At 40.3% G+C, this 72,089-nt stretch overlaps 1 protein-coding gene across 1 annotated transcript; it reads left to right on the plus strand.

Moving 5' to 3' along the window:
• The first annotated feature begins 34,676 nt into the window (after positions 1-34,676).
• Positions 34,677-39,397, plus strand: TMEM200C (transmembrane protein 200C). Its single transcript, XM_082752127.1, has 2 exons — positions 34,677-34,943; positions 37,053-39,397. Exon 2 carries the CDS (start codon positions 37,096-37,098, stop codon positions 38,743-38,745), a length of 1,650 nt encoding a protein of 549 aa, XP_082608253.1. The 5' UTR covers positions 34,677-34,943; positions 37,053-37,095; the 3' UTR covers positions 38,746-39,397.
• Positions 39,398-72,089: the final 32,692 nt, after the last annotated feature.

The raw sequence follows: 72,089 nt of genomic DNA on the forward strand, positions 1-72,089 counted from the left end.
TAAAATGTGGACAAGGTGAGAAAAATGCCGTTTCGAAAATCCAGACCACTTTCTTGAAAGTCATGGCCATAACTGTAAAACATATACAGTGCCTTCTGAATGCATTCATAGAAGCTATGCTTAATCCAGTGTCAGTGTGAAGGAAGAATTTCAAAAGCAAAGAGGTAATTAGAGAGTCAGGAGGGAAACACAATATATCAGTCAGGTATGTGGTAAGTAAGGTACATGGACTATCCTTCAACAACGTAGCCTGGGGTGATGCTTGAGAAAATGTTTGTTGGCATCTCATTTTGACTGTATTTTATTTATATTCCACTTTGTATAAAATAAATATCCTTAAAATGCTTAAATACACAAAGCTGCCAGCAATTGTTTGTGCGGAAACAGGCATGGACTGGAACTATCCAAAACAAAATTTATTATTCACAATCCCCTACAGCAGAACTTACAAAAATAAGTTAGCTAAAATATAGCTTACAACGTATATTACTCAAGAAACCCAAACTAATGCATATTTCTTTTTATTATCCAGTCCATCTTAATAATTCAATCCAAAGTATTCCAAGGTTTTATAAAATTTATGTTTTAATTTGGAGCACTTTTAACCACAGAAGTCAGATTTTGCACACTGATTTGAATTACCCAACCAGTTTCCAAAAAGTAATTGATGCATGCCTGGTTTAGTTTTTGTAAGACAGTATATTTACTAAAAGGTATTTTGCTATTTATTTATTTTTTTAGGGGGAATGTATATTGCTGCATGAATAACTAAACACAGAAATTTATGGATAATTGTCCTTTACTGTAAATGATCATGATCCATTTATTTTAATATAATTTCATGGCGTGTTAATGACAAAATATTCTCACTGTTGACTTAGATTTATAACAAAAGTAATATTTATTAATATTTATTAAAGGTATTTAATTCACCATACTGACCATGCACTTGGATAAATATACTTAGCAGAAATTAAATCTGCACAAGAATTATGTTAGTATGATTATCACTTATTAGAAATGAAAAATGTTGTGCTAACAAATATTCAAACTGATTCAGGATCACAGCAGGTGAAAAAAAAACTTAATCCATGGAGTTTTTGAATTGTCACAGGCTGGAAAATGAAAAATATAGTTGCTGAAAATGATTTAAACAGCTTCACAGTTTGCTTTTATAGAAAGCCTCACTAGTACTACACGCTTAAGCTCTGTAGTACATGGCATAATCATAAAAAAAAAAAAAAAAAACATGACATTAAAAAAAAAGACATAATCATAAAAAAAAAAATGAAGATACATAATGCAACATTCAGAAGCATGCTACTGTATAAAGAAGAAAATCATACACACACACACACCAAAAAAATAAATAAATAAATAAAATAAAAGCAGCTTAGAAATATTTATTACAAGTGCTTTTAAAAGACCATAATAGAATTTATGAAGAAGTAAAAATAAAAAATCTCTCAGAATGTGGATCTCACGTGTAGACTACTGTGGGAAAGATGCTTGAAATTGCCCAGTACTATTGAGAAAGAAAAAGCAATCCTAAACAAAACTTCTTATTAAATGTGAAAATTCAGAAGAGGAAAATAATAATAATAATGAAAAAAAATTATATGGCATATGTTACTAGATTTGTGTTGGGAAAATAGACATACACGTGTACTTATTACTCAAACCACCTTTATTTAGAAACTGAATTCCAGATTAAAACCTTTGGAAGGAGATGTGTTACTATAAGGTAAATAAAAGCTGGGAATAGATATGACCCAGAATATGTCTAATGGAATGGTGAAAGAAGACATAGTAAAACTGATCCAACACACAAAAAAAATATTGTTAGTTTCATGTATATGAGCATCTGGCTTACAAGACTTTAATATGTGTTTGTGTATGTGTTTGTACAAACATATATTAGTAATCATCTGAAACTCAGGAATTTTCCAGATTTTATCCTTCAAGTTGGGCCATCTAGAGTAACTATATAAAGATTTTATTCTTTTAAGAGATTCTGATGACCATGAGCCCAAAACAATGTGGCCAAAAATGTAAACGTTTGAATTCTTTGATGAACACTTTTCAGATTTGATGCATCGTTGTAAAAAGTTACAGTAGTATAAGATCTACTAGAAAGTGAATTCATGTGTTTATGAGAAAATCCTCAGCTGGATGAGTAGTAAAAGCAATATTCATAAATATGTTCTAAATGTTTTTATCAGCAAAACAGAGCAATGCTCAGATGTTTTTCCATCTGGACTGTGAGGAGTTTTCACTTACATGCTGTAAAAGGTAGGAGAATTCAGTGCTTTAAAAATAATTGAAGTGAGATTTTTGTGTGCTTAGAAAAGTGTGAAAGCTTTTATTTTATTTCATATCTCATAAATAAATCACATGTTCTCACAGTTTCTTAATTCCCCTCTTCCAGTTCAGCTGTCTTTTCTGTTACACGCAAGAACTGTCCAACCTGGAAATTTGGATGAAAAGTCTGACACCTCCAAATATGAAACCATGTGGATGCTTTTCCCTGAAGATTGACACTCAGTCAGGATTATTTGTACAGAATAGGCATATTCAAACTACACCCAACAAAGTGATAGCCACGGACAGGTATATTTTCATTTAAGTTTTCTATTGCTTTATTGGAAAACAATGGAGGTAGCTCTCTGAGGATATCATAAGCTTGTTTTTCTTAGACATAAAGATGCCATTTTAAACTACTGACTTATTTCTCATTGTCCCCCAAACCACCCTATATCCATGTAACTGGTACAAAACAGAGACAAAGGCTGGCTTTTGTTTCTTTGAGGCTACAGTTATCTTACCCTGTTACACAGTTTGCACCTTGCGCTACCTCTGAGGTGTCCCCCAAGAAACTGGTACAGGTACAAGCTATTGACATAAGTGTAACAACACAGGTATATATATATATATATATAAAACGACGCAGAGATAGCAGATCACTATTTACCTCCACATCTAGTCCAAGTGCCCCTTCCCTAGGGGAGACTCTTGTGAAGTCTCTTGGTATTGTATCCCACCAAAAACTCCCTTCCAGCAACACATCCCTCTTACAGATCTCAACAGCTCAGACATCCCCTACATACAAACACTTCCATCCCAAAAGATTTCCCACACCGACACGGTAGATTTTACTTAAGCATAGACAATTTTTTTGAATATCAGCACTTGTGTGCATTTTTTTTCCCCTCAAAATGTTTCCTGCTTCACTCCTGAGTTTTTTTTAAGGACTCGTCTGATTTTATCACACAAAGGGATTTCTGTCATTTTTCAGGCAGGGCCACCCCATACCACCATAAGCCTCCACTGCAAAGAACAGCAAACAAATACCTATCACAACAATCCAGCTAGGATTTCCTTTCACTTTAGATATGCCATGTGGTTATCAATGCCTGCTACTGTCCACAAACATACCAGAAATGGTTAAAATAAGAAGCTATAAACTGTCATTTAGGAACATTTCACCAGCATTTCAAAGAAGATTATGGACTGAGATTTGTCAAAAGGCATCACTGAGCAGCTGGGCTGAGTTTTCCACACAGGGTTTTAAGGCACCATCTCCAAGGTACTCAGCAGCTAGGTCTCTCCTCCTTCTAAAACAAATGCTTATTTTTGGCCCATGCTTCTCCAGGCACCTGCTGGTGATGAATGTGTTTATAGACACTTGAATTTTCCTTTATGCTGTCTTTCCCTAATGAACATGACCAGAATGTGGTACAGAGGAAAATCTCAGTGGATTTCATCTAGAGAAATTTGGAGGGATGCTAGATGGCCCCACTGAGGCAGAACAACCTGCATGTCATCTCTGCGTGGTTATCTTGTACCTATTCCCTCTCTTTGATACACATATACAAAAATATATGAAGTCTGATTAATGTGCGCCAACCATTTGCTTACATTGTATGCAAATATTTACTCTTGTTTTCCAGTCATCTAATGGTAAATGAAAATAGATAATAAATAAATAAATATATGTATATATATATATAAAGATTAAATATATTGATATATTGAAGATGTTTTGAAAGATTGAAGAGAGAGGAGACTACCCCATGAGCCAAACAGGAGCCAAACATGGTTTAAGACTTATGACTCTGTATATTATGCCTCTGTATCTTCAAATAAGGAGCTGCCTGGGCTCTCCTGGTTAATGACAGAGGCCAAACCCAGGAACCTCAGGGGTTTGTTTGCCCAGGATGATTGCTTTTTAGTGGAGCTGTTAACAGCTTCCCACAGGGACTGATGTCTATTAATCCTCATGATGTTTTCTGTGCTAAGATGCAGATGATCTCACTGCAGTCCTAATGACCTTTGACTTTCTCCAAAAATCACTCAGTGGTTACTTGACAGAAACTGAGACATGATGCACACATGAAACCCACCATTTCAGTGGGGGTTTACCACAAGTACCAGAGTACAGGTACTAGCTCATCATGTCAGTAGCTGGTAATTTGCTATTGCAAAAGTGCATGTAGGTGGGTGCTTTCATGCTATTTTGTGGGGCAAACAGAATGCTGCTGGTATTTGTCAGAGCTTCAAACAGACAGGTGATCTATATTGTGATAATGTGGCTGACGGTGTTGGGCATTAGCTGCCCTCATGATTTGTAAGGCCATTGATATGGACTCTCTTACAGTTATAGCAATCCTGGGGTCTCTAAGTGTGTGAGTGTGTATCCTATTTGTGACTTTGGGAATGGACAATCTGTCTTTGGTGCTGTTCACACATTCTGAACACCCACACAATGCTCCAGACATTGTGGATGCTCATCAGGGTAAATCAGCTGGACTATGCCTCACAGACCTTCCCAGCAAATGTATTTATTGGTGGATTTGACTTGACAACCATCCGCATGAGATTGCCATGGCCAGCTTCCAGGAACTGATGAATGCTCATTCTTGAGCTATTGTAGAGGACTGGAAATGGGAGCCTGGCTAAAATAATTGCCTGTCAAAATGAGTCACTTACAGAAGCACAGTATCAGCCGCATGTTAGGAGGGAATAGGATTCATTATCAGGGCCCTGCTATCCACAGGGAGTACCTGATTTGAGAGCAGTCAACACATCTTCTTTGAGGTATAAGGAGGGGTCAGTGAGCATGTAGGTAAAGGTGGTCTAGCTGATCCACCTGGATTTCCAAGAAGTTTCCCACAAACTCTTTCATCAAAGGTATAAGGAAATAAAATGTGTATAGAAAATTAAACTGGTCACAAAATTGGAAACAGATTATGGAAGTAATGGTCACTTCTCAATGTATTCACTGATGAAAATCTGCATAGATTTGTGCTGTAACTTGTTTTTGTTTAACATACTCAAATACCACATAGAGAAGAGAATGAGCAGTAAAACAACAAAATGTGCAGATGATACACAGATATCAAAGACACTAAGGGCAAGAACTAACCGTGATGAAATTTTTTTTGACCTTAAGGGGCTGAATGACTCAACAACACATTGGTAGATGAAATTCAGTGTGGATGAATGTAAAGTGATGCACATGGGGAAAAACAATCTTAGTTTCACACAGAGTTATGAGCTCTGAACTGACCATTACCACTTGGGAGCATGACCTACTTGCTATGATGTATAGGTCCATAAAAAACATCAGCTCAGAGCTCTGTAGCAGGCAAAAGAGCAAAACAAATGTTAGGAATTATCAGCAAGGGGAAAAGAGAACAAAACAGAAAATATCATGCTGCAGTATGCACATGCCTTGAAAAGTGTGCTCAGTTCTGGTATCCTCAACTACAAAAGGACAAGTAGGTTTCATTGAAGGTCAACAAGGTTAATCAAAAGGCTTTAACTTCATTCTGGAAAAGAAACATCTTAGGGGCATGTAGTAGGTCTATATAATCCCTAGTAGCATAAAGAAGGTGGGTAAGGACCATTTGCTTACTGCTTCTTCCAGTACAAGATCTAAGGACAAATAAGCAGAGCAACTTAGAGTTGGGTTCAAAACCAACAAAAGGAGATGGTTTTTCATTCAGTGGGTGGCAGACATGTGGAACTCCTTGCTGTCATGCATGAAAAAAAAAAAGTACATGGGTTTAAGGAGAAACTAGACAAGGACTCCATAGATAGGCAAACGCTAGGCAAATCCTACACATGACCAAGACAAAACATTCTTACTCTCTGCCCTTAGCTCTCACCTTGAATCAATCACCTGTGACTACCTTTCCATTTGTAAATGAGTAGCCCGTTTTTGATCATCTTGCACTAGGGGAGAGGAGAATATGGTCGTAATGATGCCTTTCCAACACTTGCACCCAAGTATGTATCTGAAACCATTGAGAGCACTGCGATGATCAGATGCTCAGCACCACAAAATGAGCAGTCATGCTTCTACCTTTATTTTTTTTCAGGAAAAAAAAAAAATCAAAAAAAAATCAAGCTCGTCTTTTCCACATACACAAGTGTATTTTTGAATATTGGTTCATTAGTTAAAGAAAGCACCACTAAAAAGTCAATCCTTGCTCATACCTGTGTTGTGAGATAACACAGTTATTGCTTATTCCAAGCAAGAGAGAAAACTGAAGTGCTTCAAGAATGTGACTGCAGTGGCACTTTTCATGCAGTCAGTATTATTTTTCTAGACTGCTTGTTCTGCTCTTTCTAAGTGCATTGCTACTGCATGGATCACCATTGGCATATGAGTGAGGCATGAACCTCCTTTTGTGAACGTCATGTTCCCTTGATTGTTTTGGACACTTTACCTCATCTTTCTGCATTCTAGATTTAATTGGCATTGGACTAGAGTTAGAAAGAGAGAGGCTCAGTATATGGCAGATGGCAGCCCTGGATACCTCTCTGCTGAATTGGAATTGTAAGTTGTAGCCCCACCAAAACTTTTCTTAGTATATATAGGATATTTCTCTTTTCATTTTTAATGCATTAAATCTTGGCACTAAACCAAGAGAAAGTTTGGGCATCTGGAGTATCATCTATATATAATATCACTCCAAGAGTGAAACAATGGAACTTTTGAGGAGCAGGACAGCAGGGGGCTGATTAATTTTTAACATAAAGAGTAATGATCCAGCACCTTTCCCTGCTCCAGCAAGCAGTATGAATATATGTGGAAAATCTTGGTTAAGAAGCTTCTAAAGGTAATGTTAATTCACTTTTATCTCTCTCTTTTATTTTGCCATTGTTATTTTATTTATTTGTTTGTTTGTTTGTTTTATAACATTTCTTCCTGTCTAACCATCTTGCATAAGCAGCAAAGTTGGATCTAGATATGCACTCAGAGCATGAACTTTTTAAAGGACTCCAGGCATGGACACAAGACAAATAAGAAAGTCATTCTGCTTTACTTCACTGAATTCAGGTGCCCCAAAGATTTCCAGAATCTCGCTATATATTTAAAACCAGACCACATCCTCAAACAGAACAGCTCACTTGACTTCAATGTGTAAACTCAGATATATGTAAAACATTAAGTGATCTTAGTCCAGAAACTGTCCCATGGAGATTCTGGTCTCCAATAGCTGACAGGCTAAATAGTAGAAAACCCCTAGCGAACAAACATGTCATATACAGCACCCCAGTACTGCACATCTACCCTGTGATAACCATTCCCCACACAACAAACAGTGGAGCAGATCCAGACCCACTTGGTGGCCACAAAACCTCAATGTCTTGTGTAAAACCTCAATGGCTTTGTGTAAGGGGCTGGCCTAGTGCTGTGCAGTATATGTACGGCAGCCCATGTATCAGTCACCAGCTGATGTGTTTAGAAAGATTCTTTAGACTTGGCAAGCTTTGCCTGGAGATTGTGGACCTTTTATTTTCAGATTTAGCCTGGCAGATTTACCACCAGGAATGGTAATCAGTTTTTTTTACCTCCCAAATTTCCAGTTCAGCAGAAACCTGTATCTAAAGGAGTAGCTGCTGCTTTACCAGTGCCTCACTGCTTACATCAGAAGTACCATTTTTTTCTCACCCCATTTCAACTGCTCTTTGGGTACAGTTAATGCTTTAGAAAAGGTGCCAAAAGGGATTCCTTTCTCTGCTTGAACAAAAATCACTGCTTTTAGCTTCTTTTTTATTTCTGTTTTGTCTGCATTTCAGAAGAAGGCCGGCACTTTAAACAGCAATTTGGAATCAGTGTTTCCTGCTGTATTTCTCTTTTAGGCAATGCTGATGTACGTTCATTTTGAAAGGACAATCCTCCCTTGTCTCTCAGGCTGAACATTAAACACTGCCAGAGCGGCAGAGCAGAGGGCCACCGGGAGGTGAGCCGAGGCTGCCAGCCAGGCAATCTGGAGGAAGCGGGATGAAATTCTCCTCTCAGTTACACTGCCTGCCTACTGACAGCTAGAAAATACTTCCTTCCTAGAAGTTGCTTGCGGTATTTGGTCATATATCAGGTATGCCCTTCTCAAAAGTAACAGCTAAACAACATAATGTTAAAGAGGCTTTTAAAATGATAATGGTGCATCTCAGTCACTAAAAATATTGCCCTTTTCTATGCTTAACCTCCCTGCTGTGCTTTACAAATACTTGACCACAGTCCCGTACCTTATGCATATGTTATATATTCCCTCTTTTTCTCCCTCTGTCTATACATATTAGTATAACATATAAATGCAAAGAAACAGACATATCTACTTATGAACACAAACACTGCAAAGTGGAGCACACACTGTATTTTGTTACCACATGTTTTGTAGAGGTTTGAAATTCTGTAGATAAGAAGGCCAATGTCAATAGTCTTCTACTGCATACACACAGCAAAGCCAAAGATATGACAATCCAATAAAGGGGTCCCAGCTCAGTTTGCCCCTCCCACCCTGATATAAATCTGGGATCCTTGCCTCCTGAGTGGCCAGGCTGCAGGCCTTGGAGTACAGTCCTTGATTTTCCACTGTATTAGCACTGTTTTGTGCTTTAGCTTCTCCCACTCCCAAGAGCAGCATTTCTCACTGTTTGTGCCCTCCCTGCATCCATGGACATTATTCATACTCCAATAACTCTGTTCCCTCTCCACCCCCACAGAGATCTCTCACCTCTGTCCTTGTTGGTATCAGTGGGGTAAAGACCTTCTCATACCCATGGCCAGCTGTTTCTTTGTCTAGAGGAGGGAGGCTTCCTCATGGATGCACATGCCCTGTCTGCTGCACGTGGAATGGATTCAGGCAAGGTCTTTGAGTGGGAGTTGGTGAATCCGAGGATGCTGCAGATGCTGTTTGAAGCATCAGCTGGTAACTGTTTTCTCTCTGCAGGCATCAACCTCTGCTGACAGCCTTGTTCCCCCTGATGACTAAGGATACAGTGCTGCAAACACTTGGTGCCAGCTGCTCTGGGGAGATAGGAGGCAGCGTGTGAGCAGTGTGGAGCATTTTCTTGTAGATGTAAAGCCCAGAGAGCCTATATAAGAGTATAACACTGGCTATTATTGCCTTTCTTGTGACTGTAGCCTGGCCTTTGAGATATCCTTTGAGGTAGGTATTAAGAAAGAAGAGGTTTCACAGCATCTAATTTCAGGCATCTGATTCATTCCCTAGCCCTTCCTCCCCTCCTTTCTCTATAGAGAGCTCAGCCATAAGCACAGCACCTGAAATAGGAGCACAAACAATGTGCAGCCGCATCCGGGACAACCTGCAGCATGAGCAGGTTCACAGTCTGAATTTTCCATATGCTCACCCTCACAAGCCTCTGCTGCAAATGCATTCTATGTTTGTTTGAACATGGGGAGCCTAAACAATGCTTAAATGACCTGCCTTTGCGCCTATTGCACCATTGAGGGGTTTGGTTAGGGACACTGTCCCCAACATGGGATGCCATTACACTGCTAAGCCTGCATCTGTACCCCGGTGCCCCCCAGGAAAAGCAAAGCCCTCACAGAGGCAGCCCGTGACAAAGCACAGGGGGAGGTGCAGAGGCTGAGGGACTTCTAAACACAATGAACCTTGGAGCATGCACCTGAGGGGAATGAAGTGAACTGCATGGGTCAAAATCAGCCACATTGCTGAAGACTTTGAATTTCTGAATTGTATGCTTTCTTGTTTGTTTGTCTGTTTTCTTTTTGTTTTGCTTTGTTTTGTTTTTCTGCTCTGTCTTGGTTTAACATATTTATAATGTGAACTGCAGGTAACTTAAGATAGGGACCATGCTGCGCTGTCTTCTCTCAGAAACGTAAGGATTTTTTTATTTTTTTTTATTAAGTAGTTGTCAGTAGTCAGTCTGGGTGTTCAAACAGACCCAACAGAGATCTGTCATTTTTTTCACTGAAGATAAATATGGAAACAACCAAGATTTAAGAAGAGCAAATGCAATAAATAGATAAATAAATAGACTACCTCTGCTTGCACCTTCTGATCAGAAAAATGCAGGTTTTACCAACAGATCTATTTGCAGTTGTCATTTAACATATATTGTGTGTCAAAAGGGCAGAACACTGAGCCCAAAGTACAAATTTCAATGCAAACTACAAATAGACACTGCACACAGACAAAATCCAAAAGAAAAGAGCTCACATGGTCTTCAGGTGACAAGTTTGAGTCATGAAACTGTGAGCTTCTCCTCAGACCTGAGAATGAATTCACCAGAGCAGGGAGTTGACACCGCCCTCACTCCATTTTCCGACTTTCAGCTTCAACACAATATAATGATCTTAAGAAGCAAACATATTTATAATTATTACTTGCTGAAAGGCAAGAGCAGTTAGATTTAAATGATTATACAAACAGTTCCTAAATAAATTCTGCAGGCATACATATACATATATATATACACACATATATGCACACAAACATATTCATGTCCTAATGGCATCAGGTAGTAATTAAGAAACATAACCTTCATATGTAAATCAATTAAAGGTTTCTCAGGAGTATATTTTTCTCTCCAGTACTTATGTATTTTATTTTATGTTACTGAATCATCGGTGATGATTATAATACAGAGCTCAGATTCTCTTCGCACCATGTTCGGCAACCAGTGGGCTGACATAGTCCTTTTCCATCCTTCGTTTCTGTAGCTAAAACATAGATGTTCCCCTACACTTTAGATGGTTCTTAATGGCATAATAAATTTGGCACATAAGCTCTTTGAATCAATTTCTTTAATGTTTCTTGGATCCATACCTGTTCAGGGTGGCCACGTTGCTCAGAACTGATACCAAAAGTATGCCTTTCTCTCCTTCTCAGACACCTCAAATGTTAATATTCACTTGACTTTCTTCTCATATTTTGGTCTTGAAAGATCTGTATTTCACAGTCCTGTTTTGCTTCCAGCTTCTACTAAATGATGCTGTTATGAAACCCATTGCATTTTTATTTAATTTAGACTGACTATAAAATGTTCAAAGTAAGGGTAAAACACAGAACATCCTCCCAAAAAATAAATGCTGGCAAAGGATAGGAACGAGAAGAAAGAGCCATACAGCTTCTCATTCTTCCCAGGGGATGAAGCAGAGAAAATGGTCATTCTGTTTCTCTTCATTTGCTGCAGTATTTTACATACGTCTGTGACAGAGTCCTATAAAAAACTAAGTCTGCAGTGTCTCAGCTCCAAGCAATGTTTTAACTCATTAAAAATCTTTCCCTCATTGTGACAACGAAAGTACATTGGTATTTCTAATTGAAATGTTTTCATGCTCAACAAAACCAGACTGACACAAAACCATGATGAGTTAATCCTACATACAATATACCTTTAGCTCCTCAGCCAACTTTGTTGAAGAAATCCATGACTTAATGTTTTACCATATACACAGGAGCTTATTAAACATTATTATTCTCAGGCAAAACTAAAGACTGTTAAAGAAAGAAGCACTAAGATATCTGGAGGCATCATATTATCTTACTCTGCCTTCCTAGCCTCACTTGATTCATCCACTTTCCTAGGACTTCCAAAATGACTTGTCTCTTTGATACTATTGTATGTTGTTTTAAGTAAGATATCTCCAAATATTTAAATAATAGTGTTTTTTACTACCTATATCAAATGACTCTGGCTATAAAATCTTCCTCTAAGTGCCTAAAATTTTGACATCAGATAGTACTCATTTCTTTTCTAGATACAGCTCTTGATGAAACAGTGCCTTGTCCAATAAACTCCAGGATGCAGTATCTCTACTTAGATATCTAATTCTACATAAGAGAAACCATTTAGCTACTGTATTGGATCCCACTCCTTACACTTAGTCAAGAAACTGAAGTAAGAAATTTTGAGGGTTTCCCAATGCATTGACAGACAAGTTTTGAAACTATGTTGTACTTCTCCTTCTATAGATAACAAAACTACAGAAAATTTTGGAAAAAAAAAAACAAAAAACAAAAAAAAAAAAACAATAGTTTCTTGAAGAGGGTCTAAGGTGAGTAACCAGAATCTCTCAAAATGCAGATATTGGTGAATATTAGTGTTTGTGGTGGAATCAGAATATCTAAAGAACAGCTCATATATAGTAATTCCCATGGTCTGTTATTCTCCAATAAATGCTCTGCTAAATTGAGCCTACCCATGACATAAAAGGTTGTAGTTTCAGCAGCAGATTTTTTTGCCAGCGCTAGGCACAGTGACTCTGTGCTCTTAACACATAGTATTCACTGACAGTCTACTTACATGAATAAAGATCCTTCGTTATGAAAGCTGAAAGTTCCCTGAGGTAGAATTAGCTTTATATTGTTTTGTAACTGTAGAGAGAGAGAGAAAGAGAGGGAGGCAGGCAAATCCATGGATAAATAACTCGGGGAACTGACCTTAATTTCTAGTTGTTTTCTAATCTACCAGAAGATTTGTCCCCTGGGTTTATTTGCACATAACCTCAAGAAATGTATACTGTTTCCCACTGCTATAGATCTTTCCATCTGAGGAGCTCAGAAGAGCTTTTCAAACACAAATACACTGCACATCACACAACCCCTGTGGTTCTGAGAAGTGCCAGTATCCCTTACCTGTAGGCATCAAGCAAACAGTGTGACTTTCTTGAGCTTAGATAGACCTATACCTTGGTCACAAGCTATTTTTTCCTTTATTCTCTCTCTATATAAACATAAAGGTGAATCCTGACAAGTATCTGTAGCAGTAATGGTTCAAAATACTGTGTTTTTATTAAAAACATATTTTAATAAAGAAAAAATAACCCTTTTCAGAAGAAAAATAAAAATAATAATAATAGTTAAAAAAAAAAGATGGAAAAGTCAAAGGGAGAGACTGCAATACACAATCACCAGAAATGCTAAGTAAGCCAATGTCATACATTTTTCATCATACTCTCAAGCATACAATGTCTAATTCTGTGTCAGGTTGACATATCTTTGCAGAATCAAACCCTCAACCATGAAACAAAGCTGAAAAGTCCATGATTATTAAGCTGATATTTAAAATCTTTATTGCACATTGCATTTGTAATGGAAAGTTTAAACTGACCATATTTTCTGAACATCTCTGAGATTTTCCTTGTTTTCACAATAAGCAAATTTCTGAGATCAGTGAAAACCATAACAGCTTGGGAATGGGGGAAGATAAAAAACAAAAGGCAAAAATCCTGTTGCTGTGACACATTTTTAAGAGTCTGTCTCTCATTCACATGATACAGGATGTGCAGAATCCAAAGAGGGAGAACTTCTTTAGCTGGACAGATGAGAAATATTGTCCAAATAATCCTGGTAAAGCTATTTGTGTTGCAGACTCACAAAGGAAAAAAAAAAAAAAAAAAAAAAAAAAAAAAAAAAAGTTTTCAATTCTGTTTTATTCTTCTCTCAAAAGAGAGAATATTAATGCTGTGATTATCTATTTTGATTCACATAGTGCTTCACATTGAGGTAGCTAGACCCCAAAGAAGAATAACAAAATAAAGAGTAGATGAAGAAACACACTTGCTGAAGAGGCAAAAGGACAATAACTTTCATTTATTTATTCAGAGCTATAAAAACTTCCAGAAACACCTCTCAGCTCTGAATCCCATCTCATGGATTAAAATACCCAGTAATATGCAATATAGGAAGGACAACTCATCACAGTTCAATCTATAAATATTCAACAGTTATGTCGAAATAAAAAAAAAAAAAAGCTTAAAGTCGTTCATCTCTCAGCCCAGTCCTCCCTAAGAGCTTGGAGAAAAGCAGAGTTTTGAAGTTCAAACTAATCAAAAGTCTCTATAAAATGGTGGTAACAGCACAAAAGTCAAGGATACCATGTAAAGAGCGGCATTCAAAAGGCCTTTTCAGCATGGCAAATATGTATATGTTCAGTAGTGAGTGAGAGAATGATCACAAAGAGTAATCAAAGGGTCATTCACCTAAATGACCAACATGATGCTCCTGAATGCATGTTTGGCCACAGAGAGGAATGTGATTTTAAGCCATGCCTCTCTTCTCTTGGCAAACTCGGTGCAAGGGAGAAGGTGATTCTTAATTGGGATCAGCCAGATAAGTTTTCATCCTTTGTGTTTCTACATGGTCTTGTAGACATAAGAGAAGGTGTGTGGAAATATAACTGCTAAGAATTTCATACCTTAGAAGTAAATAAAAAGCACAGCTTGCTTCTGATCTCAAGTCAGCATCGCTGAGAAGAGAATATTTATGATTTTGTTGCTTCTTCCTGCAATCCATTCCAATTGTAATTCTGAGTAGCCAAAATGTGAGCAATTCTATTTTATCAACATAAAGGTAACAACTATCAGTTCTGATTACAACTGACAATGACTTTTCTCTACAAATTCTTGGTGCTAGTGGACAAATAGAAGAAATATGCATTGGAAAACAGTACTAGGTCATCTGGTCATGCTCATCTTATTGAGCAGTCTTTTTTTGAGATTGGCATTCTTGGGTGACTTGGGGGAGCTATAATTTTAATAATGTGAAATGTATATGGAAAAAAACAAACAAACAACAACAACAACAACAACAACAAAAACATTCCACGATATATTTCCCAGTTTGGCTTGGATTCCAGGGTGTGACAAGTGTATTTATATCCTAATATAATTATGGATGTTTCCATTCATTACTGTTATCTACATCTCAAATTTCAGGAAAACCTGCCAAGCAACTGGAAAATGTAACCAGTTCCCTATTGCTCTTTAGTACAAGTTTTGGTGGTTTCTCGACAGTGTTGTCACTTTCAGGTGGAAGTGAACCCAGATCATGCACTTTTGTTGCTGTGAGCAGTGGCTGGCTGTCCCACTGAGCAAAAGGAAGGTTTAGAAATCAAGCACAGCATTCATCAACATGGCATATAATTTTGCTTCAGCTCATACAGTTCTTACTCTGAGTGTACACAGTTAGTTCCTCGCCACCTTCCCTCCTCCTGCTTACTAATGGCTTCTCGTTCCACCAAGTTACAAGCAAATAGTTCATTTTTCTGTTTTGCTAAATGTCATGAATCACAGGAATCTTCTCCATAGAAGGTAATACAAACAGGCAAGGCAATAGCGTGACAGTACTTTCTGTCTGCTTTAACACGATCAGTTACAATTCCCTGACTTGATAATAAATAAATATATATATGTATATCAAGAACTTAAATCAAAGTGAATATTTCAATGAATATTGTAAAATCAGTGGAGAGGCACTTGTTTAAAAGTTAACAGAAGGTAGAAGAAAGCAATGCATGAGGAGGTAAAGAAGGCAAAGTCTGAGCCATGGGAGTATTATCCTCGTGGAAGGAAGGCATTGGTATTTATATTCCTTCAAGGTTTCTCCTTGAAAGGAGAAATGTTGAATATGTTCTATTAACATTAGAATTTACTGCATTCGTGGCTTTGTGAAGAAGCCCCTGAAGGCGTGTACTAAAGCCATGTTTACAAGGCCTGTGCCATTGCCAAAGAATTATTATTTGAAATTTCTTCATCTCCTTGAAGCACTGTCCAAGCCTTAGTGTTTGAAAGATCATAGCAGCTTTTTACTAACACAAATGTACTCATTCAGTTTCTGCCATAATAATACCCCAATACAGTCTATACTACCTCTAGCTGGCATAATGCCAATTTGTCCAAGTCTCTCTAAGATTGTATTCTTTCCATTTTAATTTCATTTGTACTCAGTATCTGTAGAAATGATTTCATCAATCCACTTTCATCTCTCATGTTATTTAAGAAAATAAAGTAGGTCAATGGTCAGATAAATTTGAGTAAAAAATGAGAAATTTCATCTTTTTCTTCCCCCTTTCCTTTTCAGTCTCATTTTGGAACTGAGCGTTACTGAACTTTGGAAGGAAGCCAAAATTCAATATTGTGCTGATGGGAACATGAATAATGTATAAAGAGACACTTCAAACAGTGTATAAATTCTGAGGCACAAAATGTCTAACAAGGCTAAACCAATGGCTCTGTAAAAGCTACAGCAGAACCAATTGGTCAAGTGCTCTTAAGGCTGTCCCATTTCATTCAACTACAGGTGACAGTAACAGACAGGTCAGGATTTCTTTGCTAAAAAGTTATATTACTCTGGTAAATCAGAAGATCAAAGACTGTGAATTTAGACAAAAATAAATATCTATTTATTCAGACGTACAAGGATATTATACAATAAACTATACATTCTTTTCCTCAAAAAAATAATCTATGTTATGTTGGGGACTTAAGTATAACCCCAATACCAAGGGGGACATAAATTGATGGGTAAAATTCCAGAGATGCACAAAGCTCTTAGAATGAGAAAGTTTGAGTTTGTTAACTTTCTCTGCCTTTTTTCCCTGACTGAAGATAATTTCTCTACTTCCAACACCATTACTTATCACATCACTCATCTTTTTGGTTTTCAAAAGGTTCCTGACCAATAAAAATCTTTAAGGGTTATCAAAAGGAAACTACAAAAGTAGCACCCCCTTCCCAGCATGAAGTGTGAAGGGAGAAAGCAACATTTAGAACAATTAATTGAATCACATAAATATATACGTGTTAGAGACATTGACTGAGAATAAAGATAGTTGTTTTCTCCAAAGCTTCTCCCCCCACATAATTTTAATATATTGAGTACTAGAAGTTTACTCAACACTGGACAGAGAACAGAGGCCCTTCCTTCTCTTCAGTTCCTTATTCATTCCACTGACAAGCATGAATAAAATGCTGCACATCCATAGATGCATATTTTATGTGAAGCCTTTAGATATTTTGTGCTTTAAGTCTTTTCACCAATGCATATGTGAATATGGGCAGGTGGGCATCTAGAGCTTCAGTTATACCTCTTTGCTTTTTTTTTTTTTTTTTAAGTAGAGAATAGAAATGCTCCAAAAAAAAACCAACCTTACTAATATATTTCATGAAAATTTAGACTGTTTAGTTTATGCAACACATTGGTAACATTCACACTTTGTCTTTTGGACTAATTATATCAGGAATTAGAGCTTTTCATCAGATATCCTGAATCTGATTCCACTGTTCCCTGTAAATTAGAGCTCCAGTGTGGGATGGACACTCAGAAAGGGTCATAGGGACTCTGAACCTGCACCTGAGCCTGCCTTCTCCAGAGCTCAAACTCACTTCCACAGGTGTAAATGAGAATATGTAGAACTGGAGAGAGAGCAATAAATGAATATAAAAAAAGGGGGAAATGGAGGTGGGGGGAAATAAAAAAACTCTAATATTGTACCCACTGTGAAGCATTGGTGTACATCACACAATATATTTAGAAACATAAATGCACTGATCAGCACAGATGGGCTGGTTTAAGGACTAGTTAAGTTTCTTGCTACAGAAACTGATAGCAATTTTCTAGATAGATGAAGGCAAAATTTAGGAAAAATTGTGCCTTAATAATGTCTGCAACACATTATTTCCTGGGGCTACCCTTGCTATGGCACAACATATTGCAACAAATCTGACTGAAGGCTATGCCTAAAGGCAGAGTGTAGACCTGTGAAAATAAAGGCAAGTGATATTGTACATATTGTGGTCCCTCACAAGATATCACTCAGGGGAAACAGGCAGAAGTAAAATTTAGTAATGTAAACATGTGAGGGGCAGAACATGTTCCGAGGATGAAGAAAGGCAAAAAATTAGGAATCCATGTAGTAATAACTGTGAGCAAGATTGAACATCCTCAAACAATTGTATCATCAAATTCACAGAGCTGTCATCAAGGGTCAGGAGCTGTTTCCTTTATAAACATTGTCACTCTCGATTTCACTATTCAGCTGTTTTCAGCCATTGTAGGCTGAAACTTGGCATTCACATAACCAGCTCAAATGCAAATCTGTCTCTAAAAATGACTTAAATGGGTTAGGCCAAATTTAGTACTGAAGCAGTAAAAATAATAATTTAGGTATGGTTTCTTCTGGGCTGACAATAGTGATATCACTGCTAACCAAAAGAATATTTGAAAGTTTTAAAATATAGCAACCAAAAAGTGCAAAAGACACACAAAACCTTCCACACTACAATGTGCAATAATTAAAATAAAGGAAAACAAACACGAGTTTTTTCCCTTCCCAAATGCAGCAAAAATAATTCCACCAATTACATCACAATTGACATCAAACTGCACCATTTTCCTTACGTAAATCAGTGCCCCAAGCCCACAGGATTCTGGAACGCTGTACAGTACCTCTGGAGGTCACCTCATCCAGTCCCACTCAAAACAGGGCCAACCTCACATGCAGCTCTCCTCAAGTGCATTACTTAGAAACTAAGGTATTATTTAAGGTGACAAAACTGAGCCTGAAGCAAGAGAACAACTAAAGACCAGGCTTTGAGCAGATTTGCTTTGTCAGTTAACTGGTCTAGTCCAACAAAACAGGCTCTGAACTCTTGGCGCTTTGGCATCTGTTTTTTTAAAGCAGCTTCGGTCCACTTTTGGCTTCCAAAACATCCAAGCTTGTGCCTACACCTTCTCTCATTTACACCAAGGTAAACTTCTATTCAATACACTGGAGATATGAGTGCAACAAAAGTATATGAGAACTGCATCAAATGCAGCTGAATCCCACTTAAGTCTAAACCCCAACATTCCCCTATGTACTTTTGAAAAGCGCTTCTGCAGGATGACAAAAGAAAGGCATTGTCAAGATTTCTCACAAGATTCCCATCCTTTTTTCCTCCTTATTTTCAATTCTGTTCTGACTGAAAGTAACAAGCTCCTGAAATTATTTACCAAACAGGGAATACCATTTGATTCAGATCTTCAAATACAGGTTTATACTGGAACAATTTTTTATAGTAAATCGAACATAGCACATTTAAAGTGTTGTTCTTTTAAGTGCAACTGCCCACTTTCATGGCTCTTTCTCACCATATTTTCAAGCACTTTTTAATGCTATAGAGAGTGAGAATAGGGTTTATCTCATTGTCACAGTAAGTATTGAAAGCAGAGTTCACAATTTACCTTACATAGTCCCTGAATTCTCAGTGCTCTTCAACTAAAAGAAAAAAAAAAAAAAAAACCATAATTGTCAAAAACTAAGCAAAAAGAAGTTAACATGTATGTGAGTACACTACATACACCTTTGAATATGGAGTTTGTTTCTCCAGAATTAGTCTTTGACAAATGACCACCACGATTAATTGCTCATTTTCAGCCAAGCACAGAATTTGAGTCATAATTTGTTATAAAGGAATAGTGCCGTAGAATACTTATTCAGCTGCTAAAAGAATATGTGTGTCATCACTCAAGGCATCAGCCAAACAGAATAATATAAATTGAAAGGCAAATAGGTTTTCAGACTGGCATATTGTCCATTCACCTATCACCCACACATATCAATATATCATACCTGATATATAGCTGATATAGTGACAGCAGGGTCGTTGCTGCCCACATGTTTATTAGTTTCCAGAAGTAAGATTCTCTTATTAAAATACCTGTGTCAATACGAGTTAGGATTTTAAAAGTCTTGCCTTGGCAGTTAAACTTTTATTCAATCTCTGACCTTGAAAGATTATGCCATGCATTGCTTTTCAAAGACTGAATTATATTTAGCTCTGTTGTGGGTTACCTAATTTTGACTCACCCATGCTTTTAAGAAATGGGTGCAGCAATTGTTGGCAATAATATCTTGTATTCATTTCTGTGTTGTGTTTTGAGTGTGCCTATTCAAGCACACAGCAAGGCAAAAGCTGAAAGGATAATTTCAGAGCAGGGGCAGTAATTACCTTCCAGACACCTTCTGAAGACAAATGATGTTTGCACAGTTCTCTTGATACAAATAAACCACTAAAAATATATAAGGAAAACCAAGCTCATAATTGTAGACAGTCCAAATTCAATAACAAAATCTCACATTATTACAATATCTACAGCAGTATACTACATTTGCTTAAAGAGTCTATATCACTTAGGTTTTCTTTTCATCATAAAAGAAGAGCCTCTATTTTAAAAGCAACAGACCCTTCTCTAACCCCACGCCATTACATTGGAAAGCAATTTGAAAGAAGGAAACTAGCACTTTGACCTTATTTTCCAGCCAACATTAATTCTAAGGTTTTGCTGTGGGCTTGCATTCATCTCAGAGTCATATTCTCAGTGTTTATTCAGACTGTGTCCCTTGGCTTTGGTTGCTCATTTTCTGCTTCTCTGTGGCATGTTGTGTTTCTTCCGCTTGTCCCACACAAATATGCGTAAAAATACTGAATACCCAGACAAATCCCATTGACTTAAGTGGTTATGGATACTTATGTTGAAGTTGGAGGTTGAAACTCTTTTGGCTAATATATTCAAAAGAAGCTTGAGGATTCATATGTTTATCAGCAATGTAGAGAGCAGTTACTTTTCCTAGGGTGAAGGCTAGCTAAACTGGTAAGTGCTTCTCATACACAGAATATGTTATCAAAATATGTGCATTTCCACAGTGGTAGCTCTGACCACTTTCCAAACCGATGACTTTAGTCCATTCCTAATTCTCACTTTTTTTTCTGTCTAATTGACAATTGGCCTGCCAATCATTTTGTAAAACCATGTGCTACAGAAGCAAAAATATATAATGACAAAATGTACAATGGTATTGTATTTAAATTAAAGGTTTAGGGAAAAGCACTGGAAAAATTATGGACACTTTTTCAAGACAGTGGTTTAAGAAAGCATTTTGTAATTCTTATGAGGGATTAAACAAATTTTTTTCTTACCCATTGGTTTGTTAGATAAATAACAGCTATGTCTTAGTGTTGCAGAACACCTCAACATCATATTTCTACTGGTTTTCTAGCCCTGTTTCTCACTCTTTGTAGTTGGTGTGGCTGAGAAATTGCTGTAAATTAAGTTGCAAGCCCAGCCAGGTTTCTGCTGCATGTTTGCAGTTCTTTTTGTGTCAGATACATATGAAGTGTTGGACATTCGTCTCTGAGTAGGAACTAACAGCAACAGCTCTAGACAAGTGTGAGAATGGAATTAGAAATTGCCAGCTCCAGGATATCCTCATATCTATATATGACATTCTTCATGGCTGATGCTCTGAAATGAGTGGATTGGCTGTGGAAGAACAAGCTAGAAATTGGTCACTTCCCATGTCATGAATTGCCTGTGACTTTCCTGACAACACTTTAACAGAGCATCACTGCTTATGTTAACATGAATTTTACCTCACACTGCAATGGCTGAAGGTTTAGGGTGATAGGTTTAGGTTATAACAGCATCTTAGGATCACACAATACCGAGGGTCTCATAACACCATGGAATAGACTTGTCCTGCCAATGTCTGTGAACATTAAGGGGAGAATAGGCTTTCTGAAATTGTGGTGCTTTTACCCTTCTGGGCAGCTGAACTCTGTGCCCTCACTCCCCCTCCTCAAAGGAAGAGAGGAGGAAAGTATGATGAGAAAGGACTCAGGGGCTGAGATGAGGACAGGGAGATCACTCAACAATTATAATCATGGGCAAAACAGACTCCATATAGGTTGGTTAATATAATTTATTGGCTATTACTAACGATCTAAAACAGTGAGAAACTAAAAGCAAACAACAAACGCCTTTGCCCCATCCACTCTCATCTACCTACTTCCCCCAAGCAGCACAGGGGGAATGGGGGCTGCAGTCAGTCTCTAATGCCCTAGGTCTCCGCCACTCCTTCATGGTCAGTCTCTTCCCCTGTTCCATGTGGGGTCCCTCCCACAGGATGCCATCCTTCCCCAGCTGAGCCTGCAGGTGCTGCCCAGCAGCTCCTCAAGAACTGTTCCCACACGGCTCCGTACCATAGGGTCCATCCCCCAGGAGCAAAGTGCTCCAACACGGGTCCCCCATGGGTGGGTGGCAGCTCCCCCCAGACTCCCTGCTCCTGCGTGGGCTTCTCTCCACGGGCTGCAGCTCCGGCCTGGGGCCTGCTCCTGCAGGGGCTCTCCATGGGCCGCAGCCTCCTCCAGGCCACATCCACCTGCTCCACCGGGGGCTCCTCCACGGGCTGCAGCATGGAGATCTGCTCCATGTGGGACCCATGGGCTGCAGGGGGACAGCCTGCTCCACCAGGGGCCTCTCCATAGGCTGCAGGGGAACTTCTGCTCTGGGGCCTGGAGCACTTTCTGCTGCACTGACCTGGGGGTCTGCAGGGCTGCTTCTCACTCCTCTCTTCCAGCTGCTGTTCCCCAGCACATTTTTTTTTACTTCTTTTCTCTCTTTCTTTTTTTTTTTTTTTTTTTTTTTTTTTTTCAGTCTGCTGTCCCAGAGGCCCCCCCAACATTAACCTTTGCTCAGCTCTGGACAGCAGTGGGTCCCGTTTGGAGCCAGCTGGAGCTGGCTCAAATCTGACATGGGGCAGCTGCTGGGCTCTGCTCACAGAGGCCACCTCTGCACATCCGCCGGCTACCAAGCCCTTGCCAAAATAAAACCAATGTAGCAAATCCCCAGGGTTGGTTATATGGAAGCCATAAATTTCAGATAGATCTTCTTGGAATTGGATCCCAAAGTTTCTAATCTGTTGGGTGATTACAGTCCAAAGAGGGGTTCATTTCATTTATATTCATTAATATGACAAGAGTGCACTGAAAATAACCTCTGTTCAGTTTGTTTCACATTTAAACTTTGTTCATCCCAAGTGTGAGTTTAGAGTGGTGTGTTAATTTACATGCAGCATTTTAAGCTGTCCTCTAGGTAAAATAAACTACAAAAGCAGATGTTGTGAGGAGTAAAACTAATAGCATACAGATTTTAAGATTCACTTATCTGAAACGCAAAGGCCACCTTCTGTTGCATCAATTTCATCATTCATTGAGATAAGCATTAGTGATGATTTATACAGGTACAACTAGGAACAAAATCTGTCCCCCGATTTTTCACATCAATTAGTGAAAAGTCAATAGATGAAATTTCTTACCTATTCCACTCGTTTCCAGATCACTTTTCTGAAAATGTCAAGCTTCCCATTTATTTTATCACTAACTATAAAATATCTACACAAAGCTCTGGAGGATAGAAATCCATCACAGTATCTTGTCACCACAAAGTTTTATACTCTGTGATGTGTTTTCCTTGCTCAGATAATATTTTTGCATCCCTTTTGTCTCAAAGAACACACAAGAAAGACATTTGTCTTTACTCCCACTGATTTGCTTGTAACATATCTAAATTTAATGAAGTAGTGCAATTCCATTTCCAGAAGCCATCAGTAAAATCTATCCAAATCAGCCTTGCTTTATTTCAATTAAATGGGGCCTCTACCTAGACTTCAAATTAGGGTGTTTGTCCCTTTCATGACCCTTCTCTTTCCTCAAACAATTCCTTTGCATCTTTGGCTCAGTTGCTCACAGGCCTTTCTGAGAGATGGCTTAAGTTTTGGTCCTTATCAGCTGCATCAGCATTTTGAGGATGGGGGAGAGATGGTTATTCTCAAAAGCAATAAATTCTCCAGAATCAAAACTATCCGTTTCAAAACTAAATGGTTCAAAACCAACCAACCAACCAAACAAAAAAAAACACAAATCTATTTTAATAAAGAATGTCCTTTTGACAATTTGAAGAAAAAAATGATCTTCCATTGCAAAAAATAAATATTTATTTATTAGTGCTCTAACAACAACAACAACAACAAAATAATTTTATTTGAGACATTTATTAATTCACATTTTCAGATTGTTGATTTTTCTGCCTTTTAAATATTTGGGGTGAGGAGAAGACAAGACAGCATAGTTTTACTGTGAGTTTTTTTTTTTTCCATTTTCTTCAGGCTATTACAAGAGAAACAGCACTGAACTCAATGGATCACTGCTCTATCTGATTCTACATGGCACATCTGATATTCTTAGTACGACTTCTCCCCACCATTAGAACTGAGAAACATTTTTAAAAAATGAAATTGGAAGAAACACATCCTCTCTGCTACACTGTATCTGAGATGGAACCAGAAGGGACCATAAAAAGGGGATAGGGTTTTATCTCTGCATGCAGAATGAGGAAGAGCATGGTTTCCTTAGTATACAGAGGTAAAATACTTGTACTTGCTACAGGCCAGCATGGCCCTGTGTACCATGGGGAACCACTTTTGTGAAAGAGCAGCCATGAGAGCCTCAGGAGCCAACCTGGCTTTGGGAGATGTATAGTGGTGGGAAGGCAGAGATCCTGTCTCCATAAGGTCCCAAGTGATGCACATTCTTTTAACCAAAGCAACAGATTCTTTCTTTTTCAAGATACAAGGTGATGTTGTCTACCTTCATACTGAAAAAGGGCATATACAAAGTCATGAAAAACAACTAATGGTAAAACAGCTAAGATTTAAGTCCACATTCAACAGTCTTTTGGGTTTATATCCAATTTATTAATGACAAGTTTAGTTGTCTAGAGTTCATGGTCATGGTATTATGCTGCCCTTCAGGTGAGGGAAGTGTGGCCTCTCTCCTGTTTTGATAACTCCTATATTATGCTCTTCAGCTGATCATATCTGATATATCAGTTTTTTGTTTTTTGTTTTTTGTTTTTTTTTCACTTCCTCTGTTAACCATAATACTGTAAATATTTCAGAATCTCTCTAAATATTTGAGTCTTCAATATGTGGTTATGCCAATTAGGAAAGAATAACTCTGTCTGCAACTTTATTACTAAAATGAACTTTATGCACCTTGTTTTTTGTAATTTTGGAAACAGAAAACTGTTTCCAGCGATTCAGCAGCATGTGCCTAATGATGGAATGAGGACTCTGAGTGGATGAATTATACATGAGATAAGGTAAGGAGTGCCAGAACTGGAGTAAGTGTCTGTAGGCCACACGAACTGTTATGTATTGCTCCTATCACAGTTCAGAATAATCATTGACCCAAAATTATGACATACACACTTTCCAGGATTACAGCCTTGCAAATAAGGATATGCTTACATATGTGGTTATCTATGACCTCCTTCATGGATTTCCCAACTTCAAACATAGCATCTACAGATCAAGAGCAGAATGGGTTATCAGGTTAGCAGTCTTTCAGAAGGGAGTCAATGCATTTTTCATTATCAAAGCACCTCTTATTCTCTTATCTGTTCTGAAAGGCTGGAGCAAATTCATTGTACATCTTCATCAATGTCTTTCAACACTCAAAAGTTCTACAGCTGTTTCTTGTTATTTAAGTAACCATTAAAATGTGATCCCTCCACTCAGAAGTTATTTGCTGTTCTCAAAAATGTTGCTCAGTGGAATGCAACTACTTCTGAAATACAATTCTTCTGAAGGGTTTATCCTATCCATTCATCTCCCTCAAAAAATTTTGTCTACACTTGATCTATGATGATACTAGAAGTAAAAAGAGATGTATGAAGACACTGATGTATGTACATAGCTAGATATTGTGAGGTAGAAAGCATTATGGGATGCAGAATGGAAATCTGGGGAACATGAATCTGAGATCTGGCACTTTGTTGAACTCTGATGATGCTAAGAAAAATGCTTAATGGAAAGTCTCATACTGCAGCAGAAGGAAAACAGATGGAAAAGTCTGCAATGTGAAAAACATCAACGTAGAAATCTAGTGTTTAAGGTACTGTTATAATCAATAGGAGGAAACAGGTAATTGCAGAAAATAATTCAAACTGCCACTCCTACAGCACACCAGATCTGTCACACTCTGGAAGTGATGCAGGCAGGTTTTAGCCTTCCAAAGTTAGGTGAAATAAATTCCACCCACTTGTGGTGCAATATACCCTCAGGAACTGACCCAGCCTTTTGTGGTGGGGACACCTATGAACAGTAAAGGTAACCAAGAGCTTAAGAGCATGCTCTGACTGTAGTAGAGTCCTTATCAAAAATTGTGATAGAGACAGTTACAGATTTAGCCATTGCCTGACTTATACGTTCAAATTTTATTTGGAAATATGTTTAATATTTTCATAAGCTCTGATTGGCTCTATTTAAAGCTAAATAAATAGCATTTAATGCATCTGTGATCCTCATACTCCTGGCTATGCACAAGTAATAAGCATTCAAAGGAAAAAATGTGTAATAAAGGGAGGAGTTGAGGCTTTGTAACCATTGTACCTAACAAGTATCATTTCATTCCCAAAATACTCCAATAAGCAAGGACAAAGAAGAACATGAAAAGGTCCTTCCCATCCTCCCGGTGAATAGGCCAATCTACTCACTAATAAATTTCAGGAAAAATATAAAAATAAAAATAAAAAAAATCAGGTTGTGCTTTTTTTTGATTGCTTTAGAGCACAATTGCCTTATTATGTATTAGCATCTACAAATAAAACTCAGCAAAATGACTGCCTAAAAATAACTACAGATATAAACGTAGGCTGCAAATCAGCAATGTTCTGCATCACAAGATGAGGTGTGCATTTTCTTCCTGCTTAAGATATCTGTGCTTTTTTAGGAGTGCCTAAGCTTACAGAGATTCCCAAAGCTCTTACTTTGCTCCATGAACAGTAGAGTTAGTGCTTGATATTTGGGGCCAAAGCCTAGTTGTTTTATTCACATGTCCAATCCCACTGCAACTGCAGGGCAGATTTTAGTTTCATTGTCTCTGGTGAAATTTCATAGCAAGTTAATTGACTTTGGTTCAGATGTACAGATTAACCAGGTCATAGCCTACCCCAGTGGGAGTGTTGAAAAGATTAGAGCAAGCAACATCCTTATAGCTGCATAATTAAATGGCTCCCTTATTTTTTTTTCCTGCTTAAATTTAAGGAGACATAATTATTTGGTAATGAAAGCAAAGGAACAGCAAGCAAACATAATGTTGTGAATCCCTTTTCATTTATTCTGTTTCACTCTTCAGGGAAACATTTTCTACAGTACAGAAAAGACTGTACCTATTGGCTTTCTGCTGAGAATATACTGACTTGGGCAAAACCAGGATGTTTCCATAGATCTACCTCATCCTTCAAATTCAGTTTACTTTTATCAATGTAGAAAAGCAATTTAGCAAGCTGTACTTTTTTTTTTTCTTTTTTTAAATTATTATTATTATACAGCTTGATACCCTTGAAGTTACAAAACAGATTAAGAACGGTTAGTGTAATATGAGTGTAATATGAGGCATTTGACTAACATAGCTGAATGTTGTAACATTAACATTCAAAATCAAAATAGAGGTACAATATGCCATGAAATCAAAGGAATAACGATCAAGTCCTCCTTGTAAAATGTTATTAATTGTATTCAGTAAACAATGACCTGTGGTCTGAGTGCCTAAGTGTCATTTAACTGAAGAGTTCAAGTTCATATTTTGATTTTTTTTTTTCTGGCTATTTTTAAGATTTAGTACCTACTGATCACCATTAAATCACCATTCTACAACTTAAGGCAATTTTCACTGTTTTAATATTGCTATGAAAATATTCTTTGCTATGTTTCTCATTCCAGATAATTTAAAACACAATTTAAGTGTGACTGAAGAGAAAATATCAGCACGTTGACTCTGACACTTGGATCTGGAGTGTGGCAGAGCTCAAATAATTCTACGTTTCACTTTGGTGCTGCTCACAGCCTAAAAAGGGTTTAGTTCCTCTCAGAAGTAAGAAAGTAGGCTGTTCACACCTACGCTGGTTAGCAACAGTATCTAGAGTATTCAAGATATGCTCTTGACTTTACCCCAACTTCCTTTCCCCAGGGAGAAACTGTGAAGAGCTGTCAGAAACAAGATGACTGTTGTCTTCTGGCAACCCAAGGGTTCCTCCATCAGAGTCTCCATATGTTTTCTGGCTTCCTTTATGTTGCCAAAATGTGTCATTAAATCTTGGGCAAATCTCACCCTCGATTCTAAGCAGATCTTGCATCACTCTGAAGGTGATTGCAGTGAAGCATGGAGTTTTAAGGACCTTCACAATTCATCAGTGTTGTGACAAATAGTGTTAACAGTCCATAAAACCTATTGCTACTGGATGAATAATCTCAATTAGCTTGTGGCCCTTTCACAGTGATGATTAGATGTCCAGTGTACAGTAAAAAAAAAATGTGACTGGTCATGGGGGAAAGGAAAAAAAAAATAAATCAACAAAACAAACAGAAAACAGGTTCAAAAACTGGGTTAATCTCTCGACAGCACATAAAAGGATACTGCAATAGTTTCCATGTATAAAATGCCAAGTTAATCCCTTAATAATGTAGGGCAAAGACACCTATCAAGCTGCACAAGCATGTAAGTATTTAGTAAGTGCCGGTCTGTGACAATCTTTCTTTTAATAGGAAAGACACAATCAGTCTTTCTCCTGACTGATAGACTGTGCTTTCATGCAGATTGCCTCAAATCATCTTATTATTAATTACAAGTGTGATTATGCTTGATTGCATTGTTCTAGTGTCTCACCAGACCAGTCAGGAATTCCCCCAACTAACATAGTCATTGTGCATTCTGTGTAATGAAAAGACAGCCGTGCTCCCCGGCAGTCTGAAGATATGCTGAGAAGCAGCAGGTGCGTACAAGAAACAGATGGAGAAACAGTGAAATGATTACAAATGTAGAAATCTGCTAGCTAGTCCTGCTTGTTGTGACTGCTCATGGTGGCTGACTAGTTCAGGTCTTTCAGCACTGCATGGATGTCCTGTCCCTGTGTGGAGGAGGCAAACTGCCCAAAATTCCTCCCTGAGACCATCCCATTGCCAGAACTCTCTGATGTCAGGACTTGCAATGAGCAACGCAGACAAAAGGAACAAGCACCTTTTCCTTGTTGAAAAATCCCCACACGAAGCTGCAAAGATGCTGGTATCAAGTTTATTTTTGAACACCTACAATTTTAAGTTACCAAGGGTAAAAATCTCTCTAGCATCTACTGGCCTGGAAGGGAAAAAACAAACAAACAAAAAGAAAAAAAAAAACAGTGGGACCCATATGTTACTGGTATATTCTACTGTTCACCTCCTACAACAAGTGCTTTGCTATGCAAGTAATTTATTTTTAATATCACTGACAATAAAAACATTTTCCAACGCTCTGTCCATTATACTTTTATTATCTGTCTCATGGACAAGTGCTGTCCCACTGATTCAAAATACTATTTCTGAGGTTTGAAGATGAAATAAGCTATTTTATAAACTTGTCTTATAAAACAGATGTTCATGTCTGCCAGAGCATTTGCTATAAACCCTCAACTTGTCACCAAAATGTTTAAACAATAAGGAGCTGCTAATCATGAAATGGTTGTAGACAAATATCTTACTGCAACTAGGGTCAAGTTATTTTGGAATGGACCTCATCTCAAAGAGCTTATGTTGTAGAGCAATGGGGTAAGCAAAGGGGGAACAACACCAAATAAATATATATATATATTTCAGTGATTTGGAGGAAATATTACACTGGTCTTTCCTTTGGGAAGTATTCATGACTAGCCTTTATGATGTGTTTTTGTGTCCACGGATAATAGCACAAAGGTGTATGTGTTTGCAGTTGTCTCACATCAACAAATCAAAAGTGAAAGCAAATACCATGGTTGAATGGTTCCTACTTCTTTTTAAGCTGGCTGAGAAGTCATGCACAGAACATTTAAAAGCAATTGAGTGGCATATGCCCCTGAGCATGGTTCATAACCCAAGGGTGCGACTATCACAGATTTCCTGCAACATGTCACAACATACCCAGGAGAATTTAACATTGTCTCCTCTATTTTCAAGCTTTCTGCAAGATGTCAATTAAAAATATACATATTTATAAAGTGGCAAGTGTCATTAATGTCTCAAAAATAAAAATCTACTCACAGACATTTCATTTGTCAATAAAAACTGAATTGAGATAAACTAGTAATTCTTTTTTTTTTTTTTTTGAAAAACACTTGTTCATCTTAAAATATTAATTCCCTTTACCTTTCAATCACCAGATCTCATGTCTGTGTATCTCCTTCACCCTGATGAATGTTCCCAGTAATGTGTATCTCTGCTATAATTAATTCTGAAAGAAGAGCAGACATGCAAATTGCCGTTCACTCTCAGTGGATTATCTAGACTCAGGCTTGCTGCACAATGAAAAGAAAAGTTGCCTCTGATTCTACCGTGTATCAAATAAGCCAGATGAATCTAATAAACAATGGGGATGCACTATGTTTGATGCAGGTCTGTAAGGATTTCAAGCATGTATTTTCTCAGTGAGGATGATTTCTCGTAATTCCTTCACTGTGCTGCTCTTCTCCTCTGCATCAGTTATCCAGTTATCAAATCATCACTAATGATACCAGAATCTGCACCATTAATCAAATCAGAATCTCCACTGACATGGGAAACAAACTAATAGAAAAAAATAAAAAATAAAAAATTTGGGCTAACATAGGATGGAACATACTTTGAGAGCAGTGCCCAGGCTGGGAGTGATGCTATTGGAACCTTCCTACCTATTGCATAAGACAAGGCTATGAACTCCAGCAACACAGACTCAGGAAACCTTGCCATGTAGCACAAAATACTGTGAAGCACATGTACGAAATGTACATCAGTTTTTATTTTTATTAACGTAATAAATTAGCTAAGGCAATTTAAAATTAAAATGTGCTTTCAGGTTAGAGCCACTGTTATGACTGGAAACCATTCCGCTTGGTAGCTGGATGGAAGTTGAGGTGGAAATGACCTTTGAAGACTTCTCTGTGTCTGAGAAATTGTGAAGATAAATCACTGAGGAAAACCTGAAGTCTGTGCAATATGTCTCTCTCTTGTGCTTTTAATAGCACTCCTCAAAGAATCCTTTTCATCTGGTGCCCAAACTGCACGTATATCATGTAAGGGCCTGCTCTCTGTTTTGGTTTTGTAAGCTCTCTGCACCGGGAACTCCTGGACCGTGGCTAGAACCCATAGATGCTACAGTATTTCATGTAAGTACACCAAGTACTTTAGGTTGTCCTTTGAATCATTTTTGGACCTTAGGCCTGCTGAAGGCTGAGATATATTAACTTGGCTACAAATCTCCTGCATTAGAGCTGACATATCCAGCCAGCCTGGAGTGGAACTTATTCAAGTGGATACACTAAAATTGATGGCATGGTTGTACTGAAGCACTTTCCAAGAAGGACCACATGAAGGTTACCATCTTATGCTCAATCAACCTAATAAAAACAAGTGTATGCTTAAAAAATAGTGATTTTATATATTTAAACAGGGAGAGGAGAGGAGAGGAGAGGAGAGGAGAGGAGAGGAGAGGAGAGGAGAGGAGAGGAGAGGAGAGGAGAGGAGAGGAGAGGAGAGGAGAGGAGAGGAGAGGAGAGGAGAGGAGAGGAGAGGAGAGGAGAGGAGAGGAGAGGAGAGGAGAGGAGAGGAGAGGAGAGGAGAGGAGAGGAGAGGAGAGGAAAAAAAGACAAAAAGGCAAGGCAAGGAGAGGAAGAGGGGTGAATGGAGAAAGGAAATCCTGTTCTAATAACCTCTTTAAAATTCCTAATAATTATGTAGGTACATCACAGTTTAATGGTAAGTAGCATCACGTAGAAAGTTATATAAGGGTAAGGCATGGGCTGAGCCTGCCAGAAGTGCTCAGTAGTCAATCCAAATACTGCAGAGAGAGTTACAAATTAACTCAGGCAACTAGTAAATCAGACCGATAGGAAAGCTGTCTTTTGCAACCATTCTGCTCCTGGGAGCACACAATCCATGTCAATTAAAAATAAAATAAATGTTTCATTAAAGCTCCCAATGTGTTTGTTAAAACAACAAGAAGAATCTGCAGGATACATAAGGATATGTAACACAGCATGGTAACTTGCTCTAAGGGATTCACTCTGACGTTGTAGAACTGATCCTTATGATGTAGAGCAAATTAAGTCTGCATTGCTAGCTGCTGCCTAACAACATTTTCAGCAGCTTTTCATCCAAGAACATATATATGTTTTTTTTTTCTTCTTTTTTTTTTTTTTTTTTTTTTCTCCCCAGGATTTGGACTCACCTACAGCAAATTTTGCCAGGAGTAATTTGAAAACCATGAACGTGATGATAGCCTAATCACTCAAAACGTTAGCAATGAAAATATGGAGAGGCCGTTGTATAAAAAAGATAGCTAAATAGAATGGTTTAGTTTGACAGAAATAGAAAATATGACTCAGATAGGGAAAAGAGCTCTTTGCCCTTTAAAAACTCGCTCTCATTCTCCCTCTTTCTCTAACACAGGAGCTTTTCAGGGAGAGTCTGATGATGCTGCATTATTGATAGGATACAGGTCTCCAGTGGAAACAGATGTGATATGTTTGGATTTCTCTGATAGTCTGGGCTGAACACAAAGCAAATTACCGAACGTCAGAAGGCTCAGGTTCAACGAGAGTGTTCGAAGCACAGTTTTATAAGAAGTTCTTAAATAATAAATCTTAAATTTCAAGCCTGTTGCATAAACAAAAGTTATATATGTACTAAAAGAAATGTGCCCCAAGTGGTTCTGCTGAGACAGACTTCAACTGAGATTAAAATGCATATGTGCAGCTTTAGGATTTGTTTGTTCTCAAAATAGGCGTTGATGGTTGGGGTGAAAGACATGCAATAGCACAGTCTGGATTAAAATTCACAGAATCACAGAATTGTTGAGGCTGGAATATATACAATTTAATTGAATATTCATAATCTCTCCTACATTTTTTCCACCCTCAGTTAGAACTATTTTTTTTTAAAGCAGCACTAATTTAAACTATAAAAATTGTCTCAGTTTCTGGCAGGTTTTTACACACAGTTTAGTCTTCCCATGCAAGAGGTCAAGCAGAGGTAGAAGAGGGCTGTTCTGGCCTGGCCTAGATCACACTCCAACTTCAATAGTAATCCCAGACCACTTACAAAAAAAAGTGGGTTTGGCCTATTCACCGCTGCAAAACAGGCAATGAATGTTGGGAGCAAACACAAGTTTTACAGGAGGAGTTTTCTAACTTATTGAGATACCTGCCTGAGATTTGCCTTTCAGTCTCACAGTGGACCTAACAAGACTCTACTAAAGCAATCAACAGCAGTCTTTTCTTATAAATATGAGAAGCAGTGTGACGGGACATGCGAGATTATATCTCACTTATGCGACAGCTTAATGTGGCTTCAATTTAATCAGAATTTCCAAGAAGGTGCTCAGAAGAGAATATTGTTTCCTGGTCTCTACTGAAAATGCGAGATCCAGTGTAACACCACTGACACATCTTAGCTGTGACTTTCATCTTTCTTCCTTTATTACTCTCCTCATCATCTCATCTGCTTCTTGGCTGACTTCCTAGTCATTCCTGCAAACTTGAGGGGAAAAAGAAGTTGTGATCTTACTGTATTTGCCACTTCTCCTTTCAAAACCACTGTATTGTCACTTGAGATGCACACTCTCCCTCCTGTTCAGGGTAAGTATTTTGCAACCAAAGGCGGGACAGCATGCCACGAGGTCACTGGGATGTCACCCATGCAGTCTTCCCACTTCCACCCCACTATGATGTTCTGAAATGGAGACATGGCAAAACCCAGAAGGATGAAGGGCCTAGAGGGGAAGATGTATGAGGAGCAGCTGAGGTCACTTGGCCTCTTCAGCCTGGAAAAGAGGAGGCTGAGGGGAGACACCTGTGTCTACAGCTTCCTCATGAAGGGGAGTGGAGGGGCAAGTGGCAATCTATTCTCTTTAGTGACCCACTGGTCACTTTGCAGTGAACCAAGGGAATGGTGTCAAGCTGCAACAGGGGAGGGTCAGGCTGGATTTGAGGAACAGGTTCTTCAGTGAGAGGGTGGTCGTCCACTGGAACAGGCTCCCCAGGACGTAGTCAGGGCACCAAGCCTGACGGAGTTTAAGAAGTGGAAGTCTTTAAAAGACGTTTAGATGTAGAGCTTAGGGATATGGTTTAGTGGGGACTGTTAGTGTTAGGTCAGAGGTTGGACTCGATGATCTTGAGGTCTCTTCCAACCTAGAAATTCTGTGATTCTGTGATTCTGTGAAGTGTTTGGACTGTGCTCTTAACCATGGTCTAAATGTTTGGGTAAACCTGTGTGGAGCCAGGAGTTGGACTCAATGGTCCTTGTGGGTCCCTTCCAGCTCAGGATATTCTGTGACTCTGACTCTATGAAGGCTATGAGGCGAGGCAGAGCCCTGGGCTGTTGGACTGGGATAATCACACCCCTCTGAGCCGATCTAATCCGGCGGGCGCGCCTCGCCCGGGCACGCACGACATGGCGGGGGGGGGGGGGGGGGCGAGGCGGGGCCGTTGGGGCGGGGCGCGGCCGTTAGGGGCGGGGCGCGGCCGTTGGGGGCGCGGCCGTTAGGGGCGTGGCGTGCCCGTTAGGGGCGTGGCGTGCGAGGGCAGGGCCGCGGCGGGCGGGCGCAGGTGCGCAGGTGGGGGGGCGGCGGCGGCGGCCGGAGTGCGGCCATTTCCCTGTGTCACGGCTCCGTCGCCTAGCAACGGCCCCGAGGCCGGCCGGCAGCCCCGCGGCGGCGCAGGAGGAGGCGGCGGCTCGGCCGGGCCGGCCCCGCGGCGGGAAGGATGCGGCATGGCGAGGGGGCAGCGCTCCCGCCGAGCTCCCTGAGGCGGCCGGCGGCGGTGCCGGTGGTGGTGGTGGCGGCGGCGGGGCTGGGCCGAGCGCTGGGCTCCCCCTCGGCCCCGCCGCCCGCCCGCCCGGGGCCGTGAGGCGGCGGCGGCGGCGGGGCGGGCGCCGCGCGGGGATGCCCGCTCGGGCCGGAAAGTTTCTTCCCCGCGGTGGCCGCCTGGCCGCGGACTCCTCGCCGGTCTTCCTCGGTAAGTGAGCGCGTCCCCCCCTCCTCCTCCTGCCGGTTCTCCGCCGGAGCCCCCCGGGCGCAGGTGGTTTGGCAGCAGGAGCACTTTAACGCCGCAGAGCCTCCCCTTTCTGCCCCTCGGCCGGACTGAAAGCGGTCCCCGGCCAACGCAGCGCCTCGCTCGGCGTTAAAACTGTCTCTGGGGTAGCCCTGCAGCGCCCAGCCCAAGCACCGAGCGGTCCTCGGGGACTCGTGCGAGGAGCCGGCAGCGCTTTGCCGGTGCCCGGAGCTCGCAGCCGGTTCGTAGCGATGCGGTCTGTAGCTCCGGGATGTCTCCCCGAGCCCTGGGTTATTCCGCTGTGTTGCGATCGCTGGTAATGGCCGGGGGTCGTAGGATGCTCTACGCTCTTTCTGTAAATCGGAAAAAAACTAAGTGCCGAGCGCTGCCGGTTTGCAAAAGCTGCTCTGAAACGTTTGCCATCTGGTTTTGTCGTCGTAGAGGAGAAAAGCGCCTGTCTAGTGGGGCACTAGGAAGAATGGGATCAACGAACCGGCAATTAAAGCAAATCATGCCCCGGTAATCACACTCCTCTCCTCTCCCCCTTTTTGGTTTTTTTTTTTTTTTTTTTTTTTTTTTTTTTTTTTAAGTGAATAGTTCAGTGATAGGAACGAGAAGGCAAGTCTCTGCTCTTTGTTTTGAGTATGTAATGCCTCAGAGAGTAATTTAACAATGTCCTCGCCAACAACACCCTTCTTTTCCAGGGAAAATACGAACAGAGTAAATGGGACACAACATTATTGCATACGTGGCAAATCTGGGAATAGAAAATAAATGAGATTTAAAAGCTGAAAAGGGACACGGTATTTTTTTTTAGGTGCTTACTTAATCATCTTTCAATGCAATGAATAGAAGTTTATAAACCAGATTATATTTGGTGCTGTTATCTTTTGCTCCCTAAAAAAAAAAAAAAAAAAAATAGCTAAAAAGAGAAAGGGGGGAGGGGAACCTTCTCGGTAGCATGAAGGAGGATTCTCTGGAAAAAGAATTGCCACGGTGCAGGAATTGTTCCTCCATGGTGCCTTTTGTAGCTCAGATCACTGGGACATGCAGACGACTCCTGATGGTCCAGGGAAATGAAAGCCATAAATGCTAGCTGTTTAGTCCCCTGCCAGTTTCTCTACAAGCAACCCTTGCTGTTTCCCCCAGGTGATTCACAGGGGTTCGCTCCTCCTTTAATAAGATGTGACATGCCATCTCGTACCTGCCAGCCCCCATCTCCCCTTTATGGAGGCGGGGGGAGCTGGCCAGGGTTACATAACACTTACCTTGAGCATCGCACATGTTCCCAAACCAGGCGGCCGTCCTGATGCTCCCCGACCACAGGCAGGAGATGGATCTCTGTAATGTTGCAGATCGAATGCAAAGGAAATGGCTAGGAAGAAAGTTCGACAGGGCACCGCTTTCTGGTATTCGAATGTTTCCCTTGTGCATTTCACAGTAATTCCTTTGCCACTTATTTAGGAAAGGCAAGCAAAGCAATATGTTTAACCCTCCCCTTTCCCCACAGCAACATGCAAGTAGTGTAATAAAATAAGTGGTATCCGTAGATCAAATATATTGCCTTCCTGCTTTTATTTCCCTCCTCCCCTCGAATCCAGTCCCTGCGTGACATCACTAACCACAGTCACCGTGTAGCACAACCTGACCCCATGGGAATGGGGCTCGAGGGTAGGGAAGCTGGTAGCCGCCTCTGAATCCTGGTGCTTTGCAAGCTTCTTCTGAGAGCAGCAGGATCATTTTTTTGTTTACACCGGCAGGTACCACCCCATCTATCATTTTCCTGAAGTATAAATAAATTAATTAGCTGTTTGCCAAGGGTCTAGTGGGGCACATGGTTGCATCCCTTCCCAGAGTTGCTTAACTGTCTGTCTCATGGGTCTGCCAGTCTCTATCACGCACAGGAGCTGTATGGACAAGGGAGACCAGCCTGCTGGTGCCATCCCCTGTCCCATTTGTTGAGGATTTTAACTATCAGGAGGTTGAAAGATAAACAGGAAACAGTAGCAGCTGTTGTGCTGTGGGTCTTTCCTCAGTCCTCACCCTTTTCTTTTTCTTTTTTTTTTAATGCAGGAGCTGGAGCGGCTGTAGGGAGCAGTGCTCTGGGTAGCCAGCCATGATCGCCACTGGAGGCCTCCTGAGGATCTCAGCTAGGAAGCAGGACCCCTTACGACCCCAAAGCCAAGCCCCCAAACGCAAACGTAAGACCAAGAAGAAACGCAAGAACGATGTGGTGGTGGTGAAAGGCAAGCTCAAGCTGTGCTCCCTCTCGGGGCTCATCGCCCTCTGTGGCATCCTGGTACTGCTAGTGGGCATCGCCTTGGCGGTGGTGGGCTACTGGCCCAAGCCCAGCCAAGTATACAGAGAAGGTGGCGTCAGTGGGGGCAGACATCTGGCACCGCAGGGTGGCACCCCCAGGAACCGCTCCCGCAGCCAGGAAGGGGCACAAGCAGACATCCATCTGGAGTCACCCCCCAGAGCCAACTCCTCCACCACCGCTGCCACCCGGGGGTTCCCACAGTCCCGTCCCACTTCCTCATCCCCCCAGGCTTCCGTGGGTTTCCTTTTCCGTCTTTTCTCGAGCTACCTGCATTCAGACAAGCTGAAGGTGCTGGGCCCCCTCATCATGGGTATCGGCATCTTCCTCTTCATCTGTGCCAATGCAGTGTTGCACGAGAACCGTGACAAGAAGACCAAGATCATCAACCTGCGTGACCTCTACTCCACTGTTATCGATGCCCACAGCCTGCGGGCAAAGGACGGAAGCACCCCGGCCTCAGCCCCTCTCAACGGCTTTGTCAACTACGTGCAGTCCCGGGGCCTGGAGCTAAAGCCTGGTGGTGAAGGCCTGGGTGCCACGGCCATGCTGGCCAAGAGCTCCTGGCCACCAGGGCTGGGTGCCTCCCTTTCTCCCCCTGACCTGGCATCCTCGCCACGGCGTTCCTCCTTCTGCACCCCACCGCAGCCTCCCAGCCTGGCCGAGGCCGTGTACAGCATCTACCGGGAGCGTGCAGCCCTTGCTGGCCGCGCCTTCACCAGCCCACCCTGCAGCCCACCGGAGAGCTGGGGCCAGCGCAGCACGGCCAGCTCCATCGTTGGCTCTTCACTGAGTGCTTTCACCCTTCTGCCCTTGGCGCAGAGTGGCGGAGGGGGAGGCTGGCGGAGGCCCCCTGGTGAGCGAGGGGCCCGGGAGATCCCACGGGGGGAGTTTGAGCTGAGCCTGACTGACCTTAGCAGCAGCCACGTCGGGGGAGGCTACGGGACAAGGAGGCACAAGCTGGTTCTGAGGCGGCAGAGCACCAGCTGCTTGCCTGATGCTAGGCGTCCCCTTTCCCCCGAGCCACCTCGGTCTCCAGCTGTCAGCACGGGCATGGACACCAGCCTCTTGGCAAAGGCATCTTCTAGCTACTCCAAATCTCTGGATCTGGGGGGTTCACCCCCCTCCACTCCCCCTGCCGTCACCAGGACGGACTCTCAGAGCTCCCAGTCTGATCCTTCCAGCAGCAATAAGGGCTACAGCCACCTGGAGGAGGCTGGCACCTCCTTGGAGTCAGTTGCCAACATCCCAGCCAGTAAAATCCAGGACTGTGAGGAGGAACCAGTTGAGAAGACAGACCCCCTCAAGGCTACCAGCAGAGAACAAACAGAGGAGCAATCTCAGCAAACGCAAAGACAGTACACAAATAAAGAGAAACTCTTTATGATTTCTAGGTCGCACGCTGCATTAGGGCTGGAGGATGGGGAACTGGAGAGTACTGGCATCTAAATGAAACAGAGAAGGACACCTTGCAACCCTCCACACCTTTCCCCACTTCTCCAATGTTTTTGTGGACTTACGAAACCAATCTATATCCAAAGAGCTGCAGTATGCCACCCTTGAAAATTGAATTCAATAAATCCTGTAGATGACTTCAGGAAGAAAAAGAAAATCCTTCTGTCCGATTGTGATTGTATGTTCCATGCAAGCCAAATTGTATTAAATATCCACAGTCCAATAGGTTCTTTGGATCAGATTAATACAATTTCGGACAGTATAACTGTGCACTTTACTTGTCTTGATTTCCAAGTGCCCCTTCTTCTCCTCTGATTTCTTTCTTGCTGATTTGCCACTAACTGCTTGAAAACCGCAGGCACCTTTTTAAGCTCAAGAGCAACGTGGTCTTCAGATCAAGAAAGCCGAGCTCTCTCTTTGTTTTGGTTCAATCACTCTAAAAAGTTTGCAAGGCCTTAAGGATGACGTACCTTGACAAAGAATGAGTTTGTTTAAATTCTGGAAAAATGACATTTTAGAAGAGACTGGAGCAGAACAGAGCTCTGAAAAATTAGTTAAAACCATGACATTCCTGAATCCAAAATACCTACTACGACGTGATACTTTATTAAGTATTATTACACATGTATTGACTAATAGCATTAAAAGCTTTTTTTAATAAAACATTTACAAACAAAACTGAGAGACAAACAATCCTTTATTTTGGTAAGTACACACAGAAACTAGAAACCTCTGTTTTTATACTGTGAATGATTGTAGAGATGCTACAAGGCTAAAGTTTGTTTATGTTTTTAAGTGGATAATAATCATTTAGGAGTAGTTTCAAAACAAGTAGTGGTTCTGACTCTGAGAAGCTGTCCTTTAGTTCAGTCCGCAGATTCTGTCTGCATTTCTAGGAGTGCTTTGTGACAGTGGAAGAAATCTGAGATTTAGACGTGCTAGGGAAAAAAACAAACATGTTTAAATCAAAATTATATTTTTTGTGAGTAATGTATTAATCTCAAACTGCAGCATGTTCTTTTTGGATTTTTCACTTACGACTGTTGCTTTAAGCCTTCCTGCTGCTAAGGGTTTCCAATTTATGAATGCATGTGAATAACCTTAATTTTAAAGCATAATGGAAGTCCTGAAAATCTCTTAGCCGTGCACTCGATTGAAGTCAGTGTATGTTTCTCATTGACTTTGATGCGGTGACAATTTCTTCATGAGTGAGAAAAGCAAGTTTCCTTAAGGCTGAGCTATGCAATATTGTCTGTGGGCAGATTTTTAGTAAATTGGTGAGCTGTTTCATTGTCATACCTGCAACACAACAGGCATTCTTTTATTTTGCTAAAGCAGCTAGCTAGCTTTAGATCCTCAGAAGATTTTGTCACTATTTCAGATTCTGAATACGAATATGGCATTTCATTGGTACAATAAGAGAAACTGACATTAAACAAATACAATGTGTAGGCAGGAAATAGTTTTTCTGTTGCAATTAAAATTTATGTAATGGTTTCATGTTTTAAAATGTTTAGTTTTATATTCAAATACTTCTATTACAGCACGTTGCAAAATTGAATATAACTGTCACAAAATACAATGCAAAGAGTAATCCAGCAAAATTATTTATTAAATAAGGCTAGTTAAAATATATATATATATAATAATAAATGACTTGCCATGTCAGAATTCCGAAAGTGAGGAAGCAGAAAGCGCTTGTTCTCTTGAGCAACAGAGACATCCAGATGGCAATATCTTTTCTCCTGTCGGTGGCAACCAGTATAATGACAACATGAACATCAGTACGACATTTTTTGCTATCAAACTGCTAGCACACAGCTGGCAAAAAGTATGTTTTAAAGCTGCAGGGACTGGAAGGGGATTGATGAAGCCCCACATGAAGTGGTTGGCCTTCCCTGTGAGAAGGGAGCTCAGCTGGAACTGACGTTCACACAGTTCTTTCATTTCAGTTCCAAATCAGCAACGGACCTGCGCTTCTGCTCAGTGTTTCTCCTGTGATTCCCAGCAAGATGCATGAGATGTATCTGAGCAGTGTTACCTGGTGCTGACAGAGATGCTGATGGCAGCGTTATTTACACAGATGAAGACACCCTGTTATTTTCCACATGAAAACTTCATAGAGGTGCAGGGAAAGAGGCTAGTCGTGGAGGCTGCTTCCTGGAGGATGAGGTCCTCTTGAAAGTGTGGCAGGTTATTTTTATTCTGAAGGGCAGACAAGTATTTTATATGTATATATGTATTCTCAGTAAATATTTATTCAGTCATCTGAATTTACAGTGTGCTCTGAAAAAAAAAAAAACACCACAACTTTAAAAAGCCTCTGGGAACTCCTTAGACTAATTTAAAATAATGCAGTCCAGTAATTCTTTTGCTGATTAGTTTTCCGCAAAGCTTTCTGAATAACAAAATTACAGCAAACTTTGTTTTTAATAAGGACATTTTTGCTTTTTCCTGTGTTGCCAAGAAAAAGGAGATTTGAAACATGAACTTTCATCACTCAAGCTGGATTTTAGAACAGCAGCTAGAAGTGATTTGTAACATATGCATTAATAAGCAGATAAAGCCTCTGCAAGTAATAAAAAAAACTCTCTCCTTAGTTTTATGAATGTATTATTCAAATGTATTTGTTGAACAACATACGCAGTGGTGGATTTGAAATCAGAAAATTTTGTTTAAAATTCAAGATGGGCAAATTAGTTTAGCACACCAATATTGGAAAATGGGTGAGGAATTCAACCCTTGTGCATGACATGTGACTGCTCAGAGTACCATCAGCTTTGGAGAGAAATAGAGAATGGTCAGCATCTGAACCTTTCCTGATGACACCAGCAGGAGACGAGTGCTCAGTTTTGTGCATTAACCTCTTCTTGATCCTCTCCCAATTGACCCTGACTGCTTCTCAGGACTGCCAGACTGCCTGTTGCTATCATTTGCTCTTTTTACTCTTGCTTATGCATTTTCCTCCACTCTAGTCTCTTTCTTTTAACCTTCCCTCTGCCACCAAGTGCTTCCTCCACACGCCTTGTCAAGAGTTGAGATGTTGCTTCTGCTTACTGGTATCTACCTGCCTACGTGTTGCAGAAAGAGAGATGCTTGCACGCAAAATACTTTTTAAGATGGAATTGCTAAGCTGGAATACCCAGGCATAAATTCTTACAATGGAAGAAAACAGATTTTGGTACAGAGGTGTTTCCTTTAGCACAGAAGAAGTGCTATGATGCTTATATAAAACTTCCAGAGCAAAAGATTATTTCTGCCTGATCTCTCAGAGTATTCCCATCACTAGGTACAAGGCTGCATCTGTGCATTATGAGTGTAGATGCTTGGACAAGTCTGAGGACATAGGCCAATGCCCTCAATATACTTCAGTTGTGCTGCTGTTTATTACAAAATCCTCAGGACTCTAGAGAAGCTGCTCACGTGATCATATTGTAACCCAGTTCTGGCTCAGTTTTCAGTGTCTAACAAAATATTTAAAATCCTTGTCTTAACCTGGCTCACTCGACTCAGCTGATCTGCTGAACACTTCCAGAAGCAGCTCAGCTGACAGACCTCAGCAGGCAGCAAAAAGGGCAGGAGTAGCAAGAGAGAGGAACGAGGGGGAGACATCACCCCCCCGTGCAAAAGTGGCTCACACTTTCAGCCAAGTGGCAAAATGGTTTCTGTTTCCTAAATCAGAGGAAAGGAGTTTGAATGTTGTATTGTGAGGGGTGACACAGTGGTTATCAACCACACATAAAAGAAAAAGCAAATGTTTGTCTTGGGTGGGATATGTTCAGGAAATACAGATGCATTTAGGGAAGCACCTGAGATTCGTAAAAGGTGTTTAATGCAAGTTTTGATACACTTAAATCTATTAGGAACTGTATTTGTAAACTCTAACCCTTGTATCCAACAGTTGCCATATCAGCTGTTCTAGTACAAAAGACAATAGCCCAGATTTATTGCACTGTATTATTTGGATACATTTTTAACAGCCTTTTCAAGAAACCATGTTGTCCAACAGTGAGTAATAGTGCATGTACAAACATCTAATTAGATAACTATTAACCTAGTTTTAAGTCTGCAGGCTGTGATAGAGTACTTCCGTAATAGCCAAAACAGTTTCAAAATGTACACAGAACATGACTTCAATTAAACAATAATTTTATTAAAAATAATGGAGATGACATAGTAACTGATAAAAGTTATTGGATTCCAATGTGATGAATAGTCTTTGATAAAATTTACCATTTTTTCTTTCTAAACAAGAATACATTCATGTGGATGCAATAAAAAAAGGACTATTTATAGTGAGAAATGAAAATTGCTCATCATGTAAGTAGATCACCAGTTAATGCTTTGCATCATTAACATATTTCAGTCCTGCATTTTTCTTTCCCTGTGAAAAGAGGGAGAAAGAAAGAAACACCCAATCTCTGGCTGTAACCAAGCCAGAAGTCAGACTTTATTACACAAGAGGTACAAAAAATACAAGTTCTCAGTGGAAGCTGACAATTAAAATCTTAAAGTATTTAGGTAGTGCCTTTTTTTTTTTTTTTCTTCTTTTAGAAAAAGTGCATCAAATTTCCCTCAGGAAAGTAAATAAATAAATAAATCTACCTTCTTTCTCTCTTCTCCATGACTGTCACAAGCAATAATGGAATGCTTTATCTATTCTGCTTAATTATTATTTCTCTCTACAAAGGATGAGTCAAGAATTCAGTTTGGGCCTGCAAACAGTGAACAGAAGCACAGCATGTGCAGGCACAATCTGAGAGGATAAATAGGGTCTCAGCCACAGGAAAAAAATCTGCCATGGAAGGGTATGCTGTTATCTATTTTAGTTCAGACGCTACCCTTTCTGTTTACCAGTTTTTAAATTGCCAAAGCAGAAATACCTAAGTGCACGAGAAAATGTCTCCTACCATTTAGCTCTCACTGTAAGAGCAGAGGTAGAGGCAGGCCCTGGAAGCCCAACAGAAGCAGAAATGATCGGGTGAGATGGCACTGAAGTTTCTAGGTTACCAGAAATGAGCTGACTGGATCAGGCACTGGAAGAGCACGGCCTCTATTTGTCCACTGGTCTTTTATTTACATTTTAATTATAGACTGTGGCATGTGGGTGCCATCATGCCTACTTTTAAAGTTTTTATCTCTACAGTTTTTCTTTTTAAATTATTTCACAATGAGACAGAAAGCTTGTTTGGTAAAAGAGTTTTAGGAAAGCAGGTATCAAAAGAGATGCAAACATCAGTGCTTTCTTCTACCAGACTGGCAACTAGGCACTCCCGAGGCAGGGCCCTCTCCATAGTATTTAAATTATCAAGTCAAGATCTGCCAATGATTCCTCATGTTCGAGTTATCAAGGAAGAAGTTTGGAAAAGTAGTTTGAAGACTTTTCCAAAAGTGGTCAATTCCAAGCTAAGCTTTACAGCTTACATCAAAATTACAAGAAAAAAAGCGATCATTTAGCATTTTTGTCTAATGCCTTGTTTTCATAATGGTTTCAATAAACTCCAGTTTTGAATAAAACAACATACAAGACCAGAGTATAATTACTGCCAAGCAAATGGAAGTAACATCACATTATTTACTGAAATATCTCATTATATGTAGATTATTTTTAATATTTTAATGGGTACACATGGACAGGGAATTTAAATGGCAGATAAAAATCAGTAAAATACATACTTGAGGGGAAAAAAAAGTTAGAACCTAGGCCTATCACTTACTGGAATAAGTATATGCATGATGGTGGAATGTGCTGTACTTGTATATTCTGTGCCTAAGTATAAAGTTCATAGGCCTATTTCTGTAGCCAAAACTCTCTTACTGCACATACCGGAGATTTTAGTTTTTATTCCACTCTGGCAAGTCTTCGGCTTACAAGTCTTTGAAGTGACAGCCATCACAGAACCTAGGAGTGCTGTTTGCTCATCACCCTTAGTAAGATTTGGCACGGCGCTGACACATCCTCCCTGGCCTGTCTGGGAGCAAAGTGAAGCCAAGCCACACAGCTTTTTTTTTTTTTTTCCTTCGTGCAGAGTTTCCAAGCTGGTACAAGCCTCATCAGCTGTTTTCAAGGGAGCAGAACTTCACAGCTTGAGCACAAGTGCTGGTAAGAATTAGAGCTGGTAATGACTTTGCAGACGGAGGTGGCACACTACAGGGTGTGCAGTGCAGCTCGCTCCACACCTCAGAGCAACACAGAAACCTTCTGTAAGGGTCTCACAAGGGACTACCTGGCAAACTAACCTTTCTGAGATATGGCACATAAAAGTCACCAGAGGTGGCTACGTCAGGATAAACACCCAATGAGCTAATGTGGTACTTCCACAACACCATAAAATTGCCTCTCTCCATCCTGAAGTGTACTTTAGGTCTCCCTCTGAGGGCTGTAGCATATGTTCTTTACTTCACTGACTTTACAACAAAAAAGCACTTTAAAGAAACACAATTTGGTCTCAGGGCCTAATAGAACCTATTTAAAATGCTTATAGAGTCCCCATTAAAGTAGCATCAGATCACCTCACAGTCCTTAATGCATTTCTGTCTAACATGCCTTGGGAACAGAGAGTGATTATCTTCCTTTTTAAAAACAAGTCACAGAGACACAGCCACAGACAAAGTGTGCAAAGACAAAAATTATGTTTTTTAAAGGAAGAAGAATATAGGCACCAGTATGCAATGATGACAGCATGCAAATACCTGCCTCTAAGTGACTTTTCCAAACCGTGAAAGTAGCCTGCTGAGGAACAGAGAGCTGTTGAGTGCTTTTCTTCAAAGAGGAGAGCCGTCCCTCATCTTTAACATAGCCTCTTTCTGCATGCAAGGCACTGAAGTGTTAATCTATTTCATTATCTTTCAGATATGTTGCACACAATATTATAGGAGACAACAAAAGAATAAGATTGTCCTAAAACATCCCTGCAGAATATTTAAGAACAGAGGCAATGCTGGACAGCTGATACCATTTTGTTTCAAATGGGTAACTTAAAAGGGGAACAAGTCCAGTGCTGATTATTAGTTTGCTGTGGTAACAGGAAAAGGTGATGATAGTAGCAGCTCTTTGGGGTTGGAAAACTTAGATCTGCCTGCTGGCATTGCCAACCACACTAGAAGTGACCTTGGTGCTTGAAAATGCAGCAGGACAGTTCATGTCCTCGTGTCTGTCCTTACAACTTGTACAGCATCTGGAGCAGCAGCACTGGAACAAGGGCACAAGCTAGGGCTGCATCTCCCAAGCCATCAGAGACTAACAGGTACAAGCTGTAGAAGAAAGTTGCCTCTTTTAGACCCTTGACCTAGAATTTTGGTCCATCATCACCTTAATGAAGCAATCCAGCTTTTTAAGTATTCAGGACTAATATGCAGGAAGTGTGAGCACACCTTCTTAGCAATGGTCTTTGTAAGGACCTAGTGCCTTGCCTCTGATACAGAGGAATACAACCCCAAATGAATGCCACAGAACGAGTCTGGGATCCATCAGCTGTAGCAGTGCTGTCCCTTCGTAGCACTCTGGCTTGTCCACACTTGACATAGGTGAGCTATTCACTGATATTCTGGGGTGAAAGGGAAAGGGGCAGGTAATGAACTGTGGAAAGGTCTGCAGCTTCTAGCCCTCACCAGTTCAAAAGGCATTCTTTCCCTCAAATGGGAGAATTTGGTGTAACACCTAAAAGAAGCCACTTCCCTTCTCCCTTTCCATCCATCATTACTCTCTGGGAGAAGCTGGATGACCCCACTGCCACCAGGGTTGCAGCAGTAATTTTGTCACCAATCCTTCCCACGTAGCTGTTTGCCTAATGAAGCTAGTGGAGCTGAGGGGCCTGAAGTCAAAGGAAGCTCACACATTTCAAGTAATTACACATGTAAGGGTAAACACTACTATAATATTGCCTATCTTTCATTTCACAAGCAAATTGATTCAGTCCTCTGCTCAAATAAATATTGCATGCTACCTGATAATTCACCAGCAGGATGAACCAATTCTTATATGGGCAGCAGATATTTCAACAGCAATGTATTCCTGAAAGGTGCAGTAGGTAAACATCCAAAGTGTACAGTAGAATATCTTTATTTATAAGGCATGTTTATTTTGCAATTGTAGACAATCTCATTGATGATTTAGACAATCATAGTTTAAGTAACTCTGCCACCACAAGAATAGGATAGAATTATGCTTTCCAGCAAACCTGAACACATACTTTTTTCAATTCCCTCTTCGAGAAATGGTTGGGTAGGAGACAAAGATCTGATTTGGATCAACCATGATTTCCATATTCATCAATACCATTTTACAACTGTGTCTCTTACTGAGATAGAAGTGGCATTTCCAGCACAGTGGAGTTCAGAAATCCCCAGGTACTTCGGTAAATTTGAGATGTCACAACATTAGGAAATTAAGGCATAAGTTATTCAAATTATTTTTTAAATGAATTGCATATTCCTCTACGCAACTGGAATGGTTATCAGCTGAAGGGAAAACAAGGATTACCTCTATCTATTTAGAGGGTAATATTAGGAATATTTTAGATATTTCTAAAACATTTTTTCTTTAACACAAAAATGGAATACAACTAACAACATTGGGGATGAGGCAGGTTTTATCAGCAGGAGTTTCAAGTGTCCTGGTGGTATCAGTAAGTAGTATGCCCATTTTGAAAATATGCTGTTAAGTACTCCATGTCCTGACATGGGATTGCTTAATCTCTTTTGTTTCCTACCACATGTGATGATAAATTATTTGTATTATACACAGTAAATGGGCACACTATCCAATATGCAGCCTTCTCTTTGAGAGTCTATGGTTGATAAACATAGACAGTACTTGGTCTTCATGACTCTGAAATAGCCATTAATGCACATTTTCTGTATTAAAGTACAGAAGTGGTAGCAGGTCTTGTTCTGTCAAGGAGAGGCCCTTAGAATACTCAGCCGTTTCTCCTTTGACAAGGGCTACAACCTAATCAGCCTTTGTTTAAATGAGTAATTCTTTTACAGCACAGAGTGTAAGCAATTACATTACAGGTGCGTGAATCTGCATACTGCAGCAACACAGTGTATATAAATCATCGTGTTTATGCACAACTAAAATACATTACTTCTACACAGCCCTGAGAACTGAGCCAAATGATGAAAAACTGAAATTCTGGTGCAACACATGGAGTAACATATGCACACAGTGTAAAACAGGTGTCCCAGACAGAGAAGGTAACAAGGAAATAGCTGATCTCATCATAGCAGTGATTTAAAGGCATAAGCATGGTAATCAGAGCTGTTTGAAAAGAGAGGTTAGACTGAACCTGCCAGAAGATACCCAAAAAAAATAAAAGTGCAGCAACTGAAGGCATAGCCAAGGAGCTTACCCACAGGCCATGAAAGCAGTGACACCCTAAGGGGGGTTCCCTACCAGAAGTGTTTCTGGTCCAGCAGACCCCCCCACCCTATCTCAGGCACACAGGTTCCTGTAAGGAAGCAGCAATTACCACAAGCAGTGACATCCCTGGTGCCAAGTCGCTGCTTTTAGACATTGCACTACCATGGCTCTTGCATCATTGTGTCCCCAGTGGGCATTACTCCCTCCTTCAGAGACTGGTGGAGCATCGCCTGCCCTCACAGACTGCAGCAGACACCAACTTTCAGCAAGGAGCTGGGATGCTGGCGGCAGCAGCCTAAGTACAGCATCCCTGTAACAGAGCCCAACAACCTCAGGCAGAAGAACATGGCAGAAACATTTCCTCCTCCTCCATCCATTTTGCACTGGCTCCCCTTCCCAGCCACAGTAAGGCAGGGGTATGCTCAGTTGTTCTCTGAGTAGGATTACAGGAACTCTGAGACCTTGTGACAACCCAGTACTCCCATTACAATAGGGGCTATGCAAACCAGAGCAAAATGGGCTTACAAGCAGCAGTTTAACAGTTGCCAAAATGAGCTCAGAGCCCCCATGAGCTCAAAGGGATGATGATTGGTATCCTCCCCTAGAGCAAGAGGCTTTCATTAAAGACTCCTAGGGATAAAGAGAACAGAGCTATTCTTACTCAGCAGTATTCACTACCCAGAACAAGGAACAAAGGGATACAAGCTGGCAATGTCAAGAAGCATCATGGAAGAGGCACAAGTGCAGGAACCCAAGCCAAGCTAGATAAATGCTGTGGAGGGAAAGTAAAACAGGAGCAGCATAGAAAACAAACAGAAAAAGCATTAAAGGAAGGTCCAATAGCAGGGTAACAAAGCAACTTTGGAGACTCTACAATGGGCGAAGATGTGTTTTTATTTTTCTAGATGGACAGTGGAAGAAGGGAGGTAGATTTAAGTATATCTCCTAGGTATAAAGGACCTAAGAAGTGCTGATTTGAGCTGATTTTAAGAACCACCTTCACAAGCACTGCTAACTGCTTTATATGCAGAAAAATTGGTCGGTTAAGCAATGGCTCTCACTTGCAGCTCTTAAAAACCAGCACAGTGCCACTTCAAGTCCCGCAAACAATGAGGGGAGCAGTAGTATTGGGGTGGTGTACAAGCCAAGAGCTAAGATGTGTTTAATACCTTTTTTTTTTTTCCAGAAAGCATTTTGTTCCCCTCCTGCAGACATAGAAAATATGCTCTAATCTAAATACATAGGTTTTTTAGAGTCTCTTTACGAGACTTATCCTGTATTTCTGCTGCACAGGTCAGTGACTGAAATCCATGGTAGGAAGCCAGCTTCAGAGGTGTTAAGCCTACACAATGCTTGGACTTGAGCCCATCTAGGACTGATTTTGAGAAGGAAACTGCCCAATACAATTATACAAAGTCACTTAGGATTTATGGGCCTGAAGATATGTGCTTTCCTGGCTATAATCCTGAATAACCACTTCCACAAAGAGAATATTTACCAGAGTTTAACAGTTGGAGGCCAGTCACTAGTGGCGTCCCCCAGGGCTCGGTGCTGGGGCCGGTCCTCTTTAATATCTTCATCGATGATCTGGACGAGGGCATCGAGTGCACCCTCAGTAAGTTCGCAGATGACACCAAGTTAGGTGCGTGTGTCGATCTGCTTGAGGGTAGGAAAGCTCTGCAGGAGTATCTGGATAGGCTGGACCGATGGGCTGAGGTCAACTGCATGAAGTTTAACAAGGCCAAGTGCCGGGTCCTGCACCTGGGGCGCAATAACCCCAAGCAGAGCTACAGGCTGGGAGAGGAATGGTTGGAGAGCTGCCAGGCAGAGAAGGACCTGGGAGTGATGGTGGACAGTCGGCTGAATATGAGCCAGCAGTGTGCTCAGGTGGCCAAGAAGGCCAACGGCATCCTGGCTTGTATTAGGAACAGCGTGACCAGCAGGGCTAGGGAGGTGATCGTCCCCCTGTACTCAGCTCTGGTGAGGCCGCACCTCGAGTACTGTGTTCAGTTTTGGGCCCCTCGCTACAAGAAGGACATCGAGGTGCTTGAGCGGGTGCAGAGAAGGGCGACGAAGCTGGTGAGGGGCCTGGAGAACAAGTCCTACGAGGAGCGGCTGAGGGAGCTGGGCTTGTTCAGCCTGGAGAAGAGGAGGCTCAGGGGCGACCTTATCGCTCTTTTTAGGTACCTCAAGGGAGGCTGTAGCGAGGTGGGGGTTGGCCTGTTCTCCCACGTGCCTGGTGACAGGACGAGGGGGAATGGGTTTAAGTTGAGCCAGGGGAGTTTTAGGCTAGATGTTAGGAAGAACTTCTTCACTGAAAGGGTTGTGAGGCATTGGAACAGGCTGCCCAGGGAAGTGGTGGAGTCACCATCCTTGGAGGTCTTCAAAAGACGTTTAGATGTAGAGCTTAGGGATATGGTTTAGTGGAGGGCTGTTAGCGTTAGGTTGGAGGTTGGACTCGATGACCTTGAGGTCTCTTCCAACCTAGAAAATTCTGTGATTCTGTGATTCTGTCTTCATCCATCTCGAGACTCAAGTACCACAGGTGAGCTATTCTTGGCTATGCAACTGCAGCCATTGAGTTGGGTTTAGGATAAATACGCAAGAATGGATCAGGTGAAGAAATTATTTCAAGGCTAAATTCAGAATGTCTCATGAAGATTAAAAAAAAAAAAATCAAGAATAATAACTTAAGTATGTTTACACACACTCACTGAATTGAGGGGTTATTCCATCCTACCTGCACCAGTAAAAAACAAAACAAACAAACAAAAAAAACGAAGTTTTTTTTTTTAATTGTATGGCATACTACAAGCAGAAGCTTTGACTAATAACAGCAGAATATATGCATTAATATGAACTCCAAGAAGAACAAGGAAGAAGAAAGGCAGATTGCTTCTCACCCCCCTCTCCTAAAGCTACCTGCTCCTAGTCACAGGATCAGGCATTTAGGGTACCACAACAAGAAGATCACAGGACTTCACAAAGTGGAGCATGGCATCCTCCTGATATGAGATATAGGTGAAGGATGTGTTTCTGCTATTGTGTATAGAGCACGTACAGGACTATGGGAAGAAAAAGCCAGCTGGAACAGCTAAAATCTTTATTTTAATTTAGAACATATACAGGACTCTTGCTTAGTTGCATTTAGCCACCAAAAATGCAACATCCAGAACCAAACTACCCTAGCTGTTCAGACAGTAAGTGCCCATCTGATTAATTGTCTAACAGCACCCAGTAGCACAGCAGAACAAATAGAATAAATACCAGAATAAGGTATTTACAGGACACCTTCAGTTTTTACATCCTGTTTATTAGAACTGCTAGTTTAATACATATCCAATTAAAAAAAAAAAAAAAAAATCAGCCAAGAAATGGGGAGAAGCTACTGTTAAGGCCTCCTTTCAACTTACTTGGAAAACATTAAAACAGTTCTTTCAAAAAAAAAGATCACACAACCAGTGGGTAATATTTAATACAAGTTCTCTCTCACTCTGAAGTTGTACCATTGTTTCAAAAACTCAAGTTACATTAAGCTAAACTCAATTAGAACAAATTAGCAGATTGCATTTATCTTCTACATAAACTACTGGTGCTTGTAAAACAAATTACTTAAAGTGAAAAAAAATAAGCAAGTTAGCAGCTATAAAGGAAAAAAAAATGTCATGAAAAGAACAGTAAATGCAGGAATCATAAAGAATGACTCAAATTCACTTCTGAACCTAGATTTTAGTGTTGTTTCCCCACAGAAGTCAAAGGGCAATTAATCTGTTTCCTCAGTTCAGTTATTTCATTTTAGAAGCTTTTTCCCACCTGCCCTATCCTCAAAAATACCTAATAATCAACCGTATTTCAATTACTTTCAATAAAAAAAAATTAAGTAAGAAACACATGGATCCCCATGTCCTAAGCAGAGTACTAACGAAATTTAGGACTTGTTCTCCATCACAAGGCTGAAAATATGTTATGACTTGAACAGCATTATAGGAACTCATTTTGAACTGGCTGTCATTAAGGACTAAAGAACTGAATATTTGGTAGACTTTTTGGTTTAAGTGTTATTTTAAATTATCAAGATAAATTGTAGTGGCATAGCTTAAGTATTTATTTTAATTTAATGTACCAAAACAAGACTACTATACTCTTAAGATAAGTGAAATTAATTACCCTGCAATCATCACAATAATCCTAAAACAGAAATAAACTTAAATTGGAACCTGTAGGCATTAAACACCCAAACGTTTTTGAGCACAGGTTCACCACACATTTGCTACACTCCAGTGCCATCTGTCTATAAAAAGATAATTAACATTTTCAATAAGAACAAATGCAGTTTATTGTAAAGTGTACTTGGTCCTAGGCCATTGAATCCACTTAAATTCATAAGATGAATGACTCTACTGATCCTCTTCTGAATTAGGAAATCATTAAGAAACACTGTTTCCTCGGTGTATTTAAGGCAAAGTTTTCTGGAAAACCGATTCATCCAAAATGTGCTGATATAGAGATGCAGTACTGAAGCCTCACTCTAACTACTCTTCAAAATTAACCTTGAAGCCTTCCTCTAGCATTGAGCAATTTAGCTGCATTTTAAGACCCCAGAGCAGCTGTGAATAACTGCTCTCAAATTTGCATTTAGAAGACCATTTGGGGACAGGCTTTTGAAAGTCCACAACCTTCCGTGGACCGACAAAAAAATAAATGCTCTGCCAAGTGCTGCAACACAAGGCGCCTGACCCAAACCTCAGCACAGAGCACAAAGCGGGTTCATTAAATGCAGAACCTTCCCTTTCCTCCTGCTCAGTGGCAGCCTGGTAGGTTTGTCTCTCCCTCCACTCCCCACCGAAGGGGCACAAATCCAGGTTTATAAGGCCAGTAACAAGCTGGACAGCTTTGCAACAACCTGGTGTTAATTTAATAAAGTGTACCCTAAACACTCTGCCAAAGCCGTATTCCCACACATCACGTATGGAAGCCAAACACCACATGCTTAATGCTTCTTTTGGGAAAAACTACTTGAGGACACTTCTCTCCCCATATAGGCGTGCATTTTTAAAAGCTTCATCTTTCCTCAGAAAAGGTCAAATACACCTCTTTTCAGTGATCGGCTAAAGCAAATCAGGGATGTGCAGGATTTTCTAGGCATCCTACTGCCTTTACCCATGCTCACTGCCCCCTTTGCAGCCGCCCAAACCTGGAGTGAGCCGCAGGGGCCTCGAAGCAGCTCATTCCCTCGTCCCAGCTGCAGCTGTTTTTCCAGTAGTGCCATCTACTGGCTTCGCCCTGCCATGAGGCTCCGCAGAGAGATTATTTCCCGTGCAGCAGGTAGGGCAGGCTCTGCTTGGGAGCCACAAGCTATCTGCATGGCTTCAGTGAACAATATGCATAGCAAGGAGGTTTCAGCACCAGCAGTGGTACAAAGCCCTTCATTTCTTCTTGACAGAAGTGAATACAGTGAAGGACAGGACAAAACAGAGCTAACTCATGTATATATTCAAGATTACAACATTACTTCAATTTAGAAGAAAAAAGCTGCTGTGCCTCATTTCCTCTAAGGCGTTTTACAAAAACAGTTCATTATGGATTCCTCTTCCTCTGCTGCCATAACTTAGCAGTTTAGCTGAAGAAAAATACTTTGTATTACAATATTTCTGGAGGGATAAATCGAGCTATTTCCATAAGTCAGACAAAATAATTAAGTAGCTACTATTTGAACTGAAGCACATATTTCACAGACACATGTTAACAACAAAAGTCATACCACTTACAACACAAAATGATTGATTTCTTGTGTCTTTGTCACAGAAATGGCTTGGAGCCTTAAGGTCAGAGCAACTGTGGGGATCAGGAGAGCGGTGGTCTGTAGGCAGTCCTGGGAGAGAGAAGGTAGGCAGGCATAGGAAGGAGCAGAATTAGGGGAAGAGGCAAGGTAGAGTAGGAAAAAGAGAAGGGACTATGGTAGAAGTGTGTATCTGGGCAACAGAAGTGTCTGACAACAACTTTGGTGCCAGAGCAGAGCTTCTGCCTGATCCTGTAAGCCCAAACATTTACCTTTCTAGTACACTGGCTCTCACACACCTGCAGTTTAGGTTCTTGTTACTGAATGCTGCGTCCAAACATTTCCCCTCAGAGTTTGTTCTACTTTCAGTTTTATTAGTCTCTTAGAAAGACCATTTTCTGCCAAAGATTAATCCACCATCCATACCCACTATCCAAGCCCAATGCAGCTAAGCACTGCAGTGGCTGCCTTCCTTCCATCACCAAGGGTGGGATCTGTTCACCAAGGACTACAACAGCTTTACTCTGAACTTGTTGGCAGATCAGGTGCACACACTGTTGCTTCAGTTTTCTGCAGTCCATTGTCTGTTACCTTTGCTTTTTCTTGATTCTCTTCCACACTCAACAATGCGTCTGATCTTACTGGCAGCAGAGCAGGCGCTGACTCTGAGCAGATCTCTCCAGCAACGAGAAAAGTCTCGTCTGTAGCTTCAGGCTGTCCATTCACCTCATTGATTTCTTCCTCTTTACTTGCAATTAAAACCTCAGCAATATTTTCAGATGGTTTGTCATCAGCTGCTACTGGATGTGAGGCAAGGTAACAACTTGCAGCAGCTCCCTCTGTTTCAGTCCCTGCAGCACTACCTGGAGGGTCTTCACTGCTTGTTTCTCCCTTATCTTCTGTCTGCATTTCTTGCTCTTTGCTCTCTTCTGTACCTCTGGAGCCCACATTAATAGAACACTCACAATAGTAGTAACCAGATTCCTGTTTCTTCTTACGCATGGCACAGAGATCAATTTGACTGAAAACCTCTGTGCCAAAAAAACTGTCTTCATATTCTTTATACAGATCCGAACAAATTTTCCTGAAGCCCTAAAATATTGAAAGAGCAATTTATAGTATGTGTATATATACACAAATTATACACACTTCAGAAGAGTACATGACATATCAACTAGTATCTTATGAATTATTTTCTTAAGAAAACTTAGGAAAAATACCCACCAACTCCATTAGGATAGCAATATCTACTGCATTTTGTAGTACCTAAGTTAATACTGATAATTAATACTGATAACACAGTATTGACAGCTGATTATTTTTAAGTTTGTCTTTTTTCTGAATCCCTTACCTACCCTTCTTCCCTCAACAAGCCACAAACACAAAAAAAGAACTAGAGATAAAGCAACAGTTCAATTTAATCGTATTATTGAAAAGCATTCATGTAATTTTTAGATATTTCAAGCAATTTAGCAGTCACAACATTAACTCAGAAACTATTCCTTAGTTTTCTGAATTGCCTTTAGGTGGAAAACTTCCTAAAGTTTTCTTTGCTCAGTTTCTCATCCTGTTGTTACTTCTACAGCCTGAAAAATGCATCTTTTTCCTTGGTGTGCACATGTCACAATAGTAATTAAATTGCATGCTAGAGACAGGTTAGAAATATAGCTGAAAAAGCTGTACAGCTGACATACATCAGTAAAGTATTCAAAAGAAATTTAACAGTGGCTTATTGTGAAAGCAAGCTAGACAAAAAAAAAAAAAAAAAGCCAGAGCAGCTCTTAAATCATAACTAAACACTGCTAATATCTCAACAGCCAAACACTACAACAGTCACAATATATAAATGGAAGTTTTTACTCCTATAGATGCATTTTGAACTGCTTACATGATCTTTTCAGATTGAAAATTAAAAAAAAAAAAAAAACACAAACTTCCATGGCCAAAATCAAGGCATATCAGAAAGCATTGTAATTTAGGACTGTCAACATGGAAATCATTTCCAAATTGGTGTTTCCCCACAAGACAAGTTCAAGTACAGCAGCACTGACTCAGCTGTACAGAGACCACCAGGGATGGCTGAACAATCCCTACATTTCCACCAGCCACAACAGGCTGCCAATTTGAACTAGGGGCTCCCACAAAGCATTTAGCCTGTAACAAAGCTCACATCTGAGGGGCACACACAGAAGTGAAGGACAGATAAATCATTAAGCAACAAGGAACAGTCTCCACCTTCCCTTAAGGAGAGCACACTAACAAGACCCTGAGGAGCCCCTTGCAGCACAGTTCTTTAAGGGAATCTCAATTATTTTCAGCCTTGCCCCCAGATGCTCAGGAGTGTATGTTTAAAAACAACGAGAGATCTCTTTACAAGCTTCCTTCCTTGTAACAGCCTTTTTGGCAGGTCTCTGCATGAGTAGGCATGCACCATAGGGGAATTGCAAGAGATAACTGTTGTCACTTGAACAGAAACACATGTAAATAGCTTCAAAAAAAAAAATAATCAAAACTTTCAAACCACTTAGACACTGCTGCCCCTCAGAGCAGACCTAATGGCCAAGTCACTTCAAAGTTTAATTGAACAAACTGTACATCTTCTACTGTGCCCCAGAGGTACCCTGGTGGCAGCTAGAGCCAGGCCATTGGTTACACAAGAGACATACATCACTTCTACACCCGCAATAAGTTCTTCTTAAATGCAGAGGTACATTGTGCATTGGCTGCTTTCTAGGTAATTCAGGACAATGGAAATTCAAGTAAGGCCATGTCATTTAAGATAACTTATCAAGTAGCTCCAAGAGGCCAGGTTTAGGACTGCCCTTTCCATTAAAGAGCCAGAATATTTTAATACAAGTGATTTTCATAGGATTGCTGCTCTCAACACCCAGGATGGATAGCAGCTATTTGCAGACCTGCACCAAGTGAATCTACTTTGAGCAGCATAAAAGCTAGAACAAATTCTTTCCCCTTTCAAGTGGTAGCACTTAAAACCCAGCTTTGCTTTGTCATAGGTGAGCGTGGGCAGTGCCCATCACTGGAGACCAACAACCTGCACTGACAACAGCAGTCTGCGTGCTGGAAAAGGCTCCACAGTATTGGGTACACATTGAAGTGGATACTCTTAAGGTGAGCTGTTCCCTCTTGGCTCTCTGGAAACACAGGTCAGAACAATTTGAAAAGCCCATATTTTAATATTTACGCCAGAGGTGTCCTACACAATTTGAACCTCAACAATAAACAGAATATACCATTCCTTCAGCAGCTTGTCAAGCTAAATAGTACACAAATAAAGCCCCCTCCAACCTTTTGGGGTCTCTAGGCACAAAGTCCAGTGTGCATAATTTCCTGAGCTCAAACTTAAAACATGTAGCAGTTTTAAAGAAGAATGAATCCTCAATACAAACAAGGTTTACAACAACTTCATATGCATCATATATCTTTTATTAAAACGTTCATGAGAAGTAAAATGTAAGCAGGCAATGCTAGTAATTGTTTCTTGAGCTTCACTGTGGAAGCAGTGAAGTTGCATGAAGTACCTGAATTGCATTCATATTACATGGAAACACTTATTTATGATATACAGCAAGTAATTACAGCCAGTAGATGGCATCATAATAACTAAAACAATATTTTTCCCACGCTTGGCATCTTCTAGTATTTAGGAATTTTGGTTTCTCTCCTGCTGTCTTTAAGAACAGGGTATTATAGATTTATAGAGTTTTCCTTCTTTAACCCATTACATTTTGACTCTGGAAAAGACAAAGCAAATACTTAGTATTTTCAATTTGGTATGTCAGATTTCAAACTCATACATTAATATTCTGGTCTGATCTTTGAGGTTAAATCCTGTGTCTGGGGCTGAACATTAACTATGGTGAGATTGTACCCATGTACATACAGCATCCATATGTGCCCTGATAACTAACTTAACATGCAACCCCATTCTACCTAAATTTCATGGTCATGATGTGTAGAATAGTATTTAGAAGCAACAGGGTTAAGGTGCATACAAATCTGGAGACAGGAATGAACAATACCCTATAGATGAGGAAAGCAGGAGATATTCATAGACTATCTTTAGTAGCCTAGACTTCAGTAATTCTTTTGTCACTGGCTCCTGTAAGAACCTCACAGAGAAGCTGTTGACATATATGGGCTGGATGAGCAGACAGCAAGGTGGATTAAAAACTGTGTGCATGGTTGGATTCAGAGGATCCAGATCTAGCTGGAGACTAGTAAATAGCAGAGTACCCCAGAGATCAATACTGGGTACAGTCCTATTTAACACCTTCATTAGTTATCTGGGTGATGGGGCAAGGCACACCCTCAGAAAGCTTGCAGAGGGCAAAACTGGTAGGAGTGGCTGATACACCAGATGGTTGTGCTGCCATCCGGAGGAACCTGGACAGGCTGGAGAAATGGGTCAAGAGGAAGTACATCAAGTTCTACAAGGGGAAGCATCAAGTCCTGCAACTGGGGAAGAACAGTCCCATGCACCAGGACATACTGGGGGCTGCCCAGCTAGAAGGCACCTTTGCAGGAAGTGGCTTGGAGGTCCTGGTGGACACAAAGTTGAAAATAAATGTGTAACCTTGTCACAAAGAAGGATAACTGTATTCTTGGCTTCCTCAGGCAATATATTGCCAGCAGGTGAAGTGGTCCTTCCCCACTACTCAGCACTGGTGAGGCCATGCCTGAGTACACATTTATTTCTGGGCTTCCCTGTATGGAGCTACTAGAGGGAGTCTAGTGAAGGGCCATGAAGATGAAGTGACTGGAACATCACTCCTACAAGGAAAGGCTAGGAGAGGTGGGACTTAAGCCTTGAGAAGGCTCAGGGGAATCTTGTCAATGTATATTAAATATCTAAAAGGAGAGTGCAGAGAGGATGTAATCATGCTTTTTTCAGTGATGCCCAAAACTGTATGTTCAATGGTAGAAGGAATTTCTGAATTATTCTAGACAGAAATCAACAGCAATTCCTACATTCATACTATACTTTTTTTTTTTTTTTGCATTAGACATTGCTGATGCCTGTACTGATGAAATTCTCTGTAGGCAATATAAAAGAAAAAAAAACTCCAGCACAGAACTACTGGTACTATCCAACTTTGATTGTACAGAAGGCAAGTATCAAGTCAATTTGAAGTACTTGATGTGCACAAATACAAGGTCATTTTCCTCAGCTATTATAACATTTTCTGTTTTCTTCATGCATGCTCCTTTCGTGTTTCAGGTTTGCAATATATTGACCTCATAAGTACAAGAACTATTCCTGGAAACAAGCAGGACAATATTCCACTGGGAAATGAGTAATCTAATCAGAGTTTTTTTTTTTTTTTTTTTTTTTTTTACTTTAATTGTATGTGATAAACCATACAATGCTGCAGTAAAGGTTAAGAAAGCACATCACACATTTCTAGCATAAATCAAAGCACCAGCCTAGCTTCCAAAGTGACATTAATCTTGTTCTCGGTTAAATATTGCTTGAAGCCATCCTGCCCTATGGAAGCAGCTTGACATTGTATTTTCATGCAGATTCAACTGCCCACAGCAGAAGGAAAGCACTCTGTATTCTACCATTAGAGCAATACACAATATGGACAAGAATATTCATCTCTTCTAGTTGAATATGAAGAAATAAGTATTTTGGCCAGTTGAAATAGAAGCTCTGTTAAATAGATTTTTTTTCTGTAGTTGAAATGAAAATTGAAGCGTATAGCCCACCCCTCCCCCCCAAAAAAATCATTAAAATAAAAATAATCTCTAGAACTAATACCAGTAAAAAGAATTTAAAGCCTACTCACCCTTCTTTTTAATCTCGGTGCTTTGGAGAGCTTTAGAAAAGTAAGATGGGGTTTGAAATCCTTGCTCCCTGAAATGTCGAGATTCATTTCATTAAAGCATTCTTCCACAGCTTCTGGTAAAAAGATAAAATAAGGGATAAAGTAATAACTGGGAGATGTGGGAACATACTTATAAGAAGGTTAGACAACAATCCCACCATTCTGTTCTTGAAGACAACAGTTGAAATACAGTATGAGATAAGTAATTGTCATACCATCAGGGGAAACAGACAAAATTAGCGAAAACAAAGTTGGGCATGACAATACAGCCTTATGTTGCAAACCTGTAAATAGATCTAAACTTTTGTGTTTGCAGTGCTGTTGTCTGCATTCACAAAGCCTCCTATCACAATGGCAAGTTCAGGAAAATACGTGCCATGGCAGCCCTGACAGGAGCAGAACACAACAAGCTGTGGCCACAATGGGACAGTTTTGCAAAAAGCAATATGAGGGGCAAAATGCTTTCAGAAAGAAAAATAGTGGCAAGATCCACAAAATAAGTACATATCTGCAAAGACCAATTCAGAAGGAAAAGTCACACAGACATATTTCTTTCCCAGAAGATAAGATGGGAAGCATTTACACTGGTGACTGTTTAAAAAGGTTGATTACAATTTTAAAGCAATAAGGTTTTATTCTCCTTTGAATGAAGTGACTGTGAGCAACTCCAGAATTTATATTCAAGGTCTTTCAGCTTAGGACTGCAATGCCCAGAAATATTAAATCAAGTTGATCTATTCTTGGTTGTCATGAACTTTGAAATGGGGGATGCAGAGTCTCACAAGGATAGCAAGGTGAAGCCTGCAGCAAATAGACCCCCACAGATTTGGCAGATACAGGAAGTTAAACAACTGTTGCAGAACAAGAAACACTTCAACAGTGAAGAATAGTTCAAAAATAACACTGAAATCCTTAGCTAAAGGATACATTTAGGATGTATCTGGCTTTCTTTTTTTCCTATTGACAGAGGTCTTTATACCTTGGATCTATAAAGATTATAAATATGAAGATCAACACCTGCCCCAAGATCCTGCAACATTTATATGTTGCTTCTTGCCAGACCCCACTCCTTCACACTAATATGTTACTCCTACATTACCCAGGCACTGGGAGAAGCAGGTTCCACGTGGAAATGGGTGTTTAAAGAAAAGCTATCACATTTGAAAAGTGGCTTGCTTGAAGTCACCCTACTTTCATTTTATGTTACCATCAGGAAGTTTAACTACTGTGTTTACCAGTTTGTCATAAGCATTTGTATCAAGTCCAAGTCTCTGGCTTGTAGTTTAGCTAATTAATACATTAAAATGTTTCATCTCCGTATTTGTGAGGGAACAGCAGCTGTGACTGCCTGGTCACTTTGCCAAGGCAACTGCTTTATGCTTTCCATCTGGAAAATATATGAAGAATAGGCCCCAGTTGCCTGAATAAGCTCCTGATGCCATTTCAGATGCCCTGCAGGATGCCCACCTGCCACAGCTCTGCAGAAGAGTAGTCTCACTATAGGTCCAGCATGGGCATAGCAGGTACTTTAGGCTATCTAAAAACTATACTAGGCTGTTATGGTTATGTATCAAACCACCCCTAAAGAGTCTCAGGCACTTCATGGAAAAAAACATAACATGAAGAAACACTATGATAAAGTCTTCTTGTGCCCACGCCACTAGGTGAAAGCACAGCAATCCCCAAAATACACATGCAGCAGCAACATATTTGAACTCCTTCTAGTAAAGAGCTGCTCCCACACATTCACCTGGGCAAATGATATCCTGAGGGTGCTCAAAAAAAGCCAGAGGTTAACATATCAAAACAATGGATCAGAGTCTCCTCATGCTCACCCAGCTCCACTCCTACCAGACATCCGTGAGCTGTCATTGTTGCAAGGTGAAGGTCTTACTGCCACGAGCAGAGTTTCACCAGGAAGGCTGATAATGGGAGGAAGGTCAAGGCTAGGAAGTCTCTTCAAGAAGTCAGTTTAGGTATAAGTCTTATAGCTGAGGTTTTGCACATGTCAGGATGGCACTTAATTTTCCAGGCACACCTCAGAGGTTCAAAACCTTCATTAGAACAGGCTGAACTGTTAAACTGTTTCTGACAAATTATCAAATAAGGACACTGAGGTAGAGGCAGATGGCAGGAGTGGCTTGATCTTTGCCAGTCAAATCATTTGCCCATCAAGCTGCTTTACAAGGCAACATTTGGAAAGCCACATCTACTCCATGACCAACCAAGTATTGATTAGAATTTGAGGAAAACATTTGCTATCCATTACATAATAATTGATTCTATGCTGGGGGAGAGGGGAGGAAGAAAACGGGGAAAAAAACATTCCTTCACAGATGTTATTAAAAAGATAGATATATTTGCATAATCCACAGACTTAAGTGCTAGTAATGGTCAGAAATTATTCAGAAATGAGAACAATGAAAGTTGTTTCTCTCTGAATAGCAAAGCCATTGGTAACAGAGCTAACAGCTTGAATACTGGCAGCTTGTCTCACAGTCAAGGAAGTATTTTAGGCAATCAATGAACAATCATATTGCATGAAATAAATGCAAATACTGACAGAATATTCCTGGGGTTTGCAATCAAAACGATTCTTTTCCAGCTTATCTGGAAAGAGGTTCAGATCAGAAAGTAGACGCCAGGTTTGTAGAACCCCAAAGATGCAGGTGATCCAGGCAGGGAACAAGAAGGAATCTGCCACCCACTATTGTAATGGCTTTCAGAGTTAATGCAGCTCCAATACCCTTTAAAAAATAAAGTAAAAAGATCATCATAGCATACATTCTGCAGAACCAAATTTAAACATTTCTGCAGATGCTAAAATAGCACGCAAGATCAACCTTTATCATGCTATGATTCACTGGGAATAAAATCCTCCATAAAGCAAAAACAGAGTAGGGGGAAAACAGCAATAACCAAGGGAGAGGAGCAGGTATTCACTTCTGCATCTTTCAGAAGTGATGGAGGAGAGTGTTAAGGTGAGGGGCATCAAAAACAGTTAAGCGGTCTCTTTTTTCAGTGGTATTGAAGCATATACCTCGTGGGCTGGCATGTAGGAAAACTGATTTCAAAAGAAACTGCATCATGTGTCTTGTACTTAGTCATAGTCAGTCCAGATTATTTTGTGTTGAACAGATTTTAGAAAAAACAGTTTGGGCATGGGGAAGTTTTTTTGAGGCACAAATCCTAATAAGCAGGGATAATGTCAGACTACTTTCAACAAAAGCACAGCTAGTTTGAGTCAAAATTGTCTCCGTCATCAATGGAACGATAAGGGAAATGAAGGCTAGAGTCAAGCAAAAGGTAACAGACAGTGAAATGCCTAAGAAGCTGGTCATATTATGAGGTATTTTTTGTCTAGTTGCATCACTAGTTATTTAAGAGAAAAATAAAAGAAGAGTGCAAGAGTGCAGTCAAAGCTAAGAACTGGAGGAAGGGTGAAGCAGCCTTTACAAAAAAGAAAACAGACTATTCTGAAAAAAAAAAAAAAAATCATTTGAAGATTACATAGTGGTTGTGCTGCATGCCTTTTTGAGAAGCATTAGTAGAACGATGCTTCTTTTTTGCTTAGTATGAAAATAGCAAGCAAGAAGCATATATTGATTAATTCTGCTCTGTTGTAAGTTGAAGCCCAGGACACAGATTAGGTTCTGCATTGCAGGCTAAACCAGCTTCTAAAAACAGAACAGGGTGAAGGGAAGGGGAGAACAACAAATCCTTCAGAGACTATGTTCAGATGGAGGTAAGCTGGTCACACCTGGAATATCTTCATGAACCCATCATTGCTTTGTGAAGTTAGAACTGAGGATAGAAGCTATTCTTGTACTTTTGTTCCATCTTCTATAATGGAAGTAAAAAATTATCTGCAGATTATATATGCAGCCACTATTATTTGTCATCTCCTGTCCCATGGATAATAATTTCATGCATGCTCTAATTTACAGAAGGTAACTCAACTCAACTAAAGTCAACACTTGCAATGTTTCCAGTTTATTAGAATGGATAGGGCACCAATTATGAGAGGTCTCTTTCAAAAACTATGTACACCATAAGTCTGCAAGATCCTGACTGCAGGGCCTGCTAGAGTAGACTTGCTGTGTGATCCTGACAAGCCAAACACCTGTGCACCTCACCCCTTCCAATTTAGTGCACAGAACTTATTCTAGCTCTCAAGCTCTGCAGGATCTCAGTTTCAGCTTCATATTTAACAATTAAGAAAACAACACAGTGAGAGGAAAAACAAGACAGTGAGAGGAAAGGCAGCACTTTATAGGCATGCACAACAGCTCAGGCCAGTATGTTGAAGAGCTGACAGACTGCAAACTTGTTTACTGCAAGCAGTAAAGATTTAGGTTAGGTACTTACTTGCAATTCTGCTAAGCATCTTCTGGTTTTCCTCTGACATTTTCACATATATCACTTGATTGTTAAACTGTCCAATCCCGTGAAATGTCATAATAAGGTCTTTACCTTGCAAAATGGCTTCAACTTTAGCCTTGCTTTGCTTCAGTGCCAGAACAGCCCTTCAAAAATACAAAATAAAGTCTGAAATAAGGTTATTTCACTATTACACCTAAAAATATCGTTACTTTTCAAATATCAGATTAAAAAGATTTTGGCCATTCTGCAACACTATAGAAGGTCTACCAAGCACACTATATTCCAGTGCTAATGTTTTTGTAACAATTAGCAGATGTGCAGACATTTAAAGTAAATTGTGTCTTTTAACTTCAACTTTAGTTTATACATTAGAAGTGAGTTTTGCTAGAAAAGTGAATGTTTAAGTCATTAACATTCCAGAAATGGCTATGTGACTATAGTGTTGCTAAGCAGTCAAAGGGATAAATGCTGAACTTATATTCATCATGAAATTTAAACCTTTATCATTGTAATTTTCATCTGGTTCACTAACTTTATTCTTAAACCTAAGTAAATCTATTCTCTCAGCTGAAGTACATCAAACATTTGTCTCCATTTTATTATTCAAGTACAGTTAACAAAATAGCAAACTGTTTCTTGTGTTGAAAGCTCTAGGTCCCATTTCAACAGAATTAAGATGCGACCTTGCTGTGCACAGAAGCATCACCAAGAAGTTATCCATGATATAGTAGTTCAACTATTTTGTTTAGATTCAAACAAAATATAACTATTAGACTTCTAAAAACAAATACCTCCTTGAGTAACTGAATACTCACTAAAGTGTTACAAGGACACCTTTTTACCTTGGTGTCACTGGAAAAGGAATTGTCAGACTTCAAGCCCAGAGCCTGAGCAGAAGCCTTCTAATAATGCCTCACACCTCTAACAAAACACTGCACAACTAAGGACCACAAGAACACCTGCCCAATAGTTGCTGTGGTTCCCATAACTAGATTTACATTTTCTTTAGCATAATACTTAAAAAGTTTTGACTACCTTGCTTCATTATTTGAAATAAAGTCTTTATTTTTACATTATCCAAAAAGAAAACTAGCACTACCATCCACGTGGCACAAATTCTGTGCCCTTATCCTCTTAGGAAAATATTTCATGCGTAAAGGCATATCTTAACCTACAAAAGTCAACATTATAACTTGAATGCAGTAGTGAAGAATTGTCATTTGTTAATTCTAACTTGAGACCTGCTGCTTCTTGAACCTCCTAGGGACTGTGTAGATGAAGTTTTGATGAGGATAGCACTGAAGATGGAAGGGGGATGAGTTTTCTGCAGAGGATCTTGCTCCTTCCACCTTAATAACAAGCAGGGATAACTTAGCCCTCCATTTAAGACCATTATGTCTAGACTACCATTAATCACTGCTAGATATTTCATAGCACAAGTTCTTCAAGTTGCCTTCCTCTCATTTCAAGGGGCTAAGCATGCTGTTGCAGCAGTGCTATAAGCTTCAGAAGTGCTTGGCTTAACAACTAAGGTGGTCTCTCACATCACAGCACCGAGCAGCAGCCACTAAACTAGAGCCTGTTTAGTAGAGTTTTGCAGTTACATAGAAGATAAAGGATGAAAAGCTTTTGGCAAGTAAGATCTTCTTTTCATTAGGTATGCCCATTATTTTTTATATTACAGACACATCCACTCTTAAGTTCATTAACACTACTTAGCTCCACTCACCTCTCCAACTGATTGATTCCTATTTTCACTGCTGCTCTCCACTAGCTTCCTATCCTCTTGGATGACAGCCTGCCCAGTCAGCAACACTGACAGGGATTTTTATTGCCAAATTACTGTACATAGTGACTTCCACACACAGGTTCTTCAGCCCATGTAAAGGTTCTCCTATCTCTTCCCTCAGGCCTTCCAAAAAAAGCCTTGAATGAACACTAATACAGGTCATTTTTATAAGGCACATACAAATCTGTCACGTGCATTTGCATCTTAGTCCTGTTTAGCCAACTCCACCTGTATGAGCAGAGATTTAAAAAAAATACTTGTACAGAAAAAACAAAAACAAACAAGTTCATTCCAGCAAGACATTGCTTTATGTCCAGGCAGATCCTTTGTCTTACCTGCACAATGCTGAGTCCTTATTCTATTTTGCCATTCCCTTGCCAAGACCTCTGGAAAAAGGATTACTCTGAACAGATTCCCACCTCTACCTTGCAATACCTTCCCAGGTGTCTAAAAACCTCCCTATGCCAGAGACTTGTTTCCCCTGTGTAGTACCATAGAAGGCTTAGAGAAGAAAAACTCTAACATATTGGCTCTTGGTTCTGCTTGTGCATCCACTCCAACAGCTTTAGCCCTCCTCACCACAGGGCTGCTTTCCTAAATCATCTCTCACTATCCCCATCATAACTCACGGGACCCTACTGACAGCCCCCAGCTGTAATTAGACAAGAGAACAGCTTGGAAAGGAACTAGTGAGACTTTTGTTTTCCTTAATGCAACATGTCCTATCAGTTAATGTTTTCCAGCTGATACAAGCATGGCTGATCTGAAAAGCTGTAGTTTCTCAAAAAGCTACATTCATTGAGTTAATTTATGATAAGAACAGTAATTATACCTTTAACAGACATGCTGCCTTCTCCCCACACCCCATGACAGATGGGCAGAATTTCAACCTCTGAAAAATCCCATTTAGCTCTTGTAAAGAGTTTTCCTTACTATGTATCAGGAGCAACACAGAAACTGATCAGAAAATTATAAGAGGAAAACTGTGGGTAAGCCCTACTAAAAGTTGTTATTCATCACAGAAATAAGGCTCCCAATTTTACAGTAAAGTTAGCTGCACTTAAATCTTGCAGAATTCTTACTTTTTTACGTCTTCTTCTGTTGCCAGGTGAGCCACTATTATAGTAAGGTGCATAGTTTGAACAGGAAGAAAAGCTCTCAGTAAGTCAGGCTCTTTTGTGAATACAAGCTCTTGGACGTCTTCAATTCTGTCCAAAATCTGCAATGCAGTAAACAGGAGACAGGGAAATAAAGCTTCATTGTGGGGTGTCCAGGTGTTGCAGGAAAAATTCAGAAAGCTACAGCCTCTTACACAAAAATGCAGTTCCAGTCTGAATCAAATATCAACAAGCAACACCCCCTCCCTCCCAATCTATCACATAATATTATTTCTGTGTTTCTGTTTCAAATTAGTGTTTGTTGTTTAAAAGAAATAAAAAATAAAAATTGATTGATCTGTTTTCCCTTTCAAAGCCTACAGGCTAAATTCATTGCCCTCATGTGAGTCAGCATCCTAGATCTTAAACTAGGTCTGAATCTGACCCTAAGCATGTTTGAATAAAGCTCATAATACTGTAAATATTAATGTGATCTTCATGCAGTAGTCAGTTGTTAATAGACTGTGGAAATTGAATAGCATTTCCATAATTAATCTTATACCATTTTCTGATTACAAGTTTGATCACAGATTAAACTGATTTCTTCCCAAAAGAAAACTAGCAGCAAAGATCAACTCAGTAAAGATACTGTTGTCCAAGTAGATATTTTCTAGAGCTGCACAGCCAATTTTTAGTTCTTCTGGGTCTATTGTGTCTTTTCTCAGTTAGCTCCAATGGCTGGTTACAAAGAAAAAGAACTTTTAAAACAATCTGTTAAGGCTGAGAAACAAGTCACAGGAAGAAGCTGGGATGGAGAAAAATTCAAATACTTCAGGACTAAGCACTTGGTGGAAGCCGTTGTTACAGCTGAGGTGTTTATAGATTTTTCACATTATTTCAGTGAGCCAATACTGACTTACATGCCTAGATGCTTACACACATTAGAGCTCTACTTTATTCTTACATAGGTTGAAACAGCTGGGTCAATATATTTTTGTTTTGCAATTTTTCTACATAAAGCCTTGGCAGTCACTGTGCAGTCCAGCTAACAGTACCACAACCTAGATGGCAGAAGAGATTAGTATAACAAGTTTCTGGTAAATGCCAGGATAAAGACAGATACAATTAAGAGAATCCATTTGAAGATTAAAACAGTGAACTCCTTGAATTCAGATGCTTACAGTACATTTCTCACTATGTTAAAATCAACATTGAAATGACTCTTAAATTAAAGCATTTCTTACTGTGACAGATATAATTGATTAAGGCCTGCTTCTTGCAATCTAGTATGGCCTAGATCACTTCTGCCTAGATCATGAAAAGAGACCAGGAATCAAGATATCAAGTTTTCTGATCGCACAACCTAAAAATCTTTGCTTCAACAGAATACATTGAGTATTGACCCAATTCCATAAAGAGAGCCTTACACTCATAAGTAGCCCACTCTGAGAATACTCTTGAAAGATCATCTGAGACTCAGTTTGAGGCTTAGACAACTGGGAAGCCTAGTTTGACTCAAATTCCTCCAACCTGACTGTTGCAGAACCAATCTCTTAAAAAAATTATTTAAGGGAAACTAGTTCTACCCAGAAGAGTTGTAACATCTTTAAATCCTTTCAACAGGTGGAGCAACTCAGTACATCAGTGAAGCATATGATACGTTCCCTTTGTAGGGTCAAATCCCTCTTCTTCATAGAGGAAAGCATCTGAAATTATTGACAAGTATTACATATGCACATATACATTTATTTTATGCACACTCCACATATACCAGGCCTGCAGTTCTGGGAGCAGTGGGTAACTTCAATGTTTCCCCTCATACAGACTCTTACCCAAGGCCATCAATCACTGCTACCATTAACAGTAAAGCACGAGACTCTGAAAGAAGCATGAAACAGGAATATCTTGGGCAGAGCAGCCAGCCAGAGACAGAGCTGCCAGATTACTACAGCTGGTGCAAGACCAAAGAAATCTGGAAGAGCAGAATTGAGAGAAGAAAAGCAGAAGGGAAGAATATTCACAGAGTTCTATAAGATGTGGTCACAGGCCATATATTAGGACACAAATCTCATTAAAATAGCAGAATAAGTTAGGCACTTGTGTCCCCTCGAGCTGTTCCATGATCTCATTCCTCAGATGGCAGGAAATTTTCCAGTTTCCAGCCTAGATTTATTCTTTGCCCACTGCATACCCATTTGTTCCTCTGCCAGCATTGTCTTCCAGCTTACACAGTTATTTTCCCTTCCTGGCATTTATCTTCCTGATGTGCTCTGCACTTTTGTTCACCTCTCAAAAGCCAGTCATATGTAGGAATCACTGAAAGTTATATGGGGCCATCCTCCAGATAACCTTCAGCGATTATTCCACTCAAGACAAAGCCAGAGCAAATAATTGCCTACCAAGAGGAAGGCACCTTTGACATCTCCCTCTAACACATACGTAAAGGTTCCTAATCTTACTTAAGGAAAAAACAAAAATTTCAAAGCCTGCCAAACCAAGCTACCGTACTACAGCTTCTTCCCACACTGGGGAAAAAAAAAAAAAAAAAAAAAAAAAAAAAGGGAAAAAAGATGTACAACAGACAGAGTCATTCTACTTAATTATTGCCTTTCAGTATTGCAAATACAGTTGTCCCAAATACTGCATGGAAGCCTAAGCTAGGAAAAAAAGCAATCAATTTATATGCTACTAGAAATAACATCAGTTTGGTTCACTGGAAAAAGAAGCATGAACTAAGAGAAGCTGGTAGCCAAGAGATATGTAAAATATATATATATATATATATATATATATATATGAATGTTAACTTGTATGGATGTGGTGAAAATATATTTTGTAGGAAAAGTTCCCAAGGTGCATATATGTTATAAATATTAATAACTCACGCTAATTATCCTATGTCTCAGCTCTGCTCATGCTAGCTGGGGTGCAATAGTTAATGATACAAATCAAGACTTCCCTCTGCCTGCTTCTGCCAGGTGGAATAGCCTCTTTCTTGTATCTCCATCCCAAAGCTTCTCTTAATTTCCTGTGTGTATGCTGTGGGGTCAAGAAGGCTTAGCCTAGGCAGGGCTGCAGAGAGTGCAGTGGATGCTGGTACAGAGCATGAGAGCCGTCTGATTTTGTACACTAAACAAATAATGTGACATTGCCATCAACAAGTCACATCTCTCTACAGAAGGCTGAATGGCAGAAGAATTCCCAGTAAAAGTACCAACAGTACTGCTTCAGGAATGAAGTACTTTTTGTCTTTCAGAAGATAATGTGAGTTTCAAGACTTGTACCAGCTGAATGGGAATAGGTAGCTCAAGGTGAGGCAAAGTCTTCTCCATTATATTACAATAAAAATATGCATGGAATTTTGCAGAAATTAGAGGCTTCAAACCTGTCATACATAACTAGTTAAAAAGCGAGGTGTGCAATCTGTCTCCAGCTTTCACATCATCTTCAGAATTTACTTCCATGGATCATAAAATTGTGGCTGAAGTATCCAAGTCCTACAAGGCTAGCTTGACACATTTCAGAAATGTCTTCTGTGGTAACTGGAATGCTTTAGGGCACTCACAAAGCCTCTAGAGAAAAATGTTTCTATCTGGATTTCTGCCATTTGCTGCTGTTTAGAGGTGAAAATCTGTTGCTTTCCCACGGAAGTCACAGAATGTAGCATACCTGGGTGAAGAATGAGCATGCAGACTCCACACAGGGATTCCTGGAATTAACTGTCTACTTAAAATGTCAGGATAAGTTTGTGGGTAGAAGAGAATAGATCAACACCCCTTTTTCTCTTCTGTAGGACAGAAGAAAGTTCTCATCCGCCATTGTGAACCTCAGTGGAGAAGGAGATAAACAAGTTCTAGTTTCTACTGCACTAAGTATAAATTTAAACATTCAGGAATGGACAATACAAGGTGGTAAAAGCCACTGCTTTCTTTTAGAAAACTATTATAGACTAAAAGATACTATTGCAGAGACACATCCAATCAGACCTTATGAAAAGAAAAACGGCAATTCTCAAAGTAATATTTAACTAGTTCAGGTAGGGGAGCAAAATTTGGTAATTCTAGGTTATTAACAAACTTGGAAACTATTGGAAACTAAGGCAACTTTTTATTTTATTTTTTCCCCCTTAAGGCTTTGTTCTAGACAGAACTATTTTAAAATACCTGATCATCCGTGATTGGTATAGAGACAAAGTAATTTGGAGTTTCTCGGGGGCGTTTCTTAGGCACTTCTTGCTCCAGATCTTCCTGTTGCTCTTCAACCAGTCCCTTGGGTTCTTCTTGGATGTGGACATCACTTTGGTCCTGCCTCATCTCTGTATCTCTTTGACCTTCCTGTTGTGGTGACAGGTCTGCCTTTAAATTTTCTCGCTCTTGGCTCTGGTCCTGCAGCTGCTCTTCTGTCACCATCCTATCCAGGCCTGCTTGGTCTTCAACCTGCAGTTCTGTCACTTCTACTCTTTCCCCTTTTTGGTTCTGTTCCTGCTGGAATTTCATCACCTCTCCTTCTTGATCCTGTTTTTGATTCCAAGCCCCCTGTGGCACCAGCTCCACTTCATTCACTTCTCTCTCACTTTCATATCTTGCCATCAGATCTCCCTGGTTTTGTTTTCGTGTCAGCTGTTCTCCGTTCCCTAACACTTCATCACCTTGGTCCTGGACCTGGGTCACTTCTTCTGGCTCACAGCCTGAGTGCGTCTGCACAGTGACCTTGACGCCAGCCACTTGTTGTCCCCGGACCTGTGGCTGTACCTGCACAGTTATGTGTGGGAGAGCTGGTCCTTGGCCCCTCTGCTGTAACTGCATTTGCACCGTCACCTCTGGCATCTCCCACCTTGGGCTCAGCTTCTGAGGCCACACCTGCACTGTCACCTCTGGAGCCTCCCACCCCTGGCTCAGCTTCTGAGGCCGCACCTGCACTGTCACCTCTGGGGCATCCCACCTCTCATTTATTTGCCGTGGTTCCATGTTTGGGACTATACCTCCTTGGGCTGTCTGCCTCTGTGGCTGGACACACACAGGGTCCAGCCCCTGGGGTTGCTGGTCATGGACCAACCTCTGTAGATGTGCTGCTGGGA

This window comes from Aythya marila (assembly GCF_965140915.1).
Source record: "Aythya marila genome assembly, chromosome: 2".
NCBI lineage: Eukaryota > Metazoa > Chordata > Aves > Anseriformes > Anatidae > Aythya > Aythya marila.

Coding starts and splice junctions, on each gene's coding strand:
- TMEM200C (XM_082752127.1), top strand. CDS start 37,096: ATGATCGCCACTGGAGGCCTCCTGAGGATCTCAGCTAGGAAGCAGGAC.